This window comes from Macadamia integrifolia, chromosome 7 (genome assembly GCF_013358625.1).
Source record: "Macadamia integrifolia cultivar HAES 741 chromosome 7, SCU_Mint_v3, whole genome shotgun sequence".
Lineage (NCBI taxonomy): Eukaryota > Viridiplantae > Streptophyta > Magnoliopsida > Proteales > Proteaceae > Macadamia > Macadamia integrifolia.
In genome coordinates, this window is record NC_056563.1 from 27,923,160 (window position 1) to 27,995,248 (window position 72,089).

A 72,089-nucleotide genomic window follows, 5' to 3' on the forward strand; every position below is an offset into this window, starting at 1 on the left:
AATGATTTTGCAATACTTTCATGTTCAATGCTTGAGAATCTCTAAGATAATCCAGTTCATCATTATTTTGGGACTTAATAGATTTTACTTCTGTGTCTATATGTACTCCAGAGTAGAAATCAACTCAGTGAGCATCATCCTGATATTTATATATGTTGGGAGCAGCTAATCAACCAACAAGAATCCCTGAATATTTTGTTTATCCACAATATGTTCCTAAATGTTGCCTTAAAATGCCAGAGAAAAATAGGAATATAAACTCAATCTTGGGAACTTTTCAGTAGGAACATGAGCTCTTCGAAATTTTGAATTTTCGTAGCAACATGTCGTAATTGATTGTGGAAAAAAGAACAAGTAATCAATTGGAGTCGAGTAAATTTTTTTATTATTAACCGTTTGAGCAACTGTGTTTATTCTTCTTCCGTCCAGACTTTTAGTTAAAACAATGAACAGTGTTTGTTCTGTTCTTTCAAATTTCATTGTATAACCAACTATAAAATTTTCCATGAATGAGCAATTAGCATTTATACAAAGTTCAAAGAACAGGACAATGGAAACACTTTAAACATCCAATGGTTATTGATTTGAGACTAAACATGCTTTAGGCTATGAATTTGCTTGCATGGAGGATTGAACTCTTCGTTTACAGTAGTTCATGACACATGCAAGTAAAAAATTTTGCCCTTTCATAGTGTGGGCTTCCTTGTCACCTTGTATCAATCACTAATGCTTTCAAAGAAGGTTAATGGAATTACATGCATGATAAGTGAAGTCCATTTGTTTTCAACATTGTCAATCCATGGATGGTAATTTGCTAATTTCTGTTGTTGTTGTTGTGCTGTGCCTTCTAAAATTGAGATTTGGTGATGATGTATGAGAGTATCTTTTTTTTTCTTCTGTTATGGATGCACGTGAAATTCTGTCTTGAAATGTTACAAATAGTGATGTTAGTGCCTCTCTGTCTATGCAACTTTAAGTTTCAGAACTTACAAATCCATGTAAAATCTTCAAGCCTTCAGATGAGCTGAACTATTCATATCCAATTAAACTTTTCTTTCTAGACGCTCACAAGTTAAACCAGTTTTTGAGTTTCTGCCTGAAGAATCGATCTCCATGATAAAGTGTCTATTATACTATCCTCATACATCTTTGTTTATGTTGCTTGTATAACCCCAATAATTATCTGTGGTGGATGCATTTAATTTCCTTTACTGATTTCGTTGACAGTGGTGGGAGAAGAGTGACTGGAGTGGATACAAAGAGCTAGGTATACATATGTACCTTTTCCTTTCTGGAATGAGTAACCATATTGTTTACCTTGGCATTTATGAAGATATGCTGGTGATTGTTGTCCATGCCTGTCAATTAGAACAGTTGCAGCATTCTAAAATTCGCTCCTTTGAATCCAAATATTTATGTCAGGATGCCATTTGAGTTGTCTTGAGTTATTAATTCTAAGGTTTTTCCTTTTCCCTTTTATTTGGGATCCATTTGTTTCAACATAAAGTGGGTGGAATAAATAAAAAAACAAAATGACACTTTTTGGCATCTGTTTCATTGCAAGCACCCGGGGGGGGGGGGGGGGGAAGTAAGGTAATTTTTTTGTCACAGGATCATTATTTTTTCCCAAAGAGCATTTTTTTTCTTACCACCAGGCCCGGGCATTTAACTATCATCTCACAACATCTCTGTTATGGTCATCAACTCATTATCTCCAGACTTCTCTTTTTTCATTGGTTCATGGCCGTGATTTTACGCTTTGCACTGGGTAAACGGGCCTTTGAAGTATATATGGCGATGACCAGATTTTCTGCCGGAAGCTTTAACTTTTCGAAGTGGGAAAGTAGCCCATTGAAGTACACAGAAATGACCATTGTATCCTGCCAATTTCCAATGCTTTGATCTGGGTAAATAGGCTTTTAAAACAAATGGTGATGGCCACAATTTTCGGCTGGTCTCCGACTGTTTGAATTGGGTAAACAGACCATTTAAGCTTTATGACCAGTTTAACTGGAAACCACCCTTTTTTTGTTTTGTTTTTCTCTAGTCCGTAAATCTGTAGCCCTATTTTGCAACATTTCTCCTGCATCCTGAACAAAATGAAGCAGAGTTTTGAACGTTTACAAATTTTGCAAGAAAATTTCCCTTGCAAAATTTCTAACCCCAGAAATTTTAGCTCCAATACTAAGAAAAAAAAAAAATTTTTCCATGGATCCTTGATAAATGTCAATGTATGCTACTCAATCATCTTTTCCATTTATGCATTGCTCATTTCTGTCAGTCTTGACATTCCATAGGTGTAGAGAAATCTGGAAAAAATGCCGAGGGGGATTCATGGTGGGAAACATGGCAAGAGAATCTTCATCAAGATGAATGGAGGTATGATCCAAACAAAAACTCCTAATATGGTTCTCATAAAGAATCGATTCTGAATAAATATGTGCATGAAAATGCCATCATACCTTTACCAAAAAAAAAAAAAGAAAGCATATGCCATCATAGTCAAAGACTTGAGTTTTAATTATGCTGAACCACATCCTTCGCCCAAATAAGTTCTTAGCTTATCACAAGTACTAATATCCTTGATCTGCTTTCAAACTTCAGTAATTTGGCGAGGATAGAGAGGAGTGCACAAAAGCAAGCAACGTCAGGCACTGAAAGTGCTGGATGGTATGAGAAATGGTGAGGAAACACTTGGGTTCACCTTGACCTCAAATTGTGTGCGTAATTGTACACCCCCCCCCCCCCAAAGGGCATGGTTGTGTCTGTATCTGCACTGAAAATACATTTATTCTGCCAGGTGGGAAAAGTACGATGCAAAAGGTTGGACGGAGAAAGGGGCGCATAAGTATGGTAGACTCAATGAGCATTCATGGGGGGAGAAGTGGGGAGAGCACTATGATGGGAAAGGATCTGTCCTGAAATGGTTTTTTACACATTCTTTCCTCTCCTGCTATTAGATTTAATGCTCTTTGTGCTAGTTTTTCCTACAGGTATATATATATATATATATATTTTTTTTTTATGATGACTCTGGTCATAGCCAAAGCCAAAATATTTTCATGATCTTGATTCTGACCAAAGTCACGGTAATTTTCATATGGCTTAAGTCAGTTTTGACCAATTACACTCGGTTTCTGTTTCAGTACCTGTTGAGACAGGAATGTTTTGGCCAGAATCAATGAAATATGTCCAAAATTGAAATGGTAACACCTCCTAGAAACTAAGAATTCCATATTAAATGCTGAGAAGCTACATTTAATGATACTATCTACATTGAATATTCATGCTGGCTAATAATCCGATGGGGCATATATTCGGTGAATAACATGTAAAACCTCACCTAGAAAATGAAAATGAATTGCAGTAAATGCCATGCCTATTCAAAGTTCAAATGTATTAATAAAATTATAATAATTAGATATATTATGGTTATTATAAGTATTCTACGTATAATCTAAAGAGTGTACAGATGCAACGCAGGGCAGCCTGTGAGAAATTCAGGATTAAATTTGCACTACATTAGGCTGATCCTTGGGCTCAACCCTATTCAGAATTTGTCAATTGCCCAACATGCTAGCCTGAATTGCACCCCTAAAACTTATGCTGTTATCAACTGTTAATCATATGGATTATGATAATATCCTGTATTAGAACATAAATACACTCAAGAAATCGTGAAGTAATCATTTTTGTGCAATAGAAATCCCATTATTATTAGTTTGCTTCTCTATGTATACAAGATTTGATGACATCATCTCATTTATGCTGATACTTACCATATTGAAGACATTGCACAAGAACGTTCTTATAACAGTATTCCTTGAGCATGCATTGGTTTTTTTTTTTTTTTTTGGGGGGGGGGGTGGGTGGGGGTTGGACATATGCAGATAACTAGTTGCAGTTATTTTGGATTTTCCTTGTAGTTAAAACTTAATAGTGCTAAGTTATTACTTTTAGTTATTTGAGGGCTTTCATGATACTTAAATTTCAGAATTCAGGTTCATTATTGTATGTTAACTTGTGCTCACCTAATGTCAACTCAAGTAAACCTACCAACTACTTGGGGGTCAGCTAAGAAAATTGTATTCCACAATCCCTCTCTATGTATGCCCTGACAAAAAGGAACTGGAAACCCCTTACAGTTGGAGGGATAGGCTTTGCCTGGAAAAAGAAAGAGTTAATGTGTTTTTCTTTCTGGGTTAGTTCATGGTGATTTCTCCTCTTGTATTCCTACATCCAACATTCCATATATTTATGAGTTGTGACAAGTTGTTCAACTCTTAATGTGCAACTCAATACCGTAAAATGCCTTCCACAGTTATAAATGGACTGTCAAACTAGCTATGTAAGAGGGACACTATCTTTTTAATTTCTTGGTGTCAAACTCTTCTCATCCACCTCCAGTATTCTATTTATGCCTGTCTAACTTATGCAATAGGTGCAATGTCAGACACTGTTTTCATCTGTGCAATGTCAGACACTGTTTTCGTCTGAAACACACCTTTATCAGAACCATGAAACAAAGCTCCAACATCTAGTGGGCAACAATATAGTATTTTTTTTGGAAAAGGCAGTGAGAACCCCCCGGATTGCTACATAGTCAAACTGACTGACTCTGTGCTTGGAATTCTGAGTGCAAGATCCACTGATTTTGTTATTAAGATGGTAAAAGTTGATCACTAAGCTTAATTCTGCACTGACAATCAATATTTCTGTAAAATTTCTCAGGACAGATAAATGGGCAGAAACCGAACTAGGAACCAAATGGGGAGACAAGTGGGAAGAGAAGTTCTTTGCTGGCATGGGTTATCGCCAAGGAGAGACATGGCATGTATCCCCGGCTGGTGATCGTATGTCCATTCCTCTTATCTTCCGATTATCCCATTGTGATTATATAGACCATGTCAGTACCAAAAAATATATAAAGAAAGCATTATACAGAAGTCTCTAGTTCTTATGAAGTTCTAAATATTTAACATGCTCTTAATGGTTTCATGAATTGCAAAATGTGATTGCTCAAACAGTAACCAGGACCCATTTGTAGTAATTAATATCCATTAATGAAGGGGGTATGTTCTTGAGCATATGACTTGGATTAGGTGGTAGAAAACATGGAGATGAATATTGAGAAAAGGAAAAGACTGAACACACTGTTAAGGTTAGTAAGAAGCTGGGATGTTTGTTCTTGGGGTTAGATAATTTAATGCACCTGAGATTAAGGATCCTGATTTATTTCTTCTTACGTTAATGACACATCAAAAAGAGTGATTTCATTTGTGCTTTTTCCTTGCACTACCAAGGGGCTGTCGCTTGGTGCACAGTTAAATGCTTGGGCTGGCTAGTGTTGAGATGCGGGCTCACTTCTGATGGTACCCACTTCATGTAAAAAGATCCTAAGGTCAGACCCGACTACAGACCACCCCTCTAGGGACCCCATTAAAATGGATCTTGCACCAGGTTGTGGCCCTTTTATTTCCCTTGCACTACCACAAGGTATACTGAGATGCCAAAAGCCAAAGACTAAAATCAACTCAATGCTGTATTGGCCTTACAATTCTTGGCTGCTGGAAATGTCTACTTTGCAACTGTTTTAGGATAACTTTTTGTTTGTGCTAACCACTACTATCTTTGTTTCGCTTTTCAAAAGTTAATGCATTTCCACTTATTTGAGATATTTTTTCATCCGTGTGCTATATCTTCTGCTTTCTAGGTTGGACAAGGACATGGGGTGAAGAACACTTTCAAGACGGGTATGCAACTTGAACATCAAGAGCATATTTTCATGAACTCCTCTTAAAATGTATTTAGTATTGAATGTTTTTACTTGGTTTTCAACGCGAAATGCATGCACTTGGTGAAAATTGGTCTGCTGGATCTTATTTTGACAGAAAATGGAACGAAGTCCACATATGGTGCCAAGTTTTTTCCCATGGATTAATATATGCCTGAACTGTATGTATCAGGAAAGTACACAAATATGGTAGAAGCACTACGGGTGAAAGTTGGGATATCATTGTGGAGGAGGAAACCTTTTATGAGTAAGAAGACCATTTTTTATTTTCTAATTGATAATATTTGCATGTAAACTTGGATGGAAATGTAAATTAGGATAGACAGCTTCTATTAATTCTACCAAAGTTCTATTTCTTTTTTCAGTGAAGCTTACCAAAATTCAACTTAACATAGTGTGATCTTTTGATTGTTAAGGGCTGAACCTCATTATGGATGGGCAGATGTTGTTGGTGATTCAATCCAATTGTTAACAATCCAACCGCAGGAGAGGCCACCTGGGATATACCCAAATATTGAGTTTGGATCCTCTTCACAGCCTCCACCAGATGAACCACAATGAACAGCTGCTTCTCATGTTCCATGTTTCTTTCGGGAAATAATATTTGAACTCCATTTTTTTATGTTACTAGCCTCCTGTAGTAACTATTGGAACCAATTGCTTTTCAATTTATTTATTCTTTTGATTTGCAACATTTCTGAATTTTGTCTATCATAAAACACTGTTTAGAGGCAGTAACATGTACTGATGGAATCACAACAGCAGCTTTGGTAGCCCTGGGAATCTGGCAATGCAGCATTTAAAGGTTAACTGTTACTTAGTTTTATCCTGAAATTTTTCGGATGAGAACAACTTTTTAACTGTACTAACAGCTTTTTCCCTCTTATTTATTGTTAAATGAGACAAAATGCAAAAGAAAGAAGTTCACTATAAACAATTTGCAACCAGGGTTGTAATCATAAGAAATTACTTGCCTCAACACCCACCCCACCCCCCACCCCCCCCCCCCCAAAAAAAAAAAAGGTAATTAAAATTGATTTTATTAAAGAAACGCTACATCCTTTGGTATCATTTTTCTTTCTAATTTTTCTTCACAAAAATTATTTTAACTGCATTTGGTATCATTTATGGAGCTTATTTCTATTAAAAAAAAATTGATAAAACACAAAAACTAAAAATATATCAAGAGTCATTTATGTGTACTGGCCAAAATTGATTTTCAGTAATTTTTGCATTGAACTTTAATGAACACGTGCTTAAAGTCCCAATATGGAGGAGTAAAGTAATCATTTACTTTGTAAATAGAAATCCAAGGCTCTTGCCCCCTCTTCTTCAGTCTAAAGTGGAGAAAGAGTGATAAGGAAGATTGGTGAATAGAATCTCTTCATCCGTTTATTCAAAAAGCCATTTTGCACACAGAGATATCAAATTATTTTTTTCATAAAAAATCATTTTTGTCAAGTAGGTATCAAACTAATTTTATATTTTGATAAAAAATAGTTTTCATTAATGATTTTTATTAAATAGATTAAAAAAAAAAAAAAAGATACCAAGAGGGTCAACTATTTTCTATTTCTGAATCACTAGAAACCATTACTTTCTGGGCCAAATAAGCATTCTAACGTTCACACCTTTAGCAAAATAGAACAACACAACCTCAACCAAATATCCGCTCTCCTGCTCCCTGTCCAGACCCTTTTTCTGCAAATTTACAACAATAGCCTTTTAAGGCATGCCTAAAATGGTTTTCTTTTTTTCAACTATGAAACCACAGGACGTCCCCGTTGACGTATAAGGAAGCACTGAATTTGAAACATGCAGTTTGCCCTCACGGTCTTTGAATTTAAATCGTTTCATTAAAATATGTTTCTGTACAGCTCTATTGCCATGACTCTCTCTCTCTCTATATATATACAAAGTATAACCCTCCAAACTCCAGCTCTGGTCAAAAGGTTTTCTCCCAATAAGCAGAACTGGAAAAAAAAAAAACCCGAAGAATTCAATGAAAGAATCGGTTAGGTACAAGTGAAACAAGAAATTTTGTTTTGGTACCAAGCAGCTTCATCAATCTGATAGCATTTCCTCCAACTCAGGTTCCTCGGAATTAAGGAACAGATCATCATCCAAGTCTGTCCCAATAGACTCTCCTCTCTCCCCTGGCCCATCCTGGTTCTCCCCGTAATCTGAATCAGATGTGTCTGGCTCATCATCTGCAAATTGATTGTCAGCGACTTCACCAAAATCTTTGATTGCTTCATTACTCTTCCCACTTTTCTGGTCAACCTTAGTCTGACTATGGGAAATTCGATCCCATTTTGCCTTTGCTTCAGAATCTTCACATATGCATGAAGATGGGTTCTCATGAAATTCACCCCTCCCTGGCCTTACCTCCTTTGGCTCTCCAATGAAGCCTCTCTGATGTGTTCGTACACGTGATGCAAATGCTTCCCAAGTCATGTTAGCCCGATTCAGAAACAAAGAATACAGTTTTCTAGCATTTGGACGAATGGTACGTTTATGTCTGAAATATCTCCTGCAATGAGAAAAGGCGAACACAGTGTCATTACCAGGTTGGATAATTTAGGAACCCAGAAGAATAAAGATCATTTATCTTTGTACCTCCGACCAGCTAAGATTTTGGCCATGTTACCATTGTTGTTGGTTACAAATACATCACTCTCATCGCAAACAATAAAATCAAGTGCAGCCATGCGAGAAGAAAATGAGGAGAATGGTGCCAACTCCTCCTTGCTTGCTATAGAATCCTTGGAGTGGAAATTTGGGAAGATAGCTTTAAGGGGAGCCAATGTTTCTTCCCCCCCGTATATTTCACCAGATGCCACATAGACGTGAACATCACTGCCAAATCCCAGCCCTCTTAGCATAAGTCCAACCTCCTCTGGAGTGAGGGGACATCTTCCATGCCTCCGTTCCTTGTCTGGGTTGTTCTTCTGCAACACATTTGGAAATCAAAGGCATGATTAATGTATCCCAAACATTTGCACTAATGAAATAGAAATATAAACTCACATGCAACGTTTTCCACCTCCGACGGATAGCCCCCAGTTCTTTCCTTTCCTTCTCTCCTCCACCATAATAGCATCCAGAGAATGCAAGCATATCGGGTTCAAACCTGTCACAGGAAAGCATGACAGCATCAAAGAACATCCCCACAACCAACCTTATCTAAATGCAAATTATCAGAGAGATTATGATATTTTTCCTTCAATGCTCCATTAGTTTTAAAGTATTGTACTTCAATATTTAGATTTCTAAAAGCTCTTTTTGTAGAATAAAAGAAGTTGAATTTTGTATTTAATCTTACCAGATGATGTTTAGCTTGGTGTAGCTTAAACTAATCTTCAGAAAAGCATTTTCAAAGTCCAATATTACTACAAATGAAGCATACAATACAATTGACTTGAGCACCTAATATTTAATAATTACAGCAATTAACCATTAAATTTTATTTTCTACAGAATTTTTATAATTAACATTCTTGGATGAAAATATTTTCAAGCACATCTGCTAAGAATTTCACTTTATTCTTTCTGCAAGGGGAAGATAGCTTTCTCTTAGCTCTGTCAGGTGAAGTTACTAAATGTAAGTTATGGGATAAGTAGGTGTATTGCCATCAAGCATTAAGAAATAATCAATTTGCATAACCAAGTTGGTCAGAGAGTTGATTCTATGATGAATTACTAATTTTAATTTTATAAAATTAACTCTAGACCAAAGTTACACAACTGTAGATGAATGCAAAAATGCAAACTGATCTGAACGTCGTGGACGTCATACCAAATCACACATGACTCGAACTTGAACTGAACCATCCTAATCATCCAACCAGCAGATTTTTCTATCCTCAACATCATTGACTGTTCCAAGCCTATGCGTTCAGTCAAATATTTACCATACCAGGCGCCTTTCATTTGAACAGTCCAAGTCACTGAAATGAAAAAGGTGTGAGGTGAAGAACCAGTCTGGTAATTATCGCTCTGATTCAAGGGCCTTTATACCATTTCGTTTTTGTGTCCTTGCTTATCCAACATTGAGAAAACTATGGGATATACAAGATGGTAAGACAAGGCATACAAAGAAAGATAAGTACTTCACTCTAATATTAACCACAAAGGCAAAACAAAAAGGATTACTGAATTCTGCCATACAATTATAGTAGTTTCTATCATCCAATGATTAAAAAAAAAAAAAAAAAAGAAGAAGATGAAGAACACAGCCCCATGGCCATGGAAGAAGATTACCTCAAGTGAAGGGTAATAAAATGTCTGCTTCTCATCCTCATCCTGTGGACCAATTTCATGCCCATTTCATATATAGGATCAGTGAACTTCAAAGCATGGTAATTAACTCTACATCTCAGCTTTTGTAGATCCGTGTCCAACTTATTTGCAAGCCTGTAATCGAACTTGGTGAGCTGAACAGCCTGTGATAAAAATGAAAGCACATAAATTTCACATAATATTTCAACTGAGATCTCAATTCTACAGCACAACTCTCTTCAATGGAGTTGTTTGTTTTCAAAGGAGATTTTATCTAAGTACACAACTGAAGGGTTATTTCTTGGTTTCATTCAATCAGTAACTTGATCATAGAAAGAATTCAAAAGTCTTGAACCATATGGAGAAAATGTAAAGTCTGAAGCATATTCTAAAATCAAGAGCATGGGCTCCATGAATGTCCCGAGGGCATAGCCTTCTGAGTAAAATCAAATCCAGGGATGGCTAGATGAACCATAATTAATTATGCAATTCACAACATTTGACTTTGCATTGTAATGGACAAGGAGAACTAATAAAAAAGGGCATACCCAATGCACGAGGGTCCCACCATAGCAGGGTCCGGGGAGGGTCAATAATGTACGCAGCCTTACACCCACTTCGCGCAGAGGCTATTTCCTGACTCGAACCCATGACCACTTGGTCATAATGGAGCAACCTTACATTGCACCAAGGCACCGTTCAAATAACTTATTCAATCCATCATAAAAGTTGTCAAGAGGGTTTCCCCTACATGCTTTCATAACCAACTATAACACTTTACCACGATTGAGAAAGGAAACACAAAGAAAGTAATAAACCCAAATCAAAACTACTAACTCCTCTAGCTGCATGGAGTGTCCTATTAATGTAAGATTGGGTCATAAGTGATCTAATCCCAAGCAGGATCTTTACTAAATTAAAAAAAAATAAAATTCAGGGACCGATGGAATGAATAAAACAGAAAATATAGAATGAAGGGAAAAATGGGGGTAGGGGATTAGGTTGGGTCAAGCATCTCACTCTTCCTTAGGGCATCTCACCCTTCCCCTAGGGCATCTCACAGCACTACATCTCACAGTTCTCCAGCACAAAGTTTTTTTTTTTTTTTTTTTCATTCAATCAAATTCGTGTTCAATGTTGTAGTCCCTTACAAACTTATATAGAAGACTCAAAATTGACTCAAACACTAAAAAGGAAAGGCCTAACTCAATCCCTAACTAACTGGGAAACCTAAACTGACTAGAAAACTGAAATAATAAAGGAAATAAACTCAAAACAGGACTCTAACTAAACTGATGAATTAACTAAACTGATGAATTAAATCCCGTTTTCCTACTTTTTACCCATATTTTAAGCCCATTAAAGTGGCCCATTACAAAGAAAACCCATGGGATCAAAGGCCCAACACATATATAACCTAACCCAATGCTTATTTCCAATAAAATAAGCCTATTAAGTGACTTATCTACATCACCTATTGCATTAATAACACTAAAAACAGGGGGCGGGGAAATTGCTAGACAATTAAAAGTAATAAAACTAAGAAATATCCTTCTAAAAATTAGCCCACGATTGGACCAGAGATGAGCTTTTGAAATCCTCGAACTGGCCCACGAACAGTATTTTGATGCGTTTCCTGATTTTCAGGAAGTCCAGAATTGCAAGCTTTAAACCTCCTTCAAATGGGTCCCCCATGTGAGAACTGCTGCTGGTTCATTGAACCTAGTCATCCAATGAATTGAATTGTATTGAACCAGAAAAGCTCAAATCTGAACCAAACCAACCACCAGTCCTGCATTATTTCCCCAGTGTCAAAAAAAAATCCACCCTTGAATTTGAAAGTATGAGAGAATGTCCATCAATACAATGGCATCCATGATCAATTGCCATCATTCGTCGATCCAATGCTTTTCACAAACATCAAGGACAAAATCAGTGACCATTGGATTGACATTGAAGAACTATTGCGGAAGAACAAATTCAACGTGTTCAATCTCTAAAGGGATGATCGTGGTTTGCTCCTCTTCAAAATAATCTTCCGTAGGAAGCTCTTGACCTTTGATCAGATCATCAATCAATTTATCTTTGATTATAATCGTAGTTGTCAAGTGATGCCTTGGCATCGAGGCTCTTTGGTCACCTTGTTGGTTTGGCCTACTATATCTAGGATGTATCTTCTATCAAATCATCAGCACCGATGTCTTTGCCCCCTCCTTCAACATAAGTCATGTTTGGATTCCCTCATCCTTTTTAACACTTTCAACTTGCAAAGCATCACTCTTCACTCGTGCAGTCAATGATCTTTGTTACCAGTTGCCACAAACTCAAATTCTTCCCTATAAGCTGTATGTATGTCTACCCGTTTTTATACATGATGGCATGTATTCTAAGCATCAACATCAACAATAAATGGAAGGTTTTTTATGTTGACTCAGACTTTCAGAACTTTTCAGGCCGGTACAAATTTTGGCCAGCAAGCTGAGTCTAACAGAACAGCACTCACCTAAGTCGCTGATGAAACATTGCAATAATCAATCCTATAGACAGACTAATGAACAGAAAATTCAGCAACACAGCACACTGTATAAAAGATCCCAGTTTTGAGCTAAAATAACCAGAACATGCAGAACATGAAATGCCACAAACAAAAAGTACACTTGCAAGAAGCTTCATAGAAAATTAAAGCATTCAAATTTTCAGAAAGTACCTACGTGTTTTTTCAATAGGACAGGCAGTACACGATTTTGATAGCATCTTGCAGTGCATTTCCTTGGCACACGCATGGTATATGGAGTCCAAAGTCTCCCTCGCCTTCTTGGGAGCTGTTTTATGACTTTAACATCGTTTGAGAGGGAAGAAATAAACCAATCCACATCAAAGATCTCACTAAAATTGCTGCATAGGACATTCTCTCACAAATAAATATACAATCTTTCACCTTTTGTGTTAGAAAACTTGGATCAAGGGGCAGAGTAAACTGTAAAACGTTACAGCATGAATTGTTTTGAATAGCTCATTAACAAACCTAGCATCCTTCCAGAAAGATTTCTGGTCCAGCTTAGGCACAACAAGAGTAGCATTCAAGATGCGGGCGGCAACAACAGCATCTGTTATCTGCATTATATAATTGGAATAAGAAGTTTGGCATCTAAATGCTTTTGAATACCAATTAAATACATCATGAACAAAAATAAGTTCAATAACTGTAGTAAAGTCTCAACTAAGACATCTTACCAAAATAATAATAATAATATGAAGACGTTGGAATTTGTGCAGTCATTATGTATGAAACTGCTTTGATTGATACTATTGCCAATGGCAACCAGTTGTAAGCTGTTAATTGGAAAATTTGTTTATACTATTATATGAAAAATCAATATTTTTGCTGGCATATGCTCCAAGTGAAATTTCAAATTATCCTACCAAAAAAAAAAAGAAATTTCAAATTATTGAAACATTTAAATGTGTGGCATGCATGTTAGCTAGGGATCCAAAAATTAACATACATATTGAAAGAACTCCAAACACACTATAAATTCATTTGAAAGAAGTACGGTTTCTTTGGATAAAATTTTCCAAGGTTCACTCAACAACAACAATGATTGTAGAGTCCTCTGACACTACGCTTGCTCAATATTCAGTACATATCAGGTATTTGAATCTCAGGTAAAATTGCTAATTCATTAAAAAAATTGTAAATGAAGTTAAAAAGAACACTTGATGTGCATTTCTGTAAATCAGAGGTATGGATTACATATTACAATGCCTAAAGATACCAACTGATAAGGAATATAAGAACATATATAACTTGAAATGTTATCACTCAACAATCAAGGACTCCAATAATTTGTATTTTTTGGCAGTTAAAGTGACTTCCGCATTACCTAATGAAAATGAAACTTACGTTGAATTACATATTAACAAAAAGAGTTCTTGACTCAACTGAAGAAGACAGAATCAGCAGAAACTTATGGGGTATGATGAAAGGTTACATGTTTCGGTTTTGAGCCTGGTAGAAACCAGGCTCAAAACTGAAATTTCAGTTGAAACCCATACACTCATTCTGCAAGTTTCAATAAAGGGTTTTGATGGCCAAATTAGGTACTGAAACTTCTCAGGAACCCTACTCTTGGCACTTTAAACATGGCGGAACCCCTTAGATATAAAAAAAAAATAAATAAATAAAAACAAAAAACAAAATGGTAGTTTGACTTTAGACCCTAGGTTGGTAGTGTACGATGTAGACATTCTCTAATATGGCCTATTCCATACAATGTTTAGTACTAGAATACATATAATTCAAGTAAAACAACTTAAATATGCATTAGGAATGAATAGACATCAAATTATAACACATTTCATAAATCATACATCATACATGGATTGCTACATAGAGTCAAATATATATAGAAGTCAACAATACAAGCAACAAGTCACCCTTATGCCCATCCTAAGTCCTAAACTCCTAGTACCACATCGAGTTCTGGGTAGGATCTAAACCATTAAAATACAACAACAACAACAAAGCCTTATCCCAACTTAATGGGGTCGGCTACATGGATCCAAGCCCACCAATCCGCTCTATTTAAGGTGATGGGGTCATCAAGGTGTACAGTAGAAAGAAGAAGAAGACACAACCAGATCCATCTTTGTAGTTTGAGGATTAGAAGAAACAAGAAAGAAGAAGGAAGAAAGAAGAAGGAAAGAGAGGAGTCGAACCAGCCTTCCAGTGCTGGGTTCGACCCCCCCTTGTCCTCCCATTCGGCAGATCTTGTGGACCCCACCAAAACTTATTTGATTCTAGTACTTTGCTTTAATTCTAATGTTATTTGACTATTTTACATAATTAGGAAACTAGGACTTCTTTCTATTGGTCTATTAGGTAGTTTTTTTTTTTTTATTTCAAGCAATTGAGTTTCTAAATATCTTTTTTTTTTTATTCTTGGAAGTTTTATTCTATTTAAGTGTAAGGCCATTGGCCATCGTTTTGAATTATTGAATTATTGAATGAAAAGCACAAAGAAGTTGTCGCCCCTCTCTCACGATTCCTCTCTCTCTCTCGCCTCTAACTATTTCCTCCCCCCTTCTCGATCTCTTTCTCTCCTTCGGTTCTCTCTTTTCTCGCCTCCCTCCCTCTCCCATTCTTTTCTCTTTCATTGTATATGTTCCTGGTTATTGTCATGACTGCTGCAGCTGCTGAATACTACCGGTTGGAGATCATCTCAGTTGCAAAAGGCCCCATCGGAATGCTGCTGAACACTTCTTCAATAATCTGGATTGCTTTCTTTTATCCTCAGATTTGGGAAGCAGGTAGGTAATGAACTGAACCTTTCCATTCCCCCATTGCTCCCTTATTAATTGCTTCATCCACTTCCGTTAAACCCCCCCCCCTTTTTTGCCCATTGTTTGACCTTTATTTGCCCACTGTTTTACCTTAGAAGTTGCTGATTTTCTTATTACAAGCATGACTGGTTTTGGAACATATAACATGGGATTTTTATCTATCTTGGGTGCTTAATAGGCTAGTGCTAGAACCTAACTTTGCTTGCCGCTCCTACCCCATATTCTCCCTTGATGCTTGAGTGAGTGTTATGTGTTTTTCTTCTGAAACTATTATTGCTCATTGTTACATTGCTCATTAGTCTCACTTTATTTTGCATGTCAATCTTGTTTGTTGAGTTTCCCTTATCTTGTCCAACCCAAGTCCCTTGATTTTACCCTACCTAGTTAACTAATCTTGTAGGAAACCTAGTCACCTAGGAACCCCCTACATCATCTTGGTATCAGAGCATGGTTTTGTCTAGGTTTAGGGTAATTAGGCACTGCTGTCCATTGTTTACATGTTTTACCTTTTGAGGTCTAGTCTCTGTCACAATCTATCCGTAGCCGAGTCTGAGTTAAGAGAGCATTACCATAGGTTAGAGGACACCTTACTGTTCCTTAGATTGGCGGGACCAAATAGCATTGGGCGCTATTCCCTCAAAAAGCACATACTTGAGAGGGAGGTTTCTGACCTCAAGACTGAGAGGGTTAACTACCTGTCTCAATTGGAGATTCTGAGTAGACCTTGAGTCTTTGGTGGCAACCGTACCTTGGCTGCCCATCTCCTTATGTCCACTCGTAGTGGTAGAGCATACCAGAATATGTCTGACATTTCTGACACCCCCACCCAACCTAAGCAGTTGGTTGAATTCATGAAAGCCATCCAAGCTACCTTCCACGCTAGCCAAGCTATACAGGAGACACAGGCTGCCCATCTCCAAACCCTTACCGATAAGTTGACAGCCCTCGAGACAAGTGCCCAAAACCCTGATGGACGGCAAGGCCGTAACACAACTGGCACTAAACATAGGGACCAAGGCCTTAACCTTGAGGAAGTAAAAGAGAATAACCACACTGATGGTTATGACTAGATAGAGGATAACTTCCAAGGCCTAGGGCGTGGTAGAGGTTGGGGTAAGGGTCGAAGCCCACCGCCAAGACACCATACCTAATATGGAGATGATGAGGGTTATGAGCATCATGATAGGGGCTTCGATGTCAGACGGATGATTAAGGTAGATGCCCCTACCTATGATGGTCAGATTGATGCTAGAATCCTTCTGGATTGGATTAAGCAGATGGATAAGTACTTCGATTTTTACAATATACCAGAGGAAGTCTGCTACCGAATTGCTAAGTTCAAGCTTGTCGGAGCTGCCTAAGAATTCTGGATAGACCTAGAGTACCAAGAGGACCACCTAGGACTTGAGCCAATCACTACCTGAGTAGAAATGCAAGAGAGGTTCAAGAGGGAATTTTTTCCTATCACTTATAGGCTCCAGTTGTTGAATGAAATGAATACCTTAAAGCAAGTAAAGTTAACTGTGACCGAATACATGAGCAAGTTTAATGAATTGAAAATTAGAAGCCGTATTCGGGAGGATGTTGAGCAGACACTATCCAAATTCCTTACCGGGCTCAACTCCGAAATTCAGTCTCGTATGGCACCCCAATTAGTGCGAGACGTTCCACAGGCCTTCAGGATAGCCCTTGAGGTGAAATCCTCAATGAGAACTTATTCTCAGAGGAAGAGCTTCCAAGCTGGGGAGTCCCAATTTTGAAACCCACCCCAAGGCTCAACTGGATTCCCAAAGCCCTCTGCGTCAATTTGACAACAGTGGTAAAGGGATTTTGGGAGAAGCACCCAAGAGTAGTGGGCAACAACAGTGTTTTAAGTGTCGCGGGTTTGGTCACTTCTCCAGAGAGTGTCCCAATAGGAATCTTTATGTGGGAGAGCAAACTCTTGAAGAAGGTGACCAAGAGGGTTTTCAGGACCATGAGTATGAGGACCATAGGCCAAATGAGACCATATTTGATGAGGACACCGAGGAGGCCGGTGACCTCAAGCTCCGTATTATGCAATGCATGGTCTCACAACCTAGGAGTAGCGATGATTGGCGGCAAACTAAGGGCGGAAGGGCCCGTTTGATAATGTTTCTGTTTCTGTTTCAAGAAATAGCAGAAACATAAATTTCCGTTTCTAGAAACAGAAATGGAATTGAAGGTGTTTGATAAGTTATGTTCTGGAAGTCGATAATAACCAACGAAAGAATGGCCACGAGTTGTTTTCAAAAATGGCGGGGTCGTTTCTTGAACCATAAATAGGTAGAAATTTCTATTTTTATTTCTGAAAACAAGTGAAATGAAACAATTTTATCAAACGTTTTTTGTTCCTTTTTTGCCATTTCTGTGTCCAGAAACAAGTTTATTGAAACATTATCAAATGGGCCCTATATTTTCATCACTTACATATGTCATCAAGGCAAGAACTGCCGCGTCGCCATAGACAGCGGGAGTTGCATGAATGTGATCGCCAAGAGCATTGTTGCTCGAATGTGCCTCAAACCTGAACCCCACCCCAAGTCTTACAAGGTTGCCTGGGTAGATCAGTCCACCATCCCCGTTAATTTGAGGTGTCTAGTTCCCCCACACTTTGTAGGATATGAGGATCGAGTGTGGTGTGATGTCCTAGAGATGGATGTTGCCCACATCATCTGAGGTAAACCCTGATTATATGACCGGGATGTCACCAATTATGGGAAGTCTAACACCTATGTCTTTAAGTTCAAAGGGATGAAAATTCGGCTAACCCCCAGTGCCCCTAAGGAAGTAAAGGTTCCAGAACACAAAGGAAGTACATCCAAACGCACCCCCACCAAAACACTCAATTTTTTATATCAACAACAATTTAAAGTAGAGTGTCAAGAGTCAGGGGTGATTTATGCTCTAGTTATCATACAGAGTAATACCAATAGGTCACGCTTATTTATTGAAGCTCTTAAAGAAGTACAACCCTTGTTGAAGAAATTTGAGAGGTTATTCCCGGAGGAACTACTTGATGAGTTACCGCCGACGCATGACATCCAACACACTATTGACTTAGTTCCAGGGTCCTCTCTCCCGAACTTACCCTATTACCAAATGAATCCCAAAGAGCACGCCGAACTCAAGCGGCAAGTGGATGAATTGTTACAGAAGGGATTCATTAGGGAGAGCCTTAGCCCGTGTGCAGTACCTACCTTGCTCACGCTAAAGAAATATGGCACCTGGCATATGTGTGTTGATAGTAGGACCATCAATAAGATCATTGTCAAGTATAGGTTCCCTATCCCTATACTTGACATGTTGGATATGATGGCCAATTCATCGATCTTCTCGAAGATTGATCTCAAGAGTGGGTACCACCACATTCGGGTTAGGCCTGGAGATGAGTGGAAGACAGCCTTCAAGACAAAGGATGGCCTTTTTGAGTGGTTAGTTATGCCTTTTGGCTTGTCAAATGCACCTAGCACATTCATGAGGATAATGAATCAAGTGCTTCAACCATTCATTGGCAAATTCCTAGTGGTTTACTTTGATGACATCCTCATCTATAGTAAGACCCCGTCTTCCTACTTAGATCACTTACAGAAGGTTTTTCATGTGCTCTTACAAGAGAAACTCTATGTCAACCTCAAGAAGTGCACCTTCATGAGTGATCAAGTCATATTCTTCGGGTTTGTTGTTTCAGCCCAAGGAGTGTCTGCTAACCCTGAGAAAGTAAGAGCGATTGTAGAGTAGCCTGAGCCAACTAATGTCCATGAAGTGCGAAGTTTTCATGGCTTAGCCACCTTCTACAGGAGGTTCAGTTACCAGTTTAGTTCCATTATGTCTCCTATCACGGATTGCATAAAAAAGAGGAGTTTCAATGGACTAAGAGTGCTACGAAGGCCTTTACTGAGATTAAAAAGCTTATGACTGAGGCCCCCGTCCTACCCCTCCCAGATTTTTCTAAGGTCTTCGAAGTAAACTGTGATGCATCTGGTATTGACATAGGTGGTGTCCTAAGGCAAGAAAGACACCCTGTTGCCTACTTTAGTGAGAAACTTAATAAAGCAAGGCAACGATATTCCACATACGACAAAGAATTCTATGCGGTTGTCCAATTATTGCGCTATTGGCGACATTACCTTCTACCGTAAGAATTCGTGCTATTCTTTGATCACCAGGCTCTAAGATACCTGAGTGCCCAAAAGAAACTAAACTAGAGACATGCTAAGTGGGTCGAGTTTCTCCAAGAGTACACCTTTGTACTCAAGCATAGACCTGGTGTAGAGAATACCGCTACAGATGCATTAAGCCGGGTGAACATGTTCCTCAGTTGCACAAATGCTAGGAGTCGGACTAGTGTGTTGCTCTAGACCATGAGTGTAGAGGTTGTAGGATTCGAGCAGGTCAAAGACCAGTACCTCACCTGCCTGATTTTAATGAGCCGTTCACTTCCTTGAGTGGAGGTAACCTTGTCAGTCGCTCAGATCACCTACTCTGAGATGGTTTCCTTTTTAAAGGAAGCAAGTTGTGCATTTCGCAGGACTTCACTCCGAGATTTCCTGATCTGGAAATTGCATGCTGGGGGAGTCGCTGGCCATTTCGATCGAGATAAGACCATCACCCACATTGATGACCGATTCTTTTGGCCAGGACTGAAGAGGGATGTTGTTAGAGTTATGAGTCAGTGTAGAGCATACCAAACTGCCAAACAACCAAAGCAGAACACGGGTTTATACACTTCCCTACCCGTTCCCCATTCCCCGGACCTTAGCATGGACTTCGGGCATGGTCTACCAAAAACTTCGAGAGGCTATGATTCTGTTTATGTAGTTATAGATCGCTTCTCGAAGATGGCCCATTTCATCCCATGCTCTAAAACCTCTGATGCGTCCATAGTAGCCAAACTTTTCTTTAACGAGGTTGTCAAGTACCATGGGTTACCCCTCACCATAGTGTCCGGTAGGGATGTCAAGTTCACCAGTCATTTTTGGAGGACCCTATGGCGGATGATGGGCACTAAGCTCCACTTCTCTTCAGCTTTCCATCCTCAGACTAATGGCCAGACTGAGGTTATCAATAGGATTTTAGGAAACTTGTTGTGTTGCCTTATAGGAGAACACCTTATCAGTTGGGATCGAATCCTTAGTTAGGCCGAGTTTGCATATAATAGTTCTAAGAACCGTACCACTAGTCTGTCCCCCTTTGAGATTTGTTCAGGATACCAGCCCCGGGCATCCATAAACCTTATCCCAATTGTGTCAAGTTTTAGGACATCCCCGTTAGCCGAGTCTTTTGCTCAGCAAATACATGATTTGCATGCAGGTATAAGAAAACAGATAACACTGAGCAACGAGCAATATAAGTCGAAGGCAGATGTGCACAGAAGACCACAAGAGTTTCAAGAGGGCAATATGGTGATGATTAGAATTAAGTCGCAACGCTTTGTTAGGGGAAAAGCGAGCAAGCTGCATGCTCGTAGCACAAGTCCATTCAAAGTACTCAATAGGATAGGTGCCAATGCGTATGTTCTTAACCTGCCAGCTAACATGGAGATCAGTAATATTTTCAATGTTGAAGACCTTGTCCCATGCCACGGTAACTCTACCATTACCCCTTTCTATCCTGATGACTTTAAGGACTTCCCCTTCACCATTGATGAGACTACTGAACCAAACCAACCACTTCCCCCCACCTCATTACCACCTATGCCTAAGATCACGAGAAGGACTAAAGAAGTTGAGGAAATCCTTGATGAGAAGATTGTGTCCACACACAGAGGAGATTCTAGAGAGTTCTTGGTTAAGTGGCGTGGATGACCGGAGATTGACAACACCTGGATCACATTACAAGAAATCCAATGACTCAACCCAAGACTCCTTGAGTACTACCTGAGCCGTAATTCACCGGAGGTGAATTCTTTCAAGCAGGGGAGAGTTGATGGGGACATCAAGGTGTACAATCGAAAGAAGAAGAAGACCCAACCAAATCCATATTTGTGGATGGAGGATTAGAAGAAGCAAGAATGAAGAAGGAAGAAAGAAGAAGGAAAGAGAGGAGTCGAACCAGCCTTCCAACGCTGGGTTAGACCCCCCTTGTCCTCCCATTCGGCAGATCTTGTGGACCCCACCAAATCTTATTTGATTCAAATATTTTGCTTTAATTCTAGTGTAAGGCCATTGGCCATCGTTTTGAATTATTGAATTATTGAATGAAAATCACAAAGAAGTTGTCGCCCCTCTCTCATGATTCCTCTATCTCTCGCCTCTAACTATTTCCTCCCCCCTTCTCGATCTCTTTTTCTCTTTTCTCGCCTCCCTCCCTCTCCCATTCTTTTCTCTTTCATTGTATCTGTTCCTGGTTATTGTCATGACTGCTGCAGCTGCTAAATACTACCAGTTGGAGATCATCTCAGTTGCACAAGGCCCCATCGAAATGCTGTTGAACACTTCTTCAATAATTTGGAGTGCTTTCTTTTATCCTCAGATTTGGGCAGCAGGTAGGTAATGAACTGAACCTTTCCATTCCTCCATCGCTCCCTTATTAATTGCTTCATCCACTTCCGTTAAAACCCCCCCTTTTTGCCCATTGTTTGACCTTTATTTGCCCACTGTTTTACCTTAGAAGTTGCTGATATTCTTATTACAAGCATGACTGGTTTTGGAATATATAACATGGGATTCTTATCTATCTTGGGTGCTTAATAGGCTAGTGTTAGAACCTAATTTTGCTTGCTGCTATGTTCCCTACCCCATATTCCCTCTTGATGCTTGAGTGAGTTTTATGTATTTTTCTTCTGAAACTATTATTGCTCATTGTTACATTGCTCATTAGTCTCACTTTATTTTGCATGTCAATCTTGTTTGTTGAGTTTCCCTTATCTTGTCCAACCCAAGTCCCTTGAGTTTACCCTACCTAGTTAGCTAATCTTGTAGGAAACCTAGTCACCTAGGAACCCCCTACATCACAAGGCCATACTAGGGACTAGATCTAAACCACTAGAATGTTACAAGAAAATTTTAAAAATAAGAAATAAATTCTGGCTCCGTGAAGTCATAGATCAAGCTAAATTGTGTAACACTAAAATAATTGAATGCCAAGCACCAAGTATTTATCCTATTTTTTGCAAAATTTAGTTTTTGGGAAAAGTGATATACCTCCAACTTTGACCCTTACACAAATCTTCCAACAACATAGCAAATCGTTACTTCCACTCCACTATGTTCCTCTACTTCCCAAATACTTATTGCAACATTGTACAACAGTAATTTGGCCAATAAAGCACAGAAAAATGGGTTTTCCAAGCTTCACTAGAGAAACCTATCGAAATGAATTTGTTCAAAATTTTGTATTTATACTATAGCCAAAGTAACGTTTCAGCCGAAATATCCACAAAACAAAACTTATGACTGAAATATGACCAAAACCTTGACATTTCTGTCGAAATATGTACATCTTTACACATCAAATAAGGTTTCGTTTCGAGCCTTTGGGAAACTGAAATATTTCACGAAGTTTCGGCAAAACTTAGAACCATGATGATGCCTAGCTCCATCCCTATCATTTCTCTATAATATTTCATTTAGAGCTCCTGCCAGAAAATGAATTTACAAGCAAGATCCTCATCAAGAAATGAAATTTTTACCAAACAAAACTTCTTACTATTAGAGTTATCACCTTATGGACGACTCAAGGAATAGATCTAGATAGTGTAGTTCCAAGCTTGGAACCAAGATTTGACGAGATCTCCCCAAAACCATGTATTATTTGACAGCAAGTCTTGAGGTTGGGTTTCGGTGGCCATATGGCTAAGTTAGGTCTTGAAACTTGTCATCCGACCTATTCTAGGCTTTCTAAAACACGGTGGAAACATGAGACAAAATCAAACCCAAAATGGTACTTTGACTTCAAACCATATGTCAGTAGTCTACGCTGCCTGTATATGATCTCTAACTGAGGCTATTCGCCTATTCTGTACAATTTTGAGTACTACTATAAACATATAAATGATATAATTCAAGTAAAACAATTTAAATAAGCATTAGGAATTAGAAGACATCAAATTATTCACGACTTAAATAAGTTGTGAATCCACTAGTTCCAAGTTCACATGGGTGAGTTTTGGTAAAAAAATTACACCAAAAACCAAATTTGGAGAATTTTGCTTCAAAATTAGCTGAGACTGGGTCAAAATTTCGATGAAGTCTCGACGAAATGGAGTATATATATCATATGGATTAAGTAGTTTCAATTGAGATGCCATGAAGTGAGAAATTGGACCAAGATTTTGGCGAGATATCGAAATCTCGTACAAGATTATGTATTATTTGTGTATCACCTTACATCTCGTCTTGAGATCTTCCGAAAATTGAGAAAATACCGAGATCTCGACTTGATGAGTTCTTGAACCATGACTTCCATTTCCTTGATTTTTTTTTTTCTAAAGAAATTCCCAATACACAAGGCTCCCACTGGGAGGGGCAAATGTACGAAGCCTTACCCCTGCTTCATAGGACAGGCTGTTTCCAAGACATCCATTTCCTTGATTCATCAAGGGTTTTTTCTTTCCCATTACATGAGACCATTCATTCAGATCAACGTGTAGAGTGGGAAAACGAATTGGTTATGTGCAACTTTTAAAGACAGAAAATTTCTAATTATGTGTAAAACCTAACAAGAACCCCAGCAATAAAGAGTACAGAGCATCAAATGTCAGTCTCCAAAATTAGTAAATGGTATTTCTTATCTGAAGGCTATTCTCTTGTGTTTTCTCTAACTTGTCAAAAACAAGAAACTAAAAAATTACCAATCATTTCTATGGTACTTGTGATACTGTTCAATACATAAAGACTTAAAGCTTCTTAAATTAAAAGGGAAACATGTAGAATCTACAAAAAATAATACACAAATATTTTACATAGACTAGGACAGTTGATACCATGCCATGTTTTTTCTGCAAGGCAAAGAAATTATTCTTTCAAGCTCACAAAACCATCAGCAAACATGAACAAGTCAAGCTGAACCAAGCTGAGGGCTCAAAAATCTCACCCCTGTCCTTTGTTGATTTAAGCCTCCACTGGTTGCAATCAGCAGATAACGATTGGGTTCTGTGATAACATCCGGTGCTGTACCATTGAAAATAAGCAGTTCACATCAAAGACTTAAACCAAACATTTTACAACATGAATCACAAGGAAATCCAATTAACAAGCAAAGGTTAAACAGGGTCATCAAATATTGTTTATTCTATTTTTGGAAGAATAATTTAGTCTTCTCCACAGATTCCATAAAAATGCAAATCGGGCATCCGTTAATTTCCAATAAGAACGATCCCAGCTGATCTACGTCAACGAAGTATATACTCATCAAATCTGCAGAGTTCTTGAATCTAAGAAATCTACAGCCTTAGGATGTGCGAATAAGAATAACATCTTTTGAACAGATTAGGAAGACAAAACGATATTGGGTAAATAAAAGAAAACAAAACATTATCAACAAAGAACAGAGACGCACTCGCAAACTTATTGCTGGCATTACTACATCCATAGTAGAATCTTGACAACGTTGAACCCCAGAGATCATGGCCTAAATTCCCTCCGTCCATCTAAAGTGCAAAGCAAAAGAGAAAGGGATGAGAGAAACAAATTAAGCCAGAACTGAAAATAAGATCCAGACAAAGCGTAGTGGCCACAACTCTATCAACACGGGAGAGAGTCGAAGAAACCTTACTGGAACACGGAAAACGCCACTCGCATTCGCAGAGCCGTGAACCTCAATGCCACCATCGAACTGAACACCAAGAAAAGAAAAAAAAGGGGGGATCAAATTAGATGAAGAATGGCAAAACAGTAAAATAGGGAAGAAGAGAAGGGTGAAATGTTTCACAGATACGCGATTGAGGTAGCGGCGGCCGAGGGAGAGATTATCGACGGGAGCAGGAGCGAGAAAAGAGAGAAGTGCAAGAAGGATGAGGAGAGTGGCGGAAACGATTGAGATTGTCGGAATCAGGCAGCGGAGGTATTGGAACTGATGCTGCAACAGGTGGCGCCGCCGTGACAAAGCCATGCCTTGGGGCCGTGGAGAGCTGTCCCACTAACCACGCTCTTTTCTCTCTCTTCTTATTTATAGTAACATTAATTTTAGGGGAAAGTGGGGATGCCCATAAATTGGTAGGGCCCACTCGCCAGCCCCATCACTCTAGGGGTGTCAATTCCTAAACCGAACCGGTAAAACCGGCCGGACCGAACCGATAACAACCCATACCGAACCGAACCGAATCCTTATTGGTTCGGTTCGGTTTCGAGTATTGTAACCTCAAAACCAAACCGAACCGCACCGAAAACCGGATGAACCCGAAACCAAACCGAAACCGGCTCAAAACCCGGACCGAAACCGAAACCAAACCGGTAAGAAACCGAAACACTCCAAAATTCATTAAAAAAAATCAAAATTTGAATAGTTTTGTATACATTTATATGGAAAATCGAATCCAAACTAGACCAAAAACCAAAACCAACCCGGTTACAAATCAATTTAGAAACCGAAGTTCAACAATTCATCATTTGGTTGTTTCCTAATGGCTCCATACCGGTTTAAAAAATCGATCCAAACCGAAATGAACCTAATAAATCCAAACCGGTACCAACCCGAACCCAAACCGCACCGAAGCCGACACCGGACCGAAACCGATAAATCCTTAATGGGTCGGTTTCGGTCACTTCCAAACTCACACCGAAACCGATGGAACCGGACCNAAAAAAAAAAAAATAGAGAGGATCCAGATCCCTCTCACTTGTGTCATGCACCTATCGTGCATCTAACAGTTGAGAGTACCTAAACATACACCTAAGAATGAGAATTTGTAATCGAAACCGTTTATCAAAACCAAACTGATCTATTTACACCGAAACCACAAAATCGTTAAGTAAATGGTGCAGTTATGGTTTCAAGTTTCATACCGATTAGCTAAATGGGTTGGGTCGATTTTAACCGTGGAACCCGTTAGTTTCAAACCGAATTGAAACCATTTAAAATTGTTTAAACTGTTTAAACCGATCCGATTAATCCGTATAACAATTAAATAAAGAAGGGGCAGTAATCCGTATAACAATTAACAATTAAATTAAGTGTCCATCCTGATTTGGTATGATTTATTGCAATTTAGTTCAAGTTTAGGCTTTAGATCATGAACTTGTAATCCATATATGTTACTATATTATTATGTTATCATGTTATCATAGATGGGGTGTTTTGGCTGAACCACCTGTCATTTTAATATTTTATGCTGTAGAAGACTGGATTTGGATGTTGTATGATATTAGTTCTAAATGTTTGAGAATGGCCATGCAAAGAAATATCACTAGATTATCAAATTAAGACATACCATCGTTAATATAGAATCTCTTATTTGTGGTTGCCAATTATTTTTTGATAAGCTTATGATCTTCAGTTTAGAGATGGTTGCAAGTTATAACAAATCGATTGTGAACCATTTTACAAACTGTATGGAATAAACCGAAACCAAAACCATTTAAAACAGTGAAATTGACACCGTTTAGAAACCGTGAAAACTGAAACCGTTTACTAAATGGTCACGGTTTCAGAAAGTAGAACCTTTTAGTAAATGGTGTGGGTATGGTTTTAGTCAAATAAATGTGAATCAAACCAATCCGCACCGTTTAAACCAAAACCGAACCGATTAACACCCTTACATACACCCCATGCCAAGTGGTTCTCAATCAAAAGATATGCATTAGACACCCAACTGACTTGAGAAGATCTGATTCTAAGTAGACGAGGTTGATTAATTCTGGTCAACAGATGCAACTTTTGTTTTTCCTGTTTTTAGCTGGTCATAAAGCCAAATGCTGGGTGGTGTTGCAGTGGATGGCCACAACCATTACAAGTTTAGGGAGTTCCTGGCGAATAGTCTAGTGGTAATTTTATTTTATTATAATTTTTTTGTCCTAATTACGATAGGGCTGCAGCTAGCGATTCTTTGGCAAGAAAAGATTCTCATTTTTGCCATGTAGTTGGCTAGTTGGCTAGTTGGCTATTTTGTTAGGCAGGATCTTGAAGGGATATAATCCAGATGTGATGATACGAAGTTAAAACAGATGTATTAGTGATCTTACGGAAGAGGGTATAATATAATTACTAGAGATGCTATAACTACCACATGGTAGCTTCGGATATTTGGTGCTCAAGTTTTAGCCTCAAATAGTTAAGATGTTTAAAGTGGGAGACTTCATCTCTCCAGAGCCTCTTCAATTTCTATCTTTGATGTCAGAGGTGCTAAAAGTTTAATTGGAGATATATCAGTTTTGACCATCAATCCCAACAAATCCTTAATTTTAATCAACGGAGTCCCAATTTGATGTTAAATAGTAGCTCAGGGCCATTTTCGGGTTGTTTGGATTGGTCAGTTACCCATCTCCCATCTTGGGCTCCCTATTGTCTCTAGTTCAGTGCACCATTGTTCTCCAATTCTTGATCGTCTCAAGAAAAGACTTCGATTGTGAAAGGGTAAAATTCTACCAATTGCTAGCAGGCTGGAACTACTTAGAACTAATATTCAAGCATTCTCTCTTGGATAGGTGTTTTTGGGATCTCAATTAAAAAGGAAGATTGAGGCCCTTGTGAGTAATTTTCTGTCGAAGGGAAGTGACAGTAACAATTCCTTCATATTGCTAGCTGGATTTCGATCTGCTTTTCACAGAAAGAAGGGGACCATAGTTTGAAAATGGTGAAAGAAGTCAAATAAAGCGAGGGCTCAAAGGATATTTCATCAAAAGAACAAAACAGGGCGGGGTATCAAATGTTATAATTTTTTGTACCAAAAAAAAAAGTAAGGGATATATATATTTTTTTTTTTTTGGCTAAAGGTTAACAAAAGTATAATAATCAAAGAATGTTGGAAATACACAAGAACTATTCAAGTCCTTACTCCACCCTCAGCATGGTCATCAGCAGAGCAAGAATCCAAAGTTAAAGGAATGAAATTGCAAAAATTTGGATCTTGGTCTTTTAAGACTGTCCCAATCAAGATCAGATATTATAAAATTTGGAGCACCATTCCAATTTGATGAAGTACAAATTGCTATAGCATGATTCGCTAATATTTTTTGCAACCGTGCTTATCTCTTTAGAGCAATGAGATATCAGCAATAATGTATTGTCCAAATATTTCTTATAAAACAACCATGTTTGTTGGAAGCACAATGGATTTTCTGATTTTTTATGCAAGTCACCACTTATTGAGAATCACACTCAATCCATAACTTGACAATTCCTTTTGCAGAAGCATACTTGAGACCATGAAAAAATGTTGTAAATTCAGCCATGAAGTTTGTTTCAATCCCTTTATACACAGTGAAGCACACCCAGGATATTCCCCCTTTAAAAATACTGCTAGCTCTCGAGCACTCTGGGTTTCCCAGAAAACATCCATCAATGTTCAACTTGAGGAATCCATTTGCTGGGGCGATCCAACATGGTTCTTGAATTGTATTAACACGAGGAAAAGAAGTAGATACTTTCAACTTCTAAGATAGGACAAAATCAGCCACTGATTTAACCTAGATAGGAACCAGAATTAAAAATTCGCAGAGACCTTTCAAGACGAATTGTTTTATATAACTCGCTTGAGTTGATCATCAAATTTCCTTCTGTTTTTCTCAACCCATATATATATGAAAAGGAATGATTATAAAAAGAGGAAACCATAGCTTATTCATTGCACAACATTTCTTTTTCTTTCCCACCACGAGAAAAGATTCTCAACCAAGGGGAAATCATTCCATTGCTGATTTATTTTACTTTGATTACATGATTTTATAGATTTTATACATTAACGGTGGGCCCACTGAAAACATATGTTCTTTATTTCAGATAAAAATGGTATTTTTTTTACGCTCTCTATTTTTTATGTTAATTACTTCTAGACATTTTACATAAGAAACAAAAGGAAAAAAAATTTCTTAAAGGATATTTTAACATCCAGGAGTCGGCCATCCTTATGCACTCGGGAGTCTCTAACATAGCTAAAATCATATCAGGTTGGTCATGTGGTATTTTTTTGTAGGGATGTTTTGTTTTAAAGGTATAAATTATATGATGACAGGAAAAATCATTGATGCGAAAATTTGAAGCCTCCTCCACAATCTAAAGCAAACAAAGTAGATGCAACAGACTATAGAGGATATCTGAAGTGACTCTAAGGAAAGGCATAACCAGAAGTGGACTTTAGCACTTGCTCATGGCCATTGAGCTCCATCCTTCTATTTTTTTTATGTCTATATATTTCTTTTCTGGCTACTTTTGTCTCAAGGAGTCTAACGACATGATGCATTTTTCAAAGATTGATTTGAAACTGTTAAAAATTGGACCTAATGTGGATGTAATTAAACAGTCTTCACTTAATGCCATTTTCGTTTCTTTCATATATAAAAAAAATATAAATAAATAAATAAATAAAATTGACTCGAACTTTACCCGACATATTCCATCTACTCACATATCATACGATTACACAATTGCACCATTTTTACAAATAGAAGTCTTGTAAAGCTCACAAAATAGACCTCAGGAGTAAAATTCATCTTCAAAATTAGTTTTTATTCTGATAATTCTTCCTTTGGGTGAATGAGTAATATATTCAACAAAGCCAAGGGATTCTCCCCCTCCCCTCTCCCCCCTCCTCTCTAAGAATAATTGAGAAATTCAGACAACTCTTATTCACCTCTATGATTTACTGCTTCTCGAACTTAAGAGTTGACCAGTTCTGGATGAAATAGTCTGAGAGCTTCTTAGATTTTTCTAAAACATTTCCATTAAATGCTAATATGTACACTTTCCGTTTCATGTTGATCTGTTCCTTATGGATTCTTTTTATATGTTCACATATCTCTTGTATCTTCCAAGAATGTGGCACTGTTATTGTAATGGGTCCAATGTTCAGGACTTCCACAATAATATTCTTTGAATTAGGCTCCCACTGCCTCCTTGATGAACCACAATAGCATAGACTAAATGATCCACAACTATCTACAGTAGCAAAAACTGTGGAGCCTTTTAGTGGAACCCTATAGAATATGGAAGTGAACAGGTAGAAATTAGAAGGGCAATAAATCTTCACATTGAAAAAATAATTTTAATACCATTTCTATCTCACCATATGACAAGTTTCCTTCAAAATAATTTCAATTTCTATGGAGGAATCAATAATGCATTACAAGTTATCGAGAAAATAAAAGAATTAAGGCTAGAGGAATCCTGCGGGGTTTGCACCAAGCAAGAACAAAAGGCTACAAGGAGATAAAGTTGTGGATTGATACTCCGGAATTATGAAGATGAATTATGCAAGGGCTTCAGGAAGGTTGTGCTTATGATTTATCTGAAATTTTTATAAAAAATTTCTTGGTATTTTAAGTCAATGGTTATAAATTTTACTTGTAAGCCTCTTTTCTTTTCTTTTCGCTAAAAGATCATATGTATTAAAATGAATAGATTACAGAAGGAGACTCTTAGACATCCATCCACCTTCAATATTGCCATCAGCAGAAAATATTGTTCAAGAGAGACCTTCAAATAAAGATATAAGGAAAAACTACCGAAGATGAAATCTAAACATATAACATCAGTAGCTAGGGAAGGTAAGTTTTCTTGTTTTTATATATTATTTTTTCACTAAAAAAAAATTATTTTGATTTGTTGTGGATGATTGCCTATTTTTAATAGTTTTTAGTTTCTCATTAAAAATAATAATAAAAAAAAGACCTAGAAATCACTGTTTGATCAAGTGACACTTGCACCAATATGGGGCCAATAATAGCATGCGCAAGAGTATCAATATGAATGAAAATTTTTATTTCATAGGTGGCATTGGGTAATAATTTCACAAGCCCCTATGTCTAGGCACGGAACCACATGACAAGACTTTTTTAAGACAAAGAGATTTCTTCATTTTTCATTGATTGTCTTCCTTTTTTCCTTTTTTTTTTTTTAAAGCTTGATAATATAATTGATATGCTTATACTGAATTGAAGTACCTTAACCAATGACTTAAGAAACGATGAACCATATAGCAGAACTGAGTAAGATTTCTTTGCATAGGATATAGATTCAAAAAAAAAAAAAAAAAAATCAATTATTATGAAAATCCCTACCGACGGGAGCAGAGGTCACGACCGCTTCTGGTTGCTATTACGTCCACCATTGACTTTGAGCTCGAGCTTTGCCACCCTCCTATCATCCATGATCTGATCCAATTCCATAAACTCCTCTCGTCTTTCATTGAATGGTCAATTCCTTCTAATTCATACTGATCCAGCTTTTCCTTTAGTTGATAGTTCCATAAGCACAAACTAGAGAACAAGCGAAAGAGATCCTGTGATAAAAAAAAAAAATACTGATCCAGCTTTTCCTTTAAGTTGATAGCTCCATAAGCACAAACTAGAGAACAAGCGAGCGAAAAAAAAAAGTGGTAATGAATGGAAAGGAAAAGAAAGAGGTTAATCCAGAAATCAAGAATCTAAATCCATGAAATTTTTATATAGTTTCTCTCCATCTTCTTCTCCTGTTGATACAAAAAACAGAGAAATTTGTGCACCAGCTTTCACCTGAAGTTAGGGCTTAGAAAGAGAGAAGAACAAGAAGAGAAAAATAGAAAAAAATGATGAAAAAGAGCTAGCTAGGGTGAACATAGAGGGAAGCTTACCATTTGAGCGAAGCAGGTCTATCTTTGAGAAAAATTGATTGTGAGTATCAGAGATCTCAAACACTATAATTATAGTATCCAAAAATTTGACTTTCGTTCTAATTTGAAACTTCAATTATAGGTTCTAACTGCATGAAACTGGTGAGTATATTAATTATTATTATTATTATTATTATTATTATTATTTTGGCAGAGCAATGGAGTAAAGACCAATGAACACAGCTGGATGATTTCCTAAGTCAAAGCTTTTAAAATGGATCTACTAATTAATTTGGTTACAGTGGAGATCTCCCTTAACTTGCTGGGAAGGTCAACTAGGCCACCATTGATAAATGAGGACAAGAACTCTGCATTCAAAGAAGAGTCCATGGAGCATGTGCAAGTCAAAACAGACCTGGGAGCTTCTTCCACTTAGTAGTCTACTACATATATATTATCTCCACTCGGTTGGATGCTCTTGAAAAACCTGCAGTAACTTCTCTCGGGAGAGTTTGGGTTAAAAGGTGCAAGTTTGGCCTAGTGAGCCCAAGTCTGGTCGGGCTTGGTTTGAGTTTTATCAACCCTATGGTTCGGCTGGGGTGGAGATTTAATTTCTAGGCCTGAGCAAAGGTCAGGCAGGCTTTGGGCCAATTCCTGTACAATTTAGAATTAAATGGAACAAATCCAAAAAGAAATGAGAGTCTACAAATAAGAGGGAGAGATACTAGATATTTTCAAAGTTGGGTATTAAGTTCAATGTATAGCTTAGTTGGCATCGAGCAACACTTTACCATTAGGAGGTCAAGAGTTTTCTCTCCTTTGGGCCTATTCTATCAAAGAGAGTCGGTTATTATTCTAATGATAAAATAAGGCTAAATTTGGCCTACCGTAAGCGCCATAGCATGGAGCCTGAGCTCAAATATCTTAACCTAACCTAGAATCGAGCTGGCCTGGGATGAACCATGGGGACCCATAAGTTTTCAAAACCCTAGCCGTGTTACAATACCATGAAGGCTCAAACTAGGTATAAATAAGGTCTGTTTCTTGCAAGCACAACATTATGGATTCCATAAAGTTGGTGCATGATATCTTGTATTTCATCGTAGTTTAATTCGTGGGGTTGCAAGGGGGGGTGGGAGGCCCCTTGCCTAACGGGGGTGTAGGAGGGGTTGCACTTGCACCCTTGCTTGAATTTTTTATTTGAGGGTAGTTTTATACTTTTCAATATTAAGGTTTTTTTGTTTTATTTATAGCAATATTTACTTTCTCTGTAAGCAATTCTGAGAGGTGTGAGGACGAGTGTTGTAACCCTATTCTCCATTGATAGTGAAACAAAATTTCATCTCACCAAAGAAGCAGATAATCTTGCCAACCCTCGTAAACTTGTGTGCATTATTTGTTCTTGTTTTTCCATTACCTTCTGAATCGCCTTTAGGATTGCATTTCTACAAGTTGCAACCCCTCGGTTGGCAGCCAATTTTTTTTCCCCTTTTCTTCCATTCCACATGCTCTTTTTAGCAGCGGTGTTCACTTGTGCTATTATAATGCAATAAAGGGAGACTTAATTGCTCCTCCATTCAATCTTATAATTTGTTTTAAATTCTCAAATGGCTACCTGTATCCTACATTCTTTTTTAACATATTCTTCATTGGGCGCTTAGTAAGTGGGAATACGAAATGGCTGTCTAATCAGTTTCTTCAGTCCTCTTGGCTCTTTATTTATCTCTGTTCCTATGTTCAGATCACTAGGAACGATCTCAGTTGTTTTTGATAATCAAGATCGATCCATCAATTAACAAGGAGATACAATATTGCAGATGGACATTTGATGATGAACAAAGTGTTCAAAGAAGAAGAAGTCGTCATGATCGATCTCATGTTCATGTTCTACGATGAGTCCACTATACCTACCATTGTCCCTGCGGTCTTAATGTAGTTAGTGTTTCAACTGCTAATATTTAGTAGATGTTGTTCATGAGATGTTCGATAAAACACCTGAGACATTCTAAAATAAATAATGCATTTTAGCTAAACTTGTATCCAAGCAATGTTCTCATCCCTAACTAAAGAATGCAGAAGAGAATGGGAATATGCATTCTCAGGATGAAAATGCATACCAAACATAGTTTTAGTAAGCAGTGGGCTTTGGGCTTTTTTCCATTTTTCATGTGGGTTTACAATGGTTCCGTTGAGAACGTTAGTATTTTCCTTTGTTCTCTCTCCTCCCATGATGGGGGATATATATGTTATTTCATATGGGGGAAGAAAGAGATATATGCAAGGTGGCGCTAGCATATGCTACACATTTAGGCAGGAAATTCAATTCAATATTTATATTTAGGGAATAAGAAGGCTATCAGACTATATGGTCCCTATGACCAAACACATGAAGACAAAAACTATTGCCTGTGCCCTTTTTTCTGCTTAAGATCAACAAAGAATAAATTAATAAAAAGAATGAGGAAATAACCAAACCCTAACAAGATACAAATAAACCATAAAGAACTAGCTCCTTTCCCCAATTTCGGCATTGCCATTTGTAGAGCAAGAGATCAGGAAAAATGATAAAATGCCCCTACTGTCCTAGAAGAAGTCATGAAATGCAAAATCTTGATTTTTCAGTTGCATCCCATACAATATCATCTATAGGGAACCTTGACAGAACATCCCATATAGCTGAATATCTATTTTTGGGGTAATCCAATAAAAAATTAAACTAAATTTTATCCTAATAGTTTGATATATTAAACCAAATCGATTCAACTGAAAAATCAACCCCATTAACACTCTTACATTGGTTGCCATTTGGAGTACAGGAGAAGAAATATTTATGAATAAAATAGATAAGCAAGCACTATCGAGTGAGAGAAGAGTTCCTTTTCTCTTACTTTTTCTTTTCATGCGTATCGTTCTCCATGTAGCCCCAAGAAAGAGAATAAAAAAGAAGGGTTATATTATAATGTGGCCGTACATTGGCATTGGGCGGAGGAGGAGGCGCACATGGTAGGATTTGACTGGTGTGACCGTGTGAGTGGGATCCACTTTTTGTTCTCTATTTAATTCTCTCATTGGGAGGCGCGGGGCTTCTCGGTTACCTGACCCCAACAATTACGGGGAGCGAATAAAGGAAAAACCATCCCAGTCTTAAAAAACAGAAGGAAAAAAATTCCAACAGATGGTGTGCCTTCTACGTTTATATAAAAGTGGCAAAAGTGTGAAAATTGCTGCAGCGGCTCCATTGATGCAGTGAGCATTAGGTAACTTGGAACCTATGGTGTATGTATTCAGATACTCTCAATCGTCTAATGTTCACTACACACCTCATTACTCTCTGCAAAGGATGTAGACACAATGACAAAAATATCACTCTACGTCTTTGATTGGATGCTTAATTTGTTTCTCCTTCCCTAGTTGATCTCATTCTAAAAGAAAAAAAAAAAAAAAAACTAATGTTAGCAGGGGTGTAGAAAATTTATTTAAAAAAAAATTGTAAAAAAATGCATAAAAACAAACCATTTTCTATCAAATAAATCTATTTTATCCAGCGTAATTTAAGTAGCCAAAAGTCACATAAAAAATAACAACAAATGCATCCAAAATAGATATGCATTGGTAAAGGAGTCCATCCACATCTGGTAGATATAAGTGAAAACAAAGCTATATGGTGGCGTAATCCATGCACCTAGATATAAGGGCGTGCAAAATCATTGCCCTACCTTTATTAAATAAAAAATCTTATTCATATGATATTATTGCATGTTGTCTCATTGAACCCTAAACTGATATAAGGCCTTGCAACCAAGTAGTGATCTCTTGTCCTAAATATATATTAAGTGAAAAGGTTGTCAAAGCCATTGGGTTAAAATAGGCTAATACATCTATGCTTATCTCTCTCTTCTTCATATGAAATGATCTTGCTGCCATATTATGACTAATACCACTTTTCCACATCCCATTAGTGGGTTTCCCTATGCCACTTGTTCAAAGAACCTTCTTTCATATATTGAATTAGATGAAAAGAATGTTGTCCAACACCATCTCCCTACGCACTCTCACATGGGGCTAAAAAATGATCAAGTGCTCCTCCCCTTCGATGCTCGTGTGTGCAATCCATTTGGAAACCTACGCATTAAATTATTAATAAAGTTCAAAGCAAAAGTAGAAGGTACATTAGTCTTTCTACCTTTCTACCTCTCCTCTTTATACGAATCTTCTCTTAAATTGGTATATAAAAATTGGGTTGCGTTTTCCTTTAACCACAATGAATGGAATTCTAGTAGGTTCGGAGCATGCAAGGGATATCAAGAGGGCTTTATGTTGAACTTATTAAAACCTATAGGGATGTGTGGACCTAGCATAGAGTGGTGAATCTTCTATCCCAGTGGAGGAAAACTTTATCCTAAAAGGTTATTCTAAAAATCATGATTTTTAATATCAGTAACCATATTGGTCTCGGCAGATATCAATGTCATTATTGATAATAATGGGTCGTATCAAAACGTTTTGCCGTTAACTTTAAAAATTCATTTTTGGACAAATTTTCTCTTATTAAGAACCATTCTAGCTATATGAGATCGGCTTGGCATCTATATAGGCCTCAATTGATTGATCCATTGTCGATATTTGAAACCAAGGTCTACGTAATATCTCTATAAGCAACATAGAAGAGCACACCAATGAGGTGTGATAAAAATAGCATCGTAGATAGGAGAGCAACGATGTCATTTTATTTTAGAAGAAAAGAGATAGAAACAAGATTGCTAAATGGGAGAGAGTTCTTTGAGCAAGCAACATTAGCAAGGGTACCGATGAGCTATGGTAAAACAGTATTTTATATAGCAGAACTACAAGTTATTCCATGTAAAAAAATGGAAGAGATAGACACAAATGTGCTAGCATGCCCTACCTTTCACAACTTAGACAACATATTCTCTATATAAATAAAGGAAAAATATTTTTTGTCTTGGAACGTGGGTCAATCTCTCTCCTCCCTTTTATGAAATGACATTTGTAACTCTATTTGGGGAGAAGAGAAATAAACAAGTGCACAGGTCATGTACCAAGACAAAAAACATCATCCCATACATAAGGAGAGGCACAAGCACACAAATGGCACCAATGGGTGGGGGTGCTGATTCTCTCGCCTCCTATGCTGATTCTTCTCAGTCCCCTTTTTCTCTACTTAATGTTCCTCCTCCTTGTATTAGTCCTTTTCTGTTTGCTAATTGTACTGATACTTTATTTCTAGTTAGTAAACCAATTTAAAAAAAAAAAGAAAAAAAGCACACTACGCTTGTGCTATAAGCTAACAAATGGTACCAATGGATGAGAGGCGGTGCAAGATAGGGTATTATATAGAAGGAATAGGGGTCATTCGAAGGGAGGGGGGAAGAGATAGATAGACACATTGAACATTACCTTGCGGTATGCTGGCAGTGTGGCCAGTCTTTTCCAATAAATAATAAATGGTAAAACCTAGCCCTATCTCCACTTGCTCTCTCTGTCTTCATCCACTATTGGGTCCTACCTCAAATGGCCAACTTGATCTCGTGGAAAGAACATGGAACCCTTACCATTGCTATAAATAAATAAATGGAAAGCTATTTACTAACCCTTACCTGAAATTTACCCTAGTAGCCATACAGACAAATTCATTGGACATTGCATTTTTTTTATGAGTACAAATTCATTGGGCAATGCAAAGACATCCACGACAACAATGCTGCCACTCCATTCAAGCCGTTAAAATATCATATTATTTACTGCTTAGCTTCCACTTATTTTGTTGTTCAAACTCCAACTCAAAGCCTTAAGTACTATAAGCTCTATAGCAAGTACAAGAATGATGAATTACAGTACTTAAAGAGAAGCATACAAGATCTTCAATTTGTTCTACCGGGTGGTCCTTTCATTTATTGGTATCAGCAGTTCTGAGGTATGTAGACCATGATTTTAGTTATCATTAACATAAATTACCTTACCATTTCCATATCTAATGGGTTTTAGAATCGTTTACATTGGACAGATAGAAGGATATGATGGAGAATAATATTGTGAGTTCACATGATTCAGGAGAAAACCATGCTTCCATAGACATTGATTCTCTCAGACAAAAGCTTTCTCAGAGATCCAATCCTTCCTTGGGGACAACAATTTGTATCTACAGAGTCCACAAAAGAATTCGCAAAATGAACGAAGATGCTTACACGCCTGATATGGTCTCCATCGGCCCTTATTACCGTGGTATGGAAAACTTAAACCCCATGGAAGACCTTAAGTTGCAATATGCACAGGCACTTCTTGATCGAACAAGAAATGGAACCAGTCTGGAGGAGTATGTGGAAGCTCTCAAGGAGTTAGAAGCTGAAGCCCGAGGTTGTTACTCAGAGCCCATTGAGTTAAGTCCTAAAGAATTCTTAGAAATGATGCTCCTTGATGGCTTCTTCATTATTGAGTTATTCAGGAAAATATCAAGATATGTTCCGGTAGATGTTAATGATCCTATATTCTATTCCATTTCAAAGAAAGCTAGGGTTGTGAGAGACTTGGTATTGCTTGAAAACCAAATACCCATCTCAGTTCTTCAAAGGTTATTCGATCTAAGTAAGGATCCAAATGATAGATTAACACTTATCGAAATGGCTCTCTATTACTTTGATGATTTGGTACCACAAGCTATGCACAGGTATCGTCAAAATAACATGAACATTAGACACGACCATTTACTAGATCTGCTCAGTTATACATTTAGTATTTCTCTTCCGACCATTGACGAGCCACCATTATTAAGTACACCACTAGAATCTCTGCCGTGTGTGGTGGAGCTCCGGCGATCCGGTGTTAAGTTCAAGAAGAGCCTTACAAGTAATAGCTTGATTGACGTAAAGTTCAATAAAGGAGTATTTGAGATCCCTCTATTATGTATTACTGATTATACAGATTCCTTTTTTCGGAATCTTATTGCTTATGAGCAATACCGTTTTCGAGGTAAGCACTACATAACATCATATGCCATCTTGATGGATTACCTTATTAACTCTTCTGATGATGTGGCTTTTCTTCGTGATCGTGGAATCATTATGAATCATTTGGGTGACGATAATAAGGTCTCTTCTCTATTTAGCAATCTTTGCAGTGAAGTTACTCATAGTGACTTTTACTACAGTGAACTTTGTGACAAAGTGAACAGATATTATAAGAGGCGCTGTCACCAATGGAGAGCGACATTGAAGGGAGATTATTGCAACAATCCATGGACGATCATTTCAGTGGTTGCAGCAATTGTATTACTCTTTCTTACAGCTTGGGGTACTGTATTTACCACCCTACAGGTCTACAATGTTCATGCTTAAACCTACTTAGGTATTCATCAAAGAGAGTCATACCTAAACCTATGGTTTTTATTTGTCACATGGAGTGTAAGATTGAAATTTATGTCCGGCCTGGCTGAAGTTTATAAATTGTATTTGTAGGGATTTGTCACATGGAGTGTAGGGATTTGGTAAGATTTCTATCTCAATTTTATGGGGTGATTTCTATTTCGAAATTATTTGGTTTGATTTTTGCATCTTATTTTAGTGAAATAGGAATTAAAATGGAATAGAAACTCTGAAATAGTTAAGGAGTCGTGTCAATTTGGAAAATAAATTTGATTTCACTCTTTCTCTTTAATGACGCTGTTTTTCTCCCTCGGTCTATTCTGTCGCCGATTGGTCTACAATCATTCACCACCAGCCCTACATGGCCAGCTTCTATTTTCTTGGTTCGCTCGGCTTCTACCTTTTGTTGTCAGCCGCTACGCTGTTGCCCTCAACAAAGCTGGCGCTAAGTTGTGGAGGTCACCTTTGCTAGGCCAATTGCAAGCTTGGTTGTAGCCCTTTACAAGGCCAACGTCCTCCAAAGCAGCAGCCCTCTAGCCAGCTATGCTCCCTTGGCGCCTGGATAGATGAAGAGAATAGACATTTGTTAGGGTTTCTCAAACCCTAATTACTAGATTTGACTTGATTGCCCTTGATGGACTGACTTACTTTGTTTTTAGCTCATGTGGGTTTTTGCGATGCATTGAAAATGTGAGACTTAAAGCCCTTCAGGCCTTGATTGCAGTCCTTTGAGTTGAATGGGCTTCTTAGCTCTTATCTTTGAGCCCATGTGGGCTAAAATTCCTCCCCCTTTCTTTAATACATTTATTTACCTATTTATATATATATATATATATTTTTCTTATTGTTGATGGACAAAGCAAGTAATTTCATGTTAAAAGTAAAACACCACCTTCTTCTTCAACTGATGGTCTAACCACTACCATGCTTAGGAGAGAAGCATAACACCATTGATTTTGCTGAAATAGTGGCGGTATACCTATGATCACATAATGTTACCAAAATATGTATCAAATGGAATCAAGGGATTTTGTTGAAAGAAGTAACTGAGACTGTAGAAATTTTAAGAGCTGGATAAGGTGTGCACAAATTGGCCTATGGTAGCTCTAAGTTGAAACAAAAGCATTGTTAAGAATACTATTGAAACTCAGAGAACACTTTCTAGCACTCAAAAACCAGAGCCAAATGCCTCTAGGGAATAGCCTAAACCTTTATTTTATAGCTTGAGACTCTCATTGAATGACTCTACTTCATAATGAAAAATTCCTCACTCAAAACCATTGGATTGAGTGAGATAGAACCAATTTAGCATTAATGGTCAAACAACTGTTCAAAATACCTCCAATTTTTTTAATTAGGATTGAACTCATCTTTGGCAAGGTTTCCTTATTTCACACTAAGTGGTGAAGTGTTTAAGGAGAGTGTGAACACTCTCATGATATCTTGGAAGCAATTGGAGTGAGGTTACGACTCCAAGAGTCCACGCTTACCAATCCTTTTCAAAGCATGAAATCCAAGAGTCAATACTCAATGTGCTTCGATCGACACTAGATAAAAATCAGTTGACATCGACCACCCATTGGTCAACTCTCAGTTGAGTTCGATAGTCTTCATTGGACGTTAACAAAGTGAATCCAGTGCATAGCGCACTAGGTAAAACAGACGCCAGGTTTGTGGTCTAGGGATCAACTCATGTCACACGCATCCCCCCTCTCCTCTTGTGTGTGTAAATAAAGTCCCCTTGGGCAGTTATATAGGATGTAAATAACAAAAAAAAAAAAAAAAAAAAAAAAAAAAAAAAAAAAGATGTAATTTTGTTTGTCTTTTGAGCTAAGAGATCCATATCATAAAAAGAAAAAGGAAAACAAAAGAACCAGCATGAAAAAAGTAAAATAAACAATCATAGGTAGGAAGCCCCTTCATTGGCATTGTCATCAACAGGGACTCTTACCTACAACTTAGCGAAACATGAATCTAGGTATAGCCATTGTATCAGCTGCAAGTTCTACTGAAATATGGTGAGGAAAATTAATCATCGTGCCTGAAACTCCAGATTTCCTACATCTTTTACCAATTTGAACAATCTAAATTGGGTTTATCCATTAAATTAGGAGGAAAATCATTTATTCAATAAAGTGCATGATTGACCAACTTGGCTGCCAATGGTATTTTCGAAAGTTGATGCCAAATTAAAAGATCAAAGAATGGTGCTACGCAAGGTCTAAAGCATGGGGAAACCTAAAGCTACTCAACAAAGCCTAAATCACATATATGGAGATCCATTTATCATCTCTATGCACGCCGTCTGGATGACAAAATTGAGGTGTCTAATGTTACCAGGGGGAAAAACAACAAGGTTGCTATATAAATACTCTATGGTATTTAGAAAAATAAGAGACCTTTATGACAATAATAATTCACCTTATTTTTTATTATTTCTGACTATTTTACATTGAAAACAAACATAAAATACAAATTTCTTCTAGTTACTTTGACGAGAAACTGACTTGATGTATTCCATCTACTCGAGTGGTCATGCAACCACACTAATACTTCTATTCTTATTAAATGAGAAGGCTCATAAAGCTACTAAACATTAGGGGAGTAACTATTGATATTCAAACCTAATTCTCCTTCAGACACAATTCTCATTCACCTTATTAACAAGTAGAAATTGATAAAACATTGGGGGAGTAACTAGTCATTGTTGTGTGACCGTTTACTTCCTCCTGAACTCAAGGTGATCCTCATTTTTGATAGAATAGTAGGAGAGCTTCTTGGAACTTTTTAGGACACTTGCTTTATATTTCAATACATACGTCTTGCTCTCCCCTCTCTTATACTTTTTCTTTAGAGCTTTACATATGTCTTCCACCGTCGCATCGTTCTTTACAGTTTCACATATGCATTGATGGTCCTGGACTTCCACATAAATCATCGTCGAATAAGGATCATAATTGTAACTACAAAGACTTAATAGTTTCCTTCCTGGGACCCTTCCCATCCCAGGTCTATTGCATAGGATTCCCACATTAATCTCCTTTGAATTAGGTCCACAGAGGCTCTTACCAATATTTAATATTCTCCTACAAAATACGGCAGCAAAAAGTAGAAATTAGAAACCGCAGAAATCTTCAAATTGAAAGAAACAATATTTTTACTACCACCCTTTTTCTGTCTCATTATAGTATATTTGTTTAAACATTCCAAGTTCTATAGAAGAATCATAAAAAATAAAAAAAAATAAAAAAAAAATCAAGATATGGACAGATACACGTCTTTCCATCAAAACCAATTGAAGTGATTTTTTTTTTTTTTAATATTTTCTTTCAAGTTTCATGGGGATTGACTATTCTTGGCTAAAAACCTTATAGTGTTTTCAACTAGAGACAAAATTGGGTATTCTGTTCATAGGGTTTTTATATTCTATATTTGTTATGAATGTGACTAAAAAAATTATAAATATGAACATTCATACTGTATGTCTATCAAACTAGATCATCTAAATGTTTTTGGCATGGACTGCCAACACTTAGCTAAGCAACATGACTATAATTGATAGTTAGTTTGGATCGCTGACCTTAAAGGTCCTTAACATTTCAGTTAGACATTGCCTGCTTTGGCATACCAAAGATTATTGCCTACATTGGCCATATATCATTGTGTTAGATTCACAATATTTACCTACAAATCTAAGAGATTCTTGACATTGAATACATTTCTTGTATAGGGTTATTATCTCATGAGAGAGCTATCCGATTGTGATTGGATGAAATCTAAGCTCAGTGGTAGTCTTATAAATTTTTTTTCTCTATGTTAAATTTACATATCTTTTAGTAATTACATCTGAAAAGTGTTTCACAAAAGTTTATATGTCCAATGATGGTCAAGATTTCCTAAATAAGTTCTTTCTATGGATTATGGTTTTTGACAGTGATTCTCTCTATGACCATAAATCTACTATATGATATTGTTAAGTGAAGCGATCTTAAAATAATTATCAGCTAATAGGTTGTGATTACCAGTAAATACATGTCCTACTAGAGCAACCAAGGCAGAATCACCCAATAAGATCTTACCACTTGACAAGTGAGCTCTTTAGCAAAATGGGGTTTCACCTTTCTCAATTTATAAATCCAGCTGAGGAGAGGAGTGATGGAGAAGCATCGATTACTCGTGGGAACTCTCTTCTAGGGTTTCTTTTGGTCCTTTCTAGTCTCCTTTTCTTTAAGACTATGGTTTTGAATCCTGTTTTGTGAAATTGATTCGATTGTTAATGTTCTCACTCAATCATTGATCCAGAGAACCTATTTGTCTATGAGGAGACACATGTTCAAATGTGGTGTTCCCTTGAAGGTATTGCACCTGTGATACAAAGTGATAACACTAAAACCCTATTTTTCTATTTTGTTCAATTACTCTAATGTTGGTGACGAACTGTTCATGGTACAAAATTTTGATTTGGCATTGCCACTTCCAACAAAAAGGATTTTGTAGATTTTAAAAAATAAACATGTCAAAATTTCACCTCTAAAAATATGCCTTTTTTTTTTTTTTAATTTCTTTTCGGTGAAAACATAATCTGATATGCTTATGCCGAATGAAGAGCAATAACCAATAGGAATAATGAATCATAAATAGAACTGAATACGATTGCATTGTATTGATAATAAAATATAAAGTTACAAAAATATAGCAATTATATGAAAGTAAGAGAAAGTAAGAAAATAGCAATTGATGGAAAGGAAAAAGGAAAAGAAAGGATCAAGTCAATATTTAAGAATCTTACTCCTTTCCTTCATCTTCTTCTCTGTCGCCCTCATTTTCATAAGAGTAGGCTTTCGATGCATAGCCGGTGTTGGGATGGAATTGGTTGGTACTAAATCCAATAGATGTAAACGAATCGGGCATCGATGGGTCCTTAAGATAGAGAAACAAAAAGACAAATACATGCACCAAGTTAAAGAGCTTAGGAAGAAAGGCAAAACAACAAAAGACGAAACAAGTGAGGCCGAACATTGGCTATCTTACCAATTGAGCAAAATAGTTGTGTCTTGAATGCCCCTTGGAGATCTGAGCAAAAATTCCATTTGGGAAGAAGAGGAAAAAAAAATAACAAATGATGAAAGAGGGCACGGACGAACAAAGGCAATCTTATCATTCGACTGGAGTAGTTGTGTCCCGAAGCCTCCATGGAGATCTGAACATAAAATGCATTTCGCAAGAAGATGGTAAGTTGCAGGTTTTAACATGGCTGAATTGGAAATCCGGCAATCTGATTCTGATTACTAAAACCATAGTCATAACCAATATAATTTATCTTAGTTCCAGAAATTTATGTTTATGATCAAACTTCACTGATGGGGGTATATCTATATTTAATAAGATCAGGCCTACCAATTTTGTAGGTCACATCCTATTGAGGGCCCATAGGTCATTAGGGATTGGCGTCCCAGCTCAAGTAAAGGCAGCCAGGGGTGTGAGATAACATGATGTACACATCTGATTGGGACTAGAGTAAAACAAGCGATCTCTTCTTGGACTTAAGTCAACCTTCTACTGCATTGGCAGCCACCACCATGCTGAGAAGTGTTTTTCACTACTAACTTGAGTATTCAACAAAGTTGCCCAATCCAATCTTAATACTACTTGAGATCATGACCTAGTTTGAGAAAGCTAAATCCGTGAAAGATAACATCTAGAGGTTAGAGATATATGGAAAGCTTTAAGAAAAGAGTAAGTAATACCTTTGGATGCAAACACCAACAAACCTGTGCTTAGAAATTTGGCGGGTATGTGCTGAGACCTCAGAAATTGTACTTACAGTACCAATAATTTGACTTTTCATTTTCATTTGAAATTTCACTTGGTGAAGATATTGATTATTATTTTTTGACAGAGAAATAGAGTAAAGACCAATGAACACAGCTGGATGATTATGGAGGTCATAACTTTGAAAGTAAGACTTACTAATTAATTTGATCACTATGGACATTTTCCCTCGGACCCATCGACTTGCCGGGTAAGGTCAACAAGGTCAGCTCAGATCAATGAGGATGTTTTTTTTTTTTTTGTTAAAAGATGCTATTATTAAAATAAAAGGGGAAAATACACCAACAGAAAAAGAAAGGAAACACAGCCGAGACCGCTAGAGAAACTTGCTCTCTCCACCTTCGGCATGGCCATCGGCAGAGAAAGCAAGAAGCACCCTAGCAGAATCTGAATCTATGCCTGTCCATTGCATCATTTTCAATCTCCATCATAATATGACTTGGGAATGTCACAGAGGTTTCTGTGATTCCTGATTTTGAAGCCTTCCTTGCCAAATAATCTGCAACCACATTTGTCTCGCAAAAACAATGAGAAATTTTCCACGAAATAGAGTTCAAATAGGGGAGAATAGCTCTCCATCGTTGGAGCACAAACCATGGGACTTGGTTCTTTTGCACAGTAGACACCACACCAGCAGAATCTGACTCAACCCACACTTCTCTGGCACCATATCTCTTTGCCATGATCAGACCTTCCAAAACTGCTTCAAACTCAGCCTCGAAGATTTTTTTAATGCCTAAATAAATACTAAAAGAGTTGCAAATCTGATCCTCTTTGTTACGAGCAATGCCACCAGCACCTGCCCTTCCTGGGTTCCCCAGAGAACTCCCGTCTACATTGATTTTAAATCAATTCGAATGGGGTTTACACCAATGAACTTCTAGAGGCGGAATACACTTAGGGGCCTCTATATGTAACCCCAATTTCCTGCAGCATGAGAGATTGCTGATGCTCTTCACTTCACCCTTCGAACTACCCAAACAAAGACCAAGCTCATGGCAAATAAATTCAAAAATATGCGCATCGGATCGAGCCTTGTCCTCATGGCTTCGTCTATTTCTCTCCCACCAAATATTAGTGGCAATGATTGAAAAGCTCAGTAGCCATGGGTTTTTTAAGTTTAAGATTCTTGCCTTGGACTTCCACCATTTTATCAAACCTTCTATAGATTGATGCATCGGCCAAGAAATCCCAAAACAAGCACAGAACCTTTCCCATATGCAAGTTGAGTATGGACAGTGAATAAAGACATGGTCAATGCCATCTTCATCTTGGTTGCAAAGGAAGCATCTCGATGCCATCATGATGCCTTTCGCTTTGATCAGCTCGTCCGTTGGGAGTTTCCTATGAGCAAGCCACCATCTAGGGTAGAATACCGTGGGGGAAGACCTCTCCTCCAAATCAAAGAGAACCAAGGAACTTTTGGGGATTTTTCTCTAATTTCATCCCATGCAAAAGCCGTAGAAAAATTCCCCATAGGAGATAATTCCCAGGCGCAGAAGTCCTCCATCTGAGCAGGGCAAATAGCTATCTCCTTGATAGAGTTAAAAATATTATTTAAAAGTTCAGACTGTACTATAGGGAAGTTCCATTGACCATCCTGGATAAAATCACACACTTTGGCATTAGTATTAGGGGGGGAAAGGTCCATAGTCTGGATCTCCTCCATCAGAGATTTAGGTCCCCACCATTTATCCTTCCAGAAGTTTGTCAAATTGTCATTGCCAATAACCCACCTCTCGTACTCTGACACAAAGTCCCATGACTTCCGAATCCCCAAGGCAATTGATGAAGGCCTGCTTCCCTTGGAAAATTTACCATTCGTCTTAACAAATCTTGCACGAAGGAAAGAGCTAGCGTTCGATTTCCCATGTTTAATTCTCCAAACCATTTTACACAGCATAGCGTTATTTGAGTCTCTTAGCTTCCTGATCCCTAGGCCCCCTTCATCTTTGGGCTTGCACAGAGTATTCCACTTCACTGTAATTGCTCTCGTACTTTCCACCTCCCTTGTCCATATAAAATTTTGCATCCATCTCTCCATAGTAGCTAGAAGAGATGAGGGCCACCAATATACAGCAAAATTGTGAGTAGGGATGCTAGAGATCACAGATTTGACTAGTTCTGTTCTTCCCGCCATTGAAAGAAGCTTACCCTTCCACCCTGCAAGGCGCTTCTTCACACTGTCCATAACAGGCATGAGAGCGTTTTTTTTTAGCCGACCCTTAAAGATTTCAACCCCTAAATATTTTGTAGGGAAGCTACAACTTCGAATTCCCAAAATATTAGAGATATTCTACCTCCTTGCTAAATTAATCTTGCCGAGGAAAAGATTACTTTTATCAAGATTGATGCATTGACCTAAAAATTCTTGATATTTTGTCAAAAAAAATTTTAGATTATTGACATACCTCTGGGAAGCATTGGTGAATATAAAGATGTCATCCGCGAACAAGATGTGCCCTGGGGTTTTAGCGCCTCTTGGGCCCTGGATTGGCTTTATTTGGTACGACTTGATTAACCCCTTCAATCCCCGAGATATAACTTCTTCTGCGGTTATAAACAGCATCGGCGAAATCGGATCACCTTGTCTCAGGCCTCGTTCCACATTAAAAAAACCTTACGGTCCTCCATTAACTAGAATTGATATCTTAGAAGATATTAGAATTTGGTTGAGCCAGCCGATCCATCTCTCAGAGAAACCAAATCTATGCATAACCTGAAAGATAAACTTCCAGTCAATTGTGTCATAGGCTTTTCTGATTTCGATTTTTATGCCGATACCCCCTCCTCTGGTGGATGAGAACATCAAGTTCGCAAGCTCTGAAGCAACAATAATATTATCATGGATAATCTTTCCTTTTTGGAAAGCGCCTTGCTCATCAGATATTAATCTGGGAAGAAGAGGCTCCAACCTCAATGCCATCACCTTTGTAATAATTTTGCAGAAGAAGTTTCCCATGCATAGGGGTGGAAGTTACCTAGGTTATCAGCCCCATTTACCTTTGGGATCAGCACAATGAAATTATTGTTCACACCCTGCGGCATGTAGCTTGAGCTGAAAAAATATCTGACCGCATTGCTCACTTCTTTTTCCACAATGTGCCAGCATCTTCTGAAGAAAGCCCCAGGGAAGCCGTCAGGACTTGGCGAGCTGTCCGGATCAAGCTCCCACACAGCCCTTTTAATCTCTGCATCACCAGGAAGGGCATCCAAATGGTAATGATCAGCTTGGCTCAAGATCAAGGGAATGTTATCCAGTAATTCCTCATGCTGAACAGTCGGGGTAACTTTGTGAAAATTCTCATAGAAGTCAACTATGTAGTTCCCTATTTGGATGGGATCATCAACCATAGAGCCGTCCTGCTTCTTAAGTGATCTAATCGTGTTCTTATTCCTCCTCATTTTTGTAGAAAGGTGGAAGAATTTGGAGTTTCTATCACCAAATTTTAGCCATCTAATCCTTGCTTTTTCAGCCCACATTTTTTCATGATTTTCCATGACCTTAATCAGGGTAGTCTTAGCCTCAGCCTCCAAGGCAAACAACTGATCATCCATACCTTGTATATCAATCTGCTCCTGAATCTGAGCTAGATCCCTCTTTGCCTCTTCCAGCGCCCTATCCAGGTGAGGAAAAACAGACCTTGCCCAGTGTCTGATCACACCCTTAAGCTTTTTAAGCTTATTGACAAGGACATAGATAGGAGCTCCCAAAATCCATTCCGACCAAGAATCCGCCACCACTCTATCGAAGTCGTCATGATCCATCCAGAATCGATGAAATCTAAATGGGCAATTCTGAGGCCTGTGAGTATATTCAAACATAAGAAGCAATGGGGGATGATCAGAACCAATACGTTGAAGAACATATTGGGAACAGTTCTGAAAACTATCAAGCCATTCTTCGTTACAGAAACTTCTGTCCAAAATCGAACAAACATTTCCACTGCATCGATTGTTTGTCCAAGTGAATTTTCTGCCAATCGAGGGAAACTGAGACATGGAGCAAGCATCTACCATGGCTCCAAACTCTGCTGTAGAGCCTAGACTAAAGTTCCCTGGGCCTCACTTTTCATGAGAGTGAAGAGTGGCGTTGAAATCACCCATCATCGCCCACGGGGTAGGAACCAAAGGGGAATCAGCCGCCAAAAGCGTCCATAAAAATCTTCTCTTTGCTCTGAAGCAGCTGGCATGCACAAATGTCACCTATATTCAATGAGCCCCCAAGTCATGGAGGCAGTTATGTGTTGCTCCGAATTAGAGACAACCACAGGTGCTCTCAGATTGCGCTTCCAAAGAATCCACAGGTTAGAGACTCTATCTGCTCTATGATTAAAGATAACATCGCTATGAAATCCCAATTTATTAAAAAATAGATTCGGGAAATCACTCACAGAGATCATCGGCTCTGCAATACACAGAAGGTCTGGGTCCTTCTTATTTATAATGTCCCTCAAGGCGAAGGCGCGTTTACCAAACGCCTTTCACATCCCTCTGATATTCCAAAACAGGATCTTCATAAAATCACCTATGGAGCACAGTCTCATGGTCAGACCTTGACGCCTGCCCCGTCACTGCGATTGTCTTCCCTTTTCTACTTTCTTCCTCTGCCCTGCATATGGCATTATCCAGTTCCGCAATCTCTTGGTGTTGAATAATCATCTTGCCTCCTAAATATTGAGATGACACCATACTAGAGACCACATGAACCTCCTTGCCCCAGTTCTGAGTTCTCCCACTCTTGCCACCTCTAACTTGGGTTCTTCCTCCACGACCAGCGGTATACGACACTCTATTCTTGCGAGGGCGTAATTTACGCTGCACCTTCTTACTCCTCGCATTTTCTGGCACACCTACCATGATCGGCACAGCAGGCTTATGCATATTTTCTTCCTCAGAAGCCTGCGTTTCCTTCTCAAAGGAAGAGAATTCGGATTCAGCTGGGTCTGATCCATATTCATATCCACCTTCACCAAGTGGATTATCCACCATAAACGGATCATTAGTATTACTAGTAGGAATGTGAGATATTGGGAGGAATATCTCCAAATCACCTTGATTCAATCTATCCAGATGACCTTCCAAAATAGGAGGGGAATCTCCCATTGGAGGATTTCCATTGTTTATGGTATTTTCCTTAGAAAAGAGAGGCGGAATATTTCCTTCCAAATTAGCCCTTCCAATGTCACTAGAAGCATCAGGATTTGCCGCCGGTGAGAGCCGCCCACCCTCTGTCCGGCCAACACCTCCTTGGTCCAGAGTCACAACTGCATCTCCCTTTAATCCTTCATCGGACCTCTCCTTACCTTTTTTCTCCCTGCACTGGGTGATAGAATGACCCAGTTTTTTACAAAACGAGCATCTTCCAATCTCGTCTTCATACAAGATTCTCTGCTTAAACCAAAATAGAGTGTTCGTTCTCGGTTGCTTTTTCTCCACTTGGATCTCCTCCACACGAGAACCCCCAAGTTCCACCTCTATGAGGATACGTGCATAGCTGCCCATAGTGGCGTTCCTCATCCTATGGTCTATCTCCACAGGGCGGCCAAAGGCCTTGGCCATTGATAGTAAAATTCGCTCATGCCAATATTCCATAGGCAGTTTAGGGTAGCGAATCCACACTAATTTAGTTTGGGTATGGTCATCGTGAATACTAAATTCTGGGTGCCATCACTGAAAACAAATGACCTGTCCCTTCACGTTAACTGGGCCTCGTTTCCACATGGATGACATGTCCCCTTCGATTTCAAATCGGAAAAGAATAAAGCCTTTCCCCAAGGGAGCAAGAGTTACTCTACCTTTCAGATTCCAGGCTTCCTTGGCAGCACTTCGCACATCATTCATTGAAATAAAACGAAAATTGACTCTCCTGATCAGCGCAAAGTTGAAACTTTGCAGCTTCTCCTCATATGCTTCCTAAGGGATAACTACCTTAGTGAGGGGCCCTGCATGAGTCGGATCTGGTAGGTTCTCGATGTTCGGAAGGGATCTCTTCGTCACCGTAGCATAGGATTTCTCCCTCTGGACAATCCCGCCATCCTTGAATACAGGTAAAGCCTCGATGGTAGCCTCCACCTGAGACTGCGTCTCAGTCCCCTTCTCTATGTTTCTGTCAGAACCTGTTTCAGTCTCATGCTGTACGCTAGGGGCCTCCCCAGAATCCTGGAGGGTATGATGCCTATGTACAGCCGACCAAAAATCAGTGATTTTTTTTTGTTTACCTCTATCCGGTGGCCGATCCCCATGGGATCCCAGAATTCCCTCCGCCTCAGAGCTACACTCTCCTTCGTTGTTCTTGGTATCCATCCCTTCGATAAATGAGGATGTTAGCTCTGCAAGGAAAACAGAAGAGTCCATGGAACACGCGCAAGTCAAACCAGACCGGGTTTAGATCAGTTCTCACATGGTGACAGGTGGGGACAGATCTCACACCCTCCATTGGGTGTGGGACCAACCTCTATCATGCAGGGTCTAGACTCTAGATTTGTCCCACGAGGGGATGGGGAGCTGATTCGGACTCAGACCCGACCTGTGAACTTCTATTAGTCTAATATACAGTTTTTTTTTTTAATTTATTTTTTTTTTTTAATTATGAAACATGGGGAGCTTTAACAACTATCCATGAAGCCGTTCATGGAGAAATTTCTCTTTTGACTTTTGTGTGGTGTTACGGAATTAAACTTGGACTTTCTAAATTCGAGTCTCATTAGGTACACCTTGGGCCATTCTTACGGGGTTGTTTATTATTCTTCACTGTTTTTAGTGAAAGTTTAATGGTTTTCATTCAATTCCGGTATAACCCGGTCCATGTGGTTGTAGGGTCATTATGGACCCATGGGACTAGTCAAGCCAAAGACCTAGATACCCGTCATTTGCAAAAAAAAAAAAAAAAAATGTAATAGCCTCATATGGGGGAGTATGAGAGGTGTTCTGTGCATTATTGATTTAAAAAATGGTTAGGAGCACAGGTTATTGACTTTCTCTGTGAGTTTAAATCCAAACATAAATAGATCCTCCCTCTCTCTCTCTCTCTCTCTCTCTCTCTCTCTCTCTCAAAAGGCTGTAAGGACATTAATGTTCCATGTGCAAGTACTTCAAAGGCTCAAACTAGGTATGAAGTCGATTTATGAATTCATCATCGCTAGTGAGAGGGAACAAAGCTGCAAATCAGCAAAGCGAGTAAGACTATATATTTTAGTAATAGGGGCGGGGAACCTATCCACTTCATTTGGTTGCACAATTAGTAAATGCCCGCGAAGAAGTCGGATCACCGGTAAGATGTATGGTGCATGTAGATGATACCTCATGCAAAGGGCGTAATCATAATAAAGACGTCATCACTTCAACAAGTATATTGTGCACATGTTGAATTTTATATTATACAATATAAAATATTACTTTAGTAAAGTTAAAGTTTTAAATAATGTTCAGAACATTTTCCCACTTTTTTACTTTTTGAATATTGTTTGAACACTAGTAAGGACAAGTAGAGAGCTAAAAGTAGTTTTTCTCAAGTTTGTTTAGTCCCACATCGGAAGTAGATGAAAGGTATGAGGGGTTTATCTGTGGGAATGTTTCTTAAGGGTGCAAGCCGTTGAGAGAAGCATTCTCCCTTTTCATGTGTGTGTGGGGATTCTTGGTGTGCTTTTGGATTCCAAAATGTGCGCTACAGATTAGTTGACGGCCATTGGAGAGAGAGAAAGAGAATCTCTTAGTTTTATGGATGAAGCAGGACATCCTGACCAAATATTGACCTTCACCATGTAAAAATGGTGTTCATACTTAGAGCGGAGATGGAAGAAAGCTTGGATTTTGATGAATTGGATGCTTGATTTTGACTCTTGAATGCACAAATTGAACCCTCAAGTATGTTTCTAGCTTAGAAACCATGAAAGCATGGATTTTGATGAATTGGATGCCCAATTTTGACTCTTGAATGCACAAATTGAACCCTCAAGTATGATTCTAGCTTAGAAACCATGATTCCCTTCAAGTTTTTTGCAAATCTGCGGAGTGGAATAGGAGAAAAGGGCACTGGAAATCCTGAATCTGCATTTTTACCCTGTTTTGCCCCTTTTCTGGGTTTTAAAAATCATTTACACGGATCATGTCGGATCGGCTGATCCGGATTGATATCTGATCATCCAACCGATACCGATCCCCATCTCAGGATCGACTAAGTATCAGGATTGGTCTCACCCGATACTGATCCGATATGACCAATACGACGATCTGATACCGATACTTGATTCCATAGTTGGGAGTATGAATAAATATAGGATGAATACAAGGGAGTGATAGAAACTAATTTGCAGCTGATTATCTTCACTCTCAAGATCTAAGTAGCAACATAAGCATCTCTGTTATATATCTTAGCTCCCTCCCCCGTCAAACTTAAATCATGTGGACGGTCTATGTCTCGGTAGACCTGGGCCATCTGATATTGGAAAGGTATTTCGGATTATTAAGGCCACTTCCTTTCCTATTTTGCGGAACATTATGGCATTCCTTATTCTTATGTTGGAAAAACTCCTGCAGTTCGACAAGCCCTTGTTACTGCCTTACCAAAATACCATTCCAATCTTATTGTGGAAAGTGATAACTTGGCATTATCCTCTTGTTATGGTCAACGAGTTCATCTCTGCCTTGGCGCATTGCTCATATTACTGAAGATTGTAGACAAGGGAATCATGTTGCTGATAAACTTGCATCTGTTGGGGTTTATAATAGGTTTTTTCTTCCGTGGGATTCTGCTTCCCCTTCCCCCCATAGCCATCTATCCATTCTTCTTTTTGATACGGTTGGAGGTGTTTCTCCACATTGTGTAAATTCTTCTCTTTTAATATAAGTTCATTTCATATAAAAAAAAAAAATCCATTGATAGAATCAATCAGAAATTAAACATTCAAATGGAGGTTCTTTAATTCTTTTGGTAATATTTTTATTCCATAAATAACGTTTCGTATTAAAACTATAATTTTTTGTTTTTGTGTTAAAAAATCATTTTTTAACCTAAAAAATAGTGTTTGGTAAACTTGTTTCAGAAACGGTTTCACTGAGACAAGGATGAGGGAAAACAGAAATTGAGCAAGAGTTCTTCACCGATTCTTCAGATTTTCAAAGAGATAGAGAAGGTTTTGACCTTAGGTAAATTATTGGGAACATATGAGTTTTTTTTCCAAATGGAATGTTCTCAAAATTTGAAACATGTATTTCCTGTTTTTCGTACTTTTTTATTCGATTCGTTTAAATAAAAAGTGAAAAAACGAACCATGGACACCAAATGGAATCTTTCGTTTTCTTGTTCTCGTAAAATGAGAAAAACACTATAAACATTTTGTTAGATGACTACCAAATGCAGCATAGATTTAAAATTCTGGTCTTGTTAATAATGGAGAATAACTTAAACAAAGTCCCGAGCGTCTCTCTCTCTCTCTCTCTCTCTCTCTCTCTCTCTCTCTGTTGTATCAATTTTTTTTTCTTCTAATTTTTTATTTAATATTCATTTGTCATTAAAATCTGGCAGAATAGTATCAATCTGGGCTAATTCCAATCCAAACCCAATAAAGATTAAAAAATAAATAAAAAATATTGGTAAAAATTGGCATTAAATTGGTATCAACCCCAACTGATATGGCATAACGAGGGCCACGAGATGTATCTATCTATATCGATGTACTAGAAAAAAAAAATCATCATCATATTGTCAAATCACTAACATGGTGTCATATTGTCAAGGCTCCTATAAACATGGGCGACACCCCTTTTATATGGTCATAATGTCAAGTTTTCTATAAATAATATTTCATATGTTTCTTATCTATGCTCCCAAAATTGGGCTTTCAAAATAAAAACCCATTTTATGCCGAAATGCTACTCTGATTTTCTAAATATTTAAATATTTTTTTCATACATTGATAAACTCCCCAAATGAAATGAAATTGTTGATCGTTCCTTTTTTTTCCTTGACCAACAAGGAGACCAAAAACCCCCCCGGCACCCTCCTCCAAAAAAAAAAAAAAAAAAGTCTTATAAATAAATTTATTTCTTTATTTATTTTTACATAAATAAGAAATACAAATTATATGCATCAGCCAAGCCTACATTAAATGTGCCAAGTTACAACAACAAAAGAAAAGAAAGATGCTAAACGTGTGAATCTGTGATGTCGATTGACCTAATAGCTCGTCCGCAACTTGATACCTAATTAGATTTATATTGAACATTAAAGAACTGGAGGGTGGTAAATACTGTAGCCCAAGCAGTAAGAAAAAGTGCTAAAGATGCTGATGAAATAACCAAAGTCGCTTTCCATGTCCAAAAACGACGACTGTAACAAAATTCATTCACCTTCTCACAAAGTTCCCTGTAATCGAAGTCACTGTCTAAAATTTCACTGCAAAGATCGTTAAACAGACACAAGACCTTATTTCCTTTACCCAAACGATTAATAATAATTCCACGATCACGGAGAAATATCACGTCATCAATAGATTTAATAAGCTGATCCATAACGATGGCATAAGATGTTACCGAGTGTTTACCTCCAATACGGCATTGCTCGTAAGCAATAAGGTTTCGAAAAAAGGAATCTGTGTAGTTATCAATGTATAATGGAGGGATTTCAAGTACTCCATCTCTGAACCTTATGTCTGTAAAGCTATCAAGTGTATAACTCCTCTTGAACTTAACACCGAAACGCAGGAGCTGCATCACACATGGCAAAGATTCTAGTGATGTATGTAAAGATATCATCTTGCTCCTCCGATGAGAATAATGACTATCAATTGTGAAGCTTAACAGACCCAGTAAATGGTTGTGGGTAATGGTCATGTCCTCATTTTCCTGATTGCAAAGATACTTACAAATACCATCGGGAATCAATCCATTGAAGAAAAGGAGAGCCAAATCAATGAGTGATAATCTATCAGAGCCAGGATCCTTACTTAGATCGAATAATGTTTGAAGAACTGAAATGGGTATTTGGTTTTCAAGCAACACCAAGTCACGCAAAACCCTTCCTATCATTGAGCTGGTATAGAATATGGGATCACGAACCTCTGACTCAACAACATGTGCATATTTCCGGAATAACTCAATGATGAAGAATCCATCTAAAAGCATCATTTCTATGAATTCTTTGTTACTTAAGTCGATGGGTTCTGAGTAACACCCACGGGCTTCAGCTTCTAACTCCTTGAGAGCTTTCACATAAATCTCCAAATTGTTTTCATCTCTTGTTCGATCAAGCACTGCCTGTAAGTATTGCACCTTAAGGTCTTCCATGGCTTGCAAGTTTTGCTTACCATGGTGATAAGGGCCAATAGAGACCATATCAGGCGTGTAGGCATCTTCCTTCATTTTGCGAATCTTTTGGTGGACTTTGTATATACAAGAAATTGGTCTCGAGGACTGAGATGCATAACTCCGAGAAAGCTTTTCTCTGATAGAATCAATAATAACAACTATCGAACAATCGTCGGTTTCTCTTACATTGTCGTCCATCCTTCAATTCTATATGTCCGATCGCTGCCAACAACGATAGAAAAACCCATTAATTATATTTATATATATATATATATATATAAATAAGAAGAATTGACAAGACATATACGCAATTGATTTATGGGATAATCATGGTCTACAAATCGGATCCAGACTCCTCTCCATAGGGCTGATCGCTCAGAGTTTGCCCATAGCTACTCCATTGCACAACACCCGTCTCTAGCAGATTCAATGGCTGTGGTTCGTTTTCAAAAAAAAAAAACAACCCATGAAACCTAGATGCTACTCAAACCCCATAGGTTCCAGCTTCTCCCCTGTATCCCATCTCCCAACTCTCTCTTCCATTTCATTTCTCCTCTCAGCTTCCTTCCTTCCTTCTTCACTTAAGCATAAGAACCATTTACATCACTTCTGCTTCTGTCTTCAATTGCTTAATTTCTAAGCAGAGAAAAGAACCAGTGAAGTCTAGAAGTTCTGAAAGTTTGAAGAGATGACTGAAAGGGTCTTCCCATCAAAGCCCCCTTCAAACCCTCAAATTATGAACGGTAATGGAAACCCATCATACCCAGCCACCAAGGGTCAGCTATACAACCGCCCCATTTATCGTCCCCAGCCCAAGCCCCATGCAATCGCCGCAGCTACCACTGCATTGATTGTCTCGGGACTACCCTCTTCATCATTGCTCTGATCCTGCTCTCAGCCATTGCCTGCACCGTCATAGCTCTGATCCTGTTAGAGCTGCCTGCCCTTTATATATAGAATGACCAACGAAGACCTTCGGAGGCAAAGCGAACTATGGAGACCAGAAGAAACGCCTGGTCCTATCGGGTATGGGTTGCATCTAAGTCTTATATGGAAACAACCACAATCATTAGATCCGTTAAGGATAGGTGTTGCGCACCGAGACAGATATAGGCAAGCTTTAGACGATCAGCCCTATAGAGAGGAGCCGGATCCCTACAAATTCCCTAGCTTCGAACAGCAAAATCCGCTAAAACAGAACTACATTGATCTAATTTTCATATTAAAAAGAACCATAACAGAAGTTAGAGATAGATGCATGAACAGCTTTAATACCTTCAGGATGCAAAAGCCCACAACGCCAGTCTTTTGGAATGAAATTTGTTTTACAATTATCATGATGTCCAATGGCTTTCTCACAGACATTTAAATAATAATAAAAAGAAGCTTCTACATGTGTGTCACGGCCTCACGGGTTCTTACAGCTATTAGATGTCACGTTAGAAAGGATCAAGCCTTTGATTTTTTAGTCAATCCCAACCACGAGTTGCTGCGGACCCACTAACCACCACTAGAACAGTGACACTTGACATATCACCTTGAATTCTCAAAATTTTGAATTGATTTTTGATGAGAGATACTCACAGCCTCGGTGATCACCTGCTTGTCATCTCTGATTCTCTAGTTTTGGGTCATTTGAATATGTGGCTTAAAACAGCTGATGTAACTATGGTGGTGCAGACTATTGGTAATCGAATAATCATGTATTTGTCCATGCATATAATAATTAGAGTTCGTGGTCAAGGTTTTAAGGATAGATCCTCTCCCAGCTGTTGGGAACCTGATGTGCATCCAACAGCTGAGATGACCTTGAGATTTACATTCATGTTTTGGGGTATATGTCTAAATTCTCTTCAACTACATAAAGGATCTGAATCTTGCAATCAGGTGGATTCATGCTTTTGAAAAATTGGAATCCATACTACTGATTCAATTCTCAATTTTGTTTTGGAACGTTGGCAACTTCGCTGCAACATTCTTTCAGAGTTCAGATTTCAACCCCAAAAACATTTTAAAAATCTAAAATCAATCTCTCTCTCTCTCTCTCTCTCTCTCTCTCTCTCTCTCGCATTTATTATTCAGTTATCAGTTGTAAAACCTCGTGACACATGGAGATAAAGCCCAAAGTCAGGTCCACTCATTATTTCTTTTTAGAAAATGCCAAAAACAATCAAGAAAAAAAAGCCTAAAGTCAGTCAACTATTTACTATTTATGTAGAAAACTCAAAGCCAGTCCACTCCATACTTTTTCAAGAAAACCGTTTGAGAAGACTGTTAAATAAAGTAGCCACCTCTTTTGGTTCACCAAGAAATCTATCAATAATACCCTTTTTTTCAAGCAACTCCACATCCGTATGAGCGTTGATGAGACCGTCGATAAAGAAAGCATAGTCTGTGATGCACATAACTTGACCATACTGCTCGAAGGCAATGAGATTTCGAAGCAGAGACTCTGTCCTGCTTCGAAAGCATAGTCTGTGATGTCGTTTTTGGACATGGAAAGCGACTTTGGTCATTTCATCAGCATCTTTAGCACTTTTTCTTACTGCTTGGGCTACAGTATTTACCACCCTCCAGTTCTTTAATGTTCAATATAAATCTAATTAGGTATCAAGTTGCCGACGAGCTATTAGGTCAATCGACATCACAGATTCACAGTCCAGTACTAGGACTGGTGTGGAGAGTCATTATCACATTTAGCATCTTTCTTTTCTTTCGTTGTTGTAACTTGGCACATTTAATGTGGGCTTGGCTGATGCATATAATTTGTATTTCTTATTTATGTAAAAATAAATAAAGAAATAAATTTATTTATAAGACTTCTTTTTTTTTTGGAGGAGGGGGGGTTTTAGGTCACCTTGTTGGTCAAGGAAAAAAAAAAGAACGATCAACAATTTTATTTCATTTGGGGAGTTTATCAATGTATGAAAAAATATTTAAATATTTAGAAAATCATAGCAGCATTTCGGCATAAAATGGGTTGTTATTTTGAAAACCCAATTTTGGCAGGATAGATAAAAAACATATGAAATATTATTTATAGAAAAGTTGACATTATGACCATATAAAAAGGGTGTTGCACATGTTTATAGGAGCCTTGACGATATGACACCATGATAGTGATTTGACAATATGATGATGATTTTTTTTTTCTAATACATCGATATAGATAGATACATCTCGTGGCCATCGTAATGCCATGTCAGTTGGGGATGATATCAATTCAATGCCAATTTTTACCAATATTTTTTTTTTTTTTAATCTTTATTGGGTTTGGATTGGTATTAGCCCAGATTGATACTATTCTGCCAGATTTTAATGACAAGTGAATATTAAATAAAAAATTAGAAGAAAAAAAAATTGATACAATGGGAGTGTGAGAGAGAGAGAGGGAGGCTCAGGACTTTGTTTGAGTTATTCTCCATTATTAACAAGGCCAGGATTTTGAATCTAGGCTGCATTTGGTAGTCATCTAACAAAATGTTTATAGCATTTTTTTCATTTTACGAGAACAAGAAAACGAAAGATTCCATTTGGTGTCCATGGTTCATTTTTTTGCTTTTTATTTAAATGAATCGGATAAAAAAGCAGGAAAAACAAGAAATACATGTTTCAAATTTTGAGAACATTCCATTTGAAAAAAACTCATATGTCCCCGATAATTTACCTAAGGTCATAACCTTCTCTATCTCTTTGAAAATCTGAAGAATCGGTGAAGAACTCTTGCTCAATCCCTGTTCTCCTTCATCCTTGTCTCGGTGAAACCGTTTCTGAAACAAGTTTACCAAACACTATTTTTTAGGTAAAAAAAAGAAAAAAACGATTTTTTAACACAAAAACAAAAAATTCTAGTTTTGATACGAAACGTTATTTATGGAATAAAAATATTACCAAAAGAATTAAAGAACCTCCAATTGAATGTTTAATTTCTGATCGATTCTATCAATGGAATTTTGTTTTTCATTTTGTTGTGTTTTGTTTTTTTTTGTTTTGTTTTGTTTTGTTTTTTTGTTTTTTTGTTTTTTTTTTTTTGTTTTTTTTTTGTTTTTTTTTTTTTTTTTTTTTAATGGGAAATGAACTTATATTAAAAGAGAAGAATTTACACAATGTTGAGAAACACCTCCAACCATATCAAAAAGGAAGAATGGATAGATGGCTGTGGGGGGAAGGGGAAGCAGAATCCCACAGAAGAAAAAACCTATTACAAACCCCAACAGATGCAAGTTACCAACAACATGATTCCCTTGTCTACAATCTTCAATAATATGAGCAATGCGCCAAGGCAGAGATGAACTCGTTGACCATAACAAGAGGATAATGCCCAGTTATCACTTTCCACAATAAGATTGGAATAGTATTTTGGTAAGGCAATAACAAGGGTTTGTTGAACTGCAGGAGTTTTTGCAACGTAAGAATAAGGAATGTCATAACGTTCCGCAAAATAGGGGAATGTCATAACGTTCCGCTGGGATAAAGCTTTTCTTCTATGGGGGCCTTGTGTAGTAAACCCCCTACGGGCGGTCGTCCGTCGACGTAAAGCAGTCCCCGCAAAGCTTTCAAGAAGAGGGGTAGTCTTGTGCGTAAACATAGCATTTCTGGTCAAACCCGCACAACCCAACTAAGAAGAACCGAACCTGATAGACACATCTTTTCATTTTGGGGACTAGTCCTACCATGTTCCCTCTCTATCCACTTCCGACGCCAATCAAATTTTTCAATCCAAACCCTGATATCTCTCTCTCTCTCTCTCTCTCTCTCTCACTCTCACTCTCTCACTCATTTTTCAACCCAAAATTTTTAAACCCCTCTGTCTTTCACCGATCATATTTTTCAACCTAAACCCCTAAATTTCTCTCTCTCTCTCTCCAATGGCCGTCCACTAATCTGTAGCGCACATTTTGGAATCCAAATCACGTGCATGTGTGTGCACGATGTACTTGTTGAAGTGATGACGTGTTTATTATAAACGTCTTTATCATCTACATGCACCATACATCTTACCGGTGATCCGACTTCTTCGCGGGCATTTACATATTGTGCAACAAAATGAATTGGGTTCCCCGGCCTTATTATTAAAATATATAGTCTTACTCACCTTGCATGAATCGACTTCATCCCTAGTTTGAGCCTTTGGAGGTACTTGCACATGGAACATTAATGTCCTTGCACCCTTGCAAGAGAGAGAGATATCTATGATCTGTTTATGTTTGGATTTACACTCACAGGGAAAGTCAATAACCTGTGCTCCGAACCATTTTTTTAAATCAATAATGCACAGAACATCTCTCAAACTCTCCCATACGAGGCTGTTACTTTTTTTTTATTAACAATGGGTATCCAGACCTTCAGCTTGACAAGTCTTGTGGGCCCATACTAATCCCACAATCACATGAATTGGGTCATACTAGAGTTGAATGAGAACCATTTAACTTTCAATAAAAATAGTGAAGAGCACTAAGCACTGCCGTGTGAGTGGCCCAAGATATACTTAGTGAGAATCAAACTTAAAACATCCAAATTTAATTCTTTAACACCACACAAAAGTCAAAAGAGAAATTTCTCGATGAACGACTTCATGGATAGTTGTTCAAGCTCCCCATGCTTCATAATTAAAAAAAATATAAAATAATAATAATAATAATAATAATAACTGTATATTAGACTAATAGAAACTCACAGGTCGGGTCTGAGTCCGAATCAGCTCCCCATCCCCTCGGGGGAAAAATCTAGATTCTAGACCCTTTATGATAGAGGTTGGTCCCACACCCAATGGAGGGTGTGAGATCTGTCTCCACCTGTCACCATGTGGTAACTGATCTAAACTCGGTCTGGTTTGACTTGCGCGTGTTCCGTGGACTCTTCTGTTTTCCTTGCAGAGCTAACATCAACATTCATCTGAGCTGACCTTGTTGACCTTACCCGGCAAGTCGATGGGTCCGAGGGAACATGTCCATGGTAATCAAATTAATTAGTAACTCTTACTTTCAAAACTATGACTTCCATAAGCATCCAGCTGTGTTCATTGGTCTTTACTCTATTGCTCTGTCAAAAAAATACTAATTAATATCTTCACCAAGTGAAAATTCAAATTAAATTGAAAAGTCAAATTATTGGTACTATAAATACAATGTCTAAGATCTCAACACATACCCGCCAAATTTTCTAAGCAGAGTCTCGTTGGTGTTTACATCCAAAGGTATTACTTACTCTGTTCTTAAAGCTTTCCATATATCTCTAACATCTAGATGCTATCTTCCACGGATTTAGCTTTCCCAAGCTAGGTCACGATCTCAAGTAGTACCAAGATTGGATTGGGCAACTTTGTTGAATACTTAAAGTTAGTAGAGTGAAAAACACTTCTCAGCGCGGTGGTGGCTGCCAATGCAGTAGAACGTTGACTTAAGTTTAGAAAAAGATCGCTTGTTCTACTCTACCCCCAATCAGATGTGAACATCATGTTATCTCCTCCCCTCACACCCCTGGCTGCTTTTGCTTGAGCTGGGACGCCAACTCCTAATGGCCTATGGGCCCTCAATAGGATCTGACCTACAAAATTGGTAGGGCCTGATCTTATTTAATATAGATATACTCCCCATCAGTGAAGTTTGATCATAAACATAAATTTCTTGAACTAAAATAAATTATATTGGTAATGACTATGGTTTTAGTAATCAGAATCAGATTGCTAGATTTCCAATTCAGCTATGTTAAAACCTGCAACTTACCATCTTCTTGCTAAATGACTTTTATGTTCAGATCTCCATGGAGGATTCGGGACACAACCATAGTTAGCAAATTCGGATTCGGGAATTATTCGGACGGAGAATTATTCGGAATAATTCGGACGATTAATTTAAGGATTCGGTCAAAAAAGCGGTCAAAAAATCTTATTGGGGTTTTTTTTTTAAAAAAAATTATTATTTTTTATTTTTTTATTTTTTATTTTTGGTTTTTTTTTTAAATAATGTTTAAATGGACCGAATAATTCGGTTTAATTCGGATTCGGTCTGAATTATTCGCGAATTATATTCATTTTTGAAAAAGTCGCTAATTTTAAAGAATTTTATTTTTAATTCGGATTCGGTCCGAATTTTTGATAAAATTCTTTAAAATTCGGTTCGGCCGAATAATTCGCGAATTATTCGGCCGAATTGCTAACTATGCTTGGGACTAGGGACTTGGGACTTGGAAGGAGGGATTGATTCAACCTGACTGCAAAACACCAGTATTACAAGATTTAAAGGAGAAAGTCAAGAAACAACAAAATATGGGCGGGTGGTAGCAAAACGAACGTGTTGCAATCTTATTTTTTCATTTTTCTTGTTAATCGTATATTTGGTATAAAGTCAATCTAAGCCTTTAATTGATTTTCTATCGTTATCAATTCCGTTCTTTTGTGGTGAGAAGTTCACGAAGACTTCTTCTTCTTCTTCTTCTTCACTATTTTCTAATTCCCACAGACTCCTCTCTCTTCTATCCCCTCCTCTACCATAAAGCCACAATACCCCCTTTCCCCACACAGCGCCATTAATCCATTAATCTTAAACGAGGTTGTTGGATTTGGAGACGGATGTTTTTAGGGTAATTTTCCCTATATTTTCCGGGCTTCAATAGAAACTTGGATCCACTTAATTTCCACAAAAGTTTTCAACAAGTTTGATTCATCATCAGTGCTTCAGGATCAAAAAAATAGAAAACCAAAATCTCACTACAGCAATGAAATCCATATAAAAAAGAAGCAGAAAATTAAGGTAGATTCAATTAAAAGCGATTGCAGTAGGGGAAAAACTCGATTGATGAAGCGAGGGGAGGGAGAGGGAGGAGAGAGAAGGCAGGGGGAAGGGGGCTACTAAGTTCACGATGGAGGGGAGACGGAGAGGGCAAGCTGAGGGATAGAGAGGTGTGGAGGGGAAGTTGCAGCCAATTTAGGTAAACAATACAACCACTAACAAGTTATTTATACGTACGTGCTGCAACCTTTTTGCCACAAAATATATCTCACACGGTCAATCACCGTACAATTTCCTACATGAGTTGATTTTTGTATTCTTTTCTCTCTCTTATGTTAATTTTTGTTCTAAAATGTGTTCTAAATTGAAGTTTCAAAAGTGATTTTGTATTTTGAAATTTTGGTTTTTGTGTTTCCCTTCCACAAGGTTTGATTTCTATGTTTTTATAAAATTGTCATTTTGAAAAAAAAAAAAAAATTTGTATAAGAACTTTAAATTATACATTGAAAATGGTAGAATGTAATAGAAGATTAATATATGAAATTGGAAATTACCAGGGTAAGGTTCCTTAAAAAGGGTTATCTCTCCTCGTCATGGTTTCAACTTTCAAGTATCGATATTGTATCAGCTGAGACTAATAAAGATATTTGATCGATCCGGATTGATTGCTCGTATCGTTTCAAGGCAAAACAGTAAAAAATTATCTTCTTTTTTTTTTTTGGTAAAAACAAGGGCAAAAGTGATCGATACGCACCGATCCTTACCACTACTGATAACTAAATCCTTGCTCCTTACATATAGCGTGGCATGAGGAGGCCTTAGATCATTCTTTCCTTGTAGAGAGGACATGTACTTCCAATGAGTATTTGTCAGATAAAAATCCTCTGCAATTCTCCTCTCATGTAATTCTGTGCAATACCCCATCCCCGAGGTAGACACATGGACATTTTCGGATTGAACGGCTCAGATTAACCTTCCAGTGAAACAACCCAAAACTGTGGTTCTCCAACTTAGACCGAACCGAGTCGACTATTCCAACCCAACGGTTTGAAAATTTCCCTGCCTCTCTTCTTGACCTTCTTGATGTGTACTTCTTGAAACAATCTTCTCTTCTTGAGAAAGAGCGAAGAATTCCTCACTTTTCTTCTTGAGAGAGAGAGAGTAGAATAGAGCAAAGAATTGCCCTGCCTCTCTTCTTGTTACAATGTTACAAAGTTTCAAAGTATTGGAGGGGAACTTAAGCACGAAGTTTAAAATGTCAAAACATTGGTTTCTTTGATTGCATTGGGGTGGAAATCTTTAATCTGACAATTTAGACATTAATCAGTTCTTGTTTGCTTCTTTGAGAGGAAAGAGGGAAAATGTTTGGCTCTCGAGACGAAGGCAACATTTATTCGCCTGACTAAAGAAGTAGCTCAGTTCCAAATAGCAACATTGGCGGACAGATCTCCAGTTAGATGTAAAGGAGCCATGGTCTTCCACCTGAGCTTTGATTCCTTGATACTTATAGCAAAATATTACACGGTTTTAAAACCTGCAAACCAGGTTGTTTCAAAACCATCACCATTACCCTCTCTCCAAGCTTCCATCTCAATTCCTTCACAATATCATATCAGAAATCAGGTATATTCAGATCGAAGGTTTTCTAGGTTAGGGTTGATTTGGGTTATATAGGAAAAGCAAGAAGATCTTCCCTTTCTTCCAAAACCCTACTTCAATCTCTCTTCTTCCTTCCCCAGCCAGAAGGTATAGAAGAAAACAAAACGAAATCTCCATTAAGACCGAGCTTGTTGCTTATCGATTATGCAAGGATTCCAATGTTTCCCCTTCTTTGCAAACATTTCTGATTCGCTCCCTTCCTGGTTAATGTCCAAGTAATTTTCCAACTTCTGGAGACCACTATTGTGGAAAAATATTTAGAAACCCTAAACGGGAACCGATCTGTTTCTTCTTCTTCCTCTCAATCCTTTTCTTCTTGGGGTGAGTCCTAACCCCAAGAAGATGCAAGTTAGGGTAGAAAGGGAGAGATGTAACAGAGAGAGGAGAGTCGAGAGAGGGAATGGATAGAAATCTCTTGAGTTTTGAATTAAAACCTGAACTGGTTGGGTTTGTATAGTCGATTCGGTTCGGTTTAAATTGGAGAACCACGGTTTTGGGTTATTTCACTGGAGGGTTAATCTGAGTCATTCAATCCAAAATGTCCACGTGTCAACCTCTGAAGGGGGTTTTGCACAGAATTGCATGAGATGGAAATTGCAAAGAATTTTTATCTGTATTTATCATCTATAATTATAGGACATTCCTTGCACTTCCAATCATGATTATAAGTGTTTCTAGGTCTATACAAACTCTCTCTATCTCTCTATCTTTATTTTTTGTTTGAGTAATTTACATTCCCTTCCCCTATGTTTTACTTATACAATATCTCCCTCCCCTGTGTTTTCAGCACGTACACCAACCTCCCTTGTCAGTTGACATGGTTAGCGGGGTGTTAATTTTGGATGTTAAAAGACGATTTTGCCCTTTTGCCTCTCATATCATTTTCCGTCGAACTGTTGCAGGCGACGGCAACGGTGAGGTGCTCTCCATTCTTTTTCCTCTCGTTTGGGTTCTAAGAGCATCGGTTTGATTGGGCTCAGCCAGTGCGTGCCATCCTCGGAAGCTAGTGTTTGCAAAAGCCTTGGCAAGGCTGTTGCTGCTGCTGCTGCTGCTGCCAAAATTGCCCAAGCAAGTAATGTGCCCATTACTCTTGCTTCGTCTAAGGGGCTTTCTGTTAATTCAAAGCTTCTCACTGCTTCGGCCATAGCTTCTGGTACATTTTTAATGCTTCATGCAATTGACATTGATGTTATTATTAAATTGAAAAAATTGGAGTCTTCAATTTGGCATGGTTTGTTGTTGCATGAACTGTGCTGGGCGACTCCGACGGTCGCAGTTCGCCATTCGCCAACGAGAGGAGATCCGTCGCATATGGATGAGTTTCTCACTGACAAGCGTGATATGATTGATGATCGAAGGTCCAAATGTCAAAGTGACATCAGAACTTCGATCGCCGTGTGCCGTGTGCCGTGTGCAGTTCACCATTCACAGTTTGTAGCTCGCCGTTCGCCAAGGAGAAGGGGATCTGTCGCAGGGATGAGTTGATTTGGGGAAGATGTATATTAGGTTAGAAGGATAAAATTACCATAATAAGGGGTAATATGGGTATTATAGAAGTATTTTAAAAACTTAACAGTTAAAAATTAATGGAGTGAGCTTATTTATAATTTTTAACATATTACAGGATGGGTTGATGTAATTTCTGAAAACACAGGGAGGGGGATATCATGCGCAAAACACAGTGGAGGAGGATGTAAATGACTCCTTTTGTGTAAAAGTGGGAATATTTCACACTTGTTGATGCCTTTGCGTGTGCTTTCATAGGCCCCCTGCTGGTTTAAAGGCCAGGCAACTTGACAGTGATTCTTTGTCCATGAAAAACGAATGAAAGGATCCCATGATGCCAATGTGGGGAAGAATTTGTACATTACACCAACAGAACTCTCGTGAATGATATCATCTATACAGGCAATACATCGAAAGAAAAGAGAAGAAAAACAATAAAAGAAGCCCACATGAGAGGAAAATAGTAATTCTAAGTGTCCCCTTTGTTGCTGGCTCAATAATTTTTTAAAAATTACATGATAATTCATTTTTTAGTTTTTCTTTACAAAATTATCCACTTAAATTTTGGTTAACGAAAATACACAAAATCAGCTTTGAGTTTACAAAATTACCCGCCCAAATTTTCAGTCAACAAAAGCACCCAAAATCAAGTTTAGGTTAACAAGCCTACCCAAAAATAGTGATTCTCCTTCATCTTCCACATACAAGTAGGTATTTTTGTTAACAGAAGCTTTGGGTGGATAGTTTTATAAACTCAAAGTTGATTTTGGACATTTTTGTTAGCCGAAACATTGGGTAGGTAGTTTTGTAAACATAAACCTGATTTCGGGTATTTTTGTTAATTGAAACTTTGGATGAACAATTTTGTAAAAGAAAACCCAAAAATAGGTAATCATATATTTTTTCCTAATTTTTTCCCTATCTATAAATAGTGATACATAAATGAAGAAAAACCACTATAGCCAATACTAAAATCTTTACTTTTGGTTGGTGAGGTTAAGTTATGGAAGGATTCTAATATTCCACATGGGCATGCGTTTAAATGTTAAATAGAAGCAATTTACACCCAAATCCCAATCCCAACGCATGAAGATAACTGATTTTAATTGACTCATTAGCTTCCACACTTTTTATTTTCTTAATCTACTATGCTACTGAGCGCTGCTAGCTAAAGCCTATTGGGCGCTAGCCGCTAGTAGTAGGAGTGTCAAACCATTGGTTTGGCTTGATTTTGGTTGAGCAGAATCAGTTTTGGTCTAAGAATGAGAGAGACCAAAACCAGTCTGTTAAGGAATTTTGATTTTCAGTCCAATATGGTGTTGGTTTATTTCGATTTTTTAATATTGAATTAATACTGATTTAGATCGGTTTGTTTTTAAGATTGAACCATAATAAAATATTACATTCATGACCTATAATAAGAAAAGATTTGACGAAAACACATTAAATTTGTAATGAAATCATGGTTTATCATTGTAAGGGAACGATAACGAATATTGAAACTAATGGATATCTAATTACTGAGAAGATAACTAATATTGAAATCACAAAACGAATCCTACTATCAAACCATTCATTTAACCATCCAACTAATTTTGATTAATGAACAAGGAGATCAATGGAAGCATTGTTACAATTTAATTTTTCTATTCATAACCACATTTTCATTGGTTTGTGACAATTCTCCTTATAACAAAAAATATTCGCACTAATATTTTTAAAATGGATTATTAATTCACCTATTCATAACCCCATAATCATTTTTTTTTTTCCAGTTTCATTTGGTTCGGTTTTAATTTGATTATCGATCAATTCGATTTGATCTAATTTTCAATTGATCCCATCGTCAGTTCAAAACCAATCCAATCATGATATGTTTGGTTAGGTATGGATTTTTCGATCGGTTTGGCCGTTTGGGCTAGATTTTGACACCTCTAACTTGTAAGGTCAATAGTCACCTACTTCTACACACATTTATATACTCACACATACAGACAACAAGGTTTAGTCCCATAACTATCTCCCCTACCTGCCAGCTTTTTAAGCCAAAAATGCCACCCCTAGGCTAAGATAGTGTCCGTGCTTCCACACAACGCCTTATGTGGCAAAAAAAAAAAAAAATCAATTACTGAATGTTCCCACAGACCACTGCAAGTCTGCCGACTGGCATTCACCCTGGTGGCACGCCTCTGCCCGCCCATCCTGAAAACTACAACACACCATAGTTGTCGCAGCAGTGTAATGTGTACAACCATACATGCCGCAATTGGAGACCTTTCCATACTCTTATCCTACACTCCCCACTCCTTACAACTCTCATATTGTAGCTATGTTTGGAAACCCATATTCTCTAGTGACCTTTAACACAATTTGGAGCCTAAAATTAGGAAAAAACACACACACACACACACACACACATATCAATCACCACAGGATTAGTTGATGTTGATCAATCACTTTTTTTAACCTTTGGATCTCTTAGATGAGATATGCTCACTTCAGTTCCTCACCAGCTTTTCTATTAACAATTTAGAAGGTGTGAAAAAAAAAAAAAAAAAAAAATTCTGATAAGCATGGAATTTTTTTTTTTTTTTTTTGGGGGGTGGGGTGAATAACTTCACTTTATCAAAAAACAAAAAGTCATGCGTACCATGTATTGTGTATGTTTTTGTGTGTGTGATTGTTTCCTTTAGGTCTGTTGATGAGATTTATGCTGACCTCAGTAGGTCACCAGGTTTCCTATTAATAAATTAGGAGGAAGGGAGGAAGAAAAAAAAAAAGATTTCCATGCTTCCCAGGTATAGTGATTGACCACCCAACTGCCACAATCTCATTGTTTGCAACAGTGAACTTTTGAACAATACAGACAAGATCTAAGAAAGATTAAGAAGACCCACCATCTACCTACCTGCAAGTTGCCTAATAAAATGGAAGATATAAGAAACTTTCCAAGCTAAATTAGTAAAAAATAAACAGGAGGCACATGCAAGATGCAACTGCAATCAGGACTCAGAATACCAGCCCCAAGTTGCTGTTCCCCTCTTTCCTCACCTCTTAATGCATTCATTGATGGGAGCCTTCTATGCTTGACTTTGGGGCTTAGGTTGACTCTTACCTCAATCAAATTCAACTCAGTGCCTCTTGCACTTGCACCAGTAAAAGTAATGAGATGACCTGGACATAACCTAAGATACCCATCACTAGCTTTTATCAAATTAGGGCAGATGAGATACTGTGATTGGTTCCACTCAAATCCAATGACAGGCCCAATGACTGCTACATTATTCTATTCGTTGAGCTATATGATTTTTTCTACTTTAAAAAAACATCATAAGAATGCCTAACCAACAATTCAAAGAAATGCTTGGAGTTGATGGCTCAATGAACAATCCATACCATCATAACAGCAAAGACTAGATCAAGACATAGGTTAAGAGAGCATGGGTTTCAATATCCACCCGAAGTAGAGATATTCTATATACTTGGACACTACATCTTGCATTTTGCACATAACCATATGAAAAAATTGACCAAATCTGTTAAGGACTAAGTTCAAAAGCCTATGTCAGACACTTCCACTACTACAATGTATTAATCCCATTATCAATCTGTACTGAATCATCAAAATAGTGGGAGTCACAATACCTCTGGACATTCAATAATGCTAACAAGTTTTGATGTGACTAGGAAAAATGGTTTAAAATGGGCGATTAAAATTATCAGGGCAAGTACATCAAATTGAAATATGTATAGATGACAAGGTCAGAGTTCATGTTTGGCCATATGTAAGATATTGATAGAGCAATAAACCATGCATAATAAAGGTTGCAGTACCAAGTACCTAGTTGAGACTGAACCTGGCTGTGATGCCATGATCGTTACTAGCACCTTGCAATCAGTTTCACAGCCAAATGAAGTCTAAACTTCTTAACTTTATGGTCCTGTAATCCAATTGCTATGATCCTAAGATATGCCTTGTCCTGTTTAACTAATCTCAATGATAGTAGGCAGCACTGTACAGGTAAGTACCATGAAAATGATGGATGGAAGGAAATATAATCAATATTTGCTACAGTTGGTTATAACAAATTATTCTTAAGAACATAAAACCAGTTCATCTCTTGTTAAGTTTGTCTCGAATTCTTGACCCGTTTTGAAGATTGACCAGCTTCGACATATTTTGGTGGCAACCCGAATGGTAAGTTTTCTCAGATCTGTGATGGAAGTAGAGGGGTTGGGCCATATGGTTCGACCGGATTGACATTGACCCGATGGGTCAACCTGCAACTTGGATTAAATAATGTAATATCGTCTTGTTGAGCATTGTCATTGTAATTTGGGGGTTTTTCGAGGGTTTCATGTGTTAGGGATATGCCCACACTCCTATAGTTGGTTTTGATGATAACAAACATATGAAGGTATGTCACAATTTTCCTTTAAGTATTGTTTTGTAGAGACTTCATATCAAAGATCGAATTTGGTGAATGAAACGAAGAAATGAAGATTGAAGTCATCAAATGAAGAGTATCAACAAGTTGGCATCAATGCTTGAAGAAG

At 37.9% G+C, this 72,089-nt stretch overlaps 4 protein-coding genes across 7 annotated transcripts in view; 2 read left to right on the forward strand and 2 right to left on the reverse strand.

Annotated features, from left to right (window-relative positions):
• LOC122083073 overlaps nt 1–6,610 on the forward strand; it is an 8,277-nt gene extending 1,667 nt beyond the window's left edge. The window contains exons 4-11 of one of the 3 annotated variants that reach the window (XM_042650743.1): nt 1,228–1,267; nt 2,298–2,379; nt 2,605–2,682; nt 2,801–2,926; nt 4,732–4,853; nt 5,714–5,753; nt 5,967–6,041; nt 6,211–6,610. In XM_042650743.1, coding sequence (XP_042506677.1) covers nt 1,228–1,267; nt 2,298–2,379; nt 2,605–2,682; nt 2,801–2,926; nt 4,732–4,853; nt 5,714–5,753; nt 5,967–6,041; nt 6,211–6,355 — 708 coding nt within the window. In that variant the 3' untranslated portion in view covers nt 6,356–6,610. Of the gene's footprint in view, nt 1–1,227; nt 1,268–2,297; nt 2,380–2,604; nt 2,683–2,800; nt 2,927–4,731; nt 4,854–5,713; nt 5,754–5,891; nt 6,042–6,210 lie in introns of those variants that run through there. The other 2 variants (XM_042650744.1, XM_042650745.1) reach the window with 2 other exon arrangements.
• Nucleotides 6,611–7,630: 1,020 nt separating this feature from the next.
• Nucleotides 7,631–25,511, reverse strand: LOC122083222 (O-fucosyltransferase 16-like). 2 transcript variants are annotated; one of them, XM_042650949.1, is made up of 10 exons: nt 25,315–25,511; nt 25,153–25,212; nt 24,937–25,027; nt 24,472–24,548; nt 13,100–13,188; nt 12,786–12,969; nt 10,057–10,238; nt 8,825–8,927; nt 8,414–8,745; nt 7,631–8,327 (listed from the first exon to the last, which is right to left on the reverse strand). In XM_042650949.1, the coding sequence occupies exons 1-10, from the start codon at nt 25,486–25,488 to the stop codon at nt 7,859–7,861; spliced, it is 1,761 nt and encodes a 586-aa protein (XP_042506883.1). In that variant the 5' UTR covers nt 25,489–25,511; the 3' UTR covers nt 7,631–7,858. The 2 variants fall into 2 exon arrangements, with proteins under 2 accessions (XP_042506883.1, XP_042506882.1); XM_042650948.1 differs by having other exon boundaries at nt 25,309–25,511.
• A 12,646-nt stretch (nt 25,512–38,157) lies between these two features.
• Nucleotides 38,158–39,471, forward strand: LOC122084875 (UPF0481 protein At3g47200-like). Its single transcript, XM_042653297.1, has one exon. The coding sequence runs from the start codon at nt 38,158–38,160 to the stop codon at nt 39,469–39,471; it is 1,314 nt and encodes a 437-aa protein (XP_042509231.1).
• A 16,009-nt stretch (nt 39,472–55,480) lies between these two features.
• LOC122083441 (UPF0481 protein At3g47200-like) lies at nt 55,481–57,967 on the reverse strand. Its single transcript, XM_042651252.1, has 2 exons — nt 57,913–57,967; nt 55,481–56,859 (listed from the first exon to the last, which is right to left on the reverse strand). Exon 2 carries the CDS (start codon nt 56,833–56,835, stop codon nt 55,534–55,536), a length of 1,302 nt encoding a protein of 433 aa, XP_042507186.1. The 5' UTR covers nt 56,836–56,859; nt 57,913–57,967; the 3' UTR covers nt 55,481–55,533.
• Nucleotides 57,968–72,089: the final 14,122 nt, after the last annotated feature.

What these genes read in the sequence shown, in the direction of transcription:
- LOC122083222 (XM_042650948.1), bottom strand. Translation starts at nt 25,488, where the DNA reads ATGGCTTTGTCACGGCGGCGCCACCTGTTGCAGCATCAGTTCCAATAC. An exon ending in TGCCAGCAATAAGTTTGCGA is followed by an intron (nt 24,549 to 24,936) that starts GTGCGTCTCTGT and finishes TCAATGGTACAG; the next exon opens with CACCGGATGTTATCACAGAA. An exon ending in TCTTTCTGGAAGGATGCTAG is followed by an intron (nt 12,970 to 13,099) that starts GTTTGTTAATGA and finishes TGTCCTATGCAG; the next exon opens with CAATTTTAGTGAGATCTTTG.
- LOC122084875 (XM_042653297.1), top strand. Translation starts at nt 38,158, where the DNA reads ATGGAGAATAATATTGTGAGTTCACATGATTCAGGAGAAAACCATGCT.
- LOC122083441 (XM_042651252.1), bottom strand. Translation starts at nt 56,835, where the DNA reads ATGGACGACAATGTAAGAGAAACCGACGATTGTTCGATAGTTGTTATT.